We start from the raw sequence: 56,776 nt of genomic DNA, 5'->3' as shown, positions 1-56,776 counted from the left end.
TATCCAGGCTAAATTGAACTTGCTTCGTAGGCTCTGAAATAGTTTGGACAAGTGACACTACATTAAACACAGTTATGCAACGAATTCAAATTTCTGGTACATAAGAACAGAGATTCTTTGGATTCAAGGCAAGCAATGTCAACCAAGAAGAGATGCAAAGGGTGCACAACGCAGCACAACTAACCTGTTCAACCGCCACAGCCTGCAGTATAATGAATGAAGGCTAAAATAATAATGCAGTGGTTGCTAATGTGAATCACCCAACATTAACTTAGACGCCCATAAAAGGAAGCCTGTGCAGCATGTCATCCATGCAGCTCACAAAGACTGAACTCTTCCTACTGCAAAGAACAATGTGCAATGTGCACGAACACAGTGTACAGTCGAGTCCTAATAGCACTTACAACTGGGCTACACTGCCCATGAGGCTACATTCTTTAAGTCTATGCCTGTAACACTCTGCCTATTGCCTTCATATTAAATAATTTTTGAATAATAATTTTTAAAATATTTCGTCACGTCATTATGCGGGCCACAAGTAGAGCTGACATGGGCCACGAGATTGAACAGGCATTAGAGCCTCTTAATTGTTTTGTTTTCGTGGAAAAAAAAATAGAGAGGGACAGCCTAACATATGAAACAGGAAAAGGCCGCCGTGTAATCATTTATTTCAACAAAGTAACTGTATTCTGAATACCACCTTTTAAAAGGGGAACTGTAACGGAACACAGTTACTCATATTTTGTATTTTAAATACGTAACGCCGGTACGTATATTCCGTTACTCCCCAACACTGATCATACCCACAACCATCGAGTACTTTGCTGTGAGTGAAATACTTGATATTTTGCTTCTAGGAGCTGCACTAGTGTCAGGTGAATAAACCTCTTATTAGTCTGCAAAGAAGTTGTAATTAACAGGAAGGAAGAAGTGTCAAAGCGTCCTGCTGATTTCATTTTGTGTTACGTTTTTCTGCAATTTTTAAAAGTGTATATTTATTTTTATTGTAACAGATATGCTGAATTTAAATGAATGAAGAGGACCAATTTGTACAGATGTCACAGATGAAAATGTGAAAGCTGTTTTCTTTTTTTTCTGTTTGCTCTTACACAGACTGGTATCATGCTTTCCTTTATTTTCTTCAGAAATATGTTTCATTGTTTCGTCGTGTTAAGAGATCCACATAACTCACCTTGCTGGATGGAAATAACAATGGAAGAATTATTGTTATATTTATTTATTTTTTATGCCTGACAAAAATTTCAAACTTCCGAATTCCTGCATCCTCATCCGTCTGAAAGCAATTTCTTTGTTCCCACACTTTGCCTCATGCCTCTGCCTCATGCTTTCATTTTCCGTGCTGTGGTTCTCAGAGACTTTTTGTTGTACTCTTCCATCTAGCTCGAATTGCATTTTCAACAGAGGAAGAGCTCAACAGATGAATGCACACTGTATTACTTTCACTGTATACAATGCATGCTAAAAGAGAGCCTGTCAGTCAGGTTTGCACACCAAGAAAAATGGGGGCAGTAAACCGGGATAATGAAACACTGAACAGCATGTTAATGCAGCATGTTTACATAGTCAGCAACTGTAACTGAGGTGGTTTCAAGATGAATCTTATCTTGGGGATTTTACTTTCACTCGATTTACCAAAACATGATTTTGAATTGACCAAAATCATTTGACTACTTAAAGTTGGATTTGCGTCAAATGTTCAGTTCAATACGCAAATCACCTTCACTGCAAGGTTTGTTGGTTTGTTTTTATTAAGCTAGTTAACACAGACTTATGAATCAATCATGCATTGAAGACCAACCAGTGTTGTGTATTCACAGAACAAGAAACAGCTTTAAATTGTATTATCAGGCACTTTGACACTGGCAGCTTTTTACAAAACATAATTTGTCACAGTTTCTTCGTTGAATCTAGGAAAAAAGGCAAAATAAAGACATAATACAGTATTTTTTTGGAACAATAACGTGATTCTAAAAGAGCTGCTGTGCATTGTGTTCTTAAAAAAGTGTTCAAACTGGACAAGTTGAGGACAAAAAAACTATATAACTGAAGAGTTACCTCACATCCAAAGAAGAGCTTTGAATGTCCTTCAAGAATATTTTGCAACAGATTTAGCTTCATACTGGGAAATATTCCCGATGACTACTTAAACACATGACAAGAAAGCTGCCTAAGGAAGTTCAGGCTGTGTTGAAGAATAAAGGTATTCAAGCTTGATAGAACTGTACAAACTCTGTTTTTTCCTTATAGACTATATTTCAATGCATGTTTGCAAATTCCAAGAAATCGCTGCACCTACTTCCCATTTTATCAACAAAATATTGAAAAATGAAGGGTGGTTCAAGACTTTGGCACAGTATTGTAGGACACTGACTGACCATCCAACCAAAAGAGGTTACTGGTCACTGGTTTGTTATTGTCTTTTTTTCTGTAATTTCCCTTACCTTACCTGTCCATTAGAGAAATATAGTCTAGCTAACAAAAAAAAGAATCAGTAGATCAGTCAATAAAATCCATTGCCTTATAGAGACATTTAAATCTCATTTGTAAATATTTTGATTAAGCACAAACATATCTTTATCTGATATGGCCAGTCACAAATTAGACAAATATTAAAAAGCATAAAAGAAGAATCAAAACATCATCAAACTGTTTACTTTATAGAGATACTGGACAGCAATGAACAAATAATTAAAATGAGCACGAAGTACGGAGTAGCAAAGTTCGGCATATGAGCCGATGCACAGCAACGTCTCAGTCTATAGTAAAACATAAAGCTCAACAGATCAGTTGGTGTGAAATGACGACAAACTTACTCAAAAGCAAAGACTTGTCCAAAATACATGCTGTACTGTGCAAATGTTTCAGGCACTCAGATCAGACCTGTGATACTTTCAAATTTTCCAAGAAGAGTGTACATTTTTCAGTAAACTATGAACAAATGCAGGAAACAAAACATTCACGTTCTTTTCACTTCTCAGATTTTACACCCTTAATTACTTTCCTCCTCTCTTTGTTGCATCTTAGAGCTCCCACCAGTCAAGCAAACACAGGAGGGAAAGAGACACAAGGAGAGAGGAACAAAGGCAACAAACAGCTAACATGACACATCACTGCTTCATACTGTTATTTTAAAGCCATAAATGAAAGGCATGGGTCAGCAGAAGTGAGATCATGACAAATGACATTATATAAAAAAATATATATATAGGAAAGTTTGAGTAAAATAAATGCAGAGGGTCTGTGTCTATAGAGCAGTGTTTCTCAACCACTGCTGCCAAATTCACCTGATTGGTACTCCGAGCGAGCGGAGCGTTGTGACAGGCAGAACAGTTACATTCTCTTCCACTTGAGGGCAGTATAGCTTCTTGCTCCAATTCAGTGAGTAGCAGGTATTAGCAGTGGATAATAGCTGCAGCATACTCAGCTTGATTTCTGAAATACCTCACCCTCTACCTGAGAGATATTACAGTTATTGTAGAATTAATTTGTTTGTTGTTAAGTCTTTTCCAGCATTTTGCATGCTGGAACATTTTGTGCTCCCTAAAAACTAATTTACATTTTAGTTTGAATGTTGTAGTCAACAAAAGGAATGTGAAAACCACACAGGCTTTTCATATTTCTTTACAGGGACACAGACAAAATAACTATGATAATAGTAATAAATAAATGCCTACCATAGGTGTGTGTGTTACAGCTAAGGTTTGTGTTTTTATCAATGAAGATTTTTTTAAGGCTGCAAAGCCACCTGTCCCACTTCTCTTTAATATATAGAAAAAGAAATGGTCGAAACCAACACTTGTTCCTGCACACATAATTTACACGGACTGCTAAAATAAGCATGATTCGTAATAACTCAGCTGGGTTAACTTATTTATCTATTCATATTTTGGGAAAACTACAAAAAAGCAAAAAGCAGTCATTTGAGTTTTTCAGAAATGGTTCACAGAAAAGAGGTGGTTTGACGCCAGGAAAGGGAAGCTATTGGTTAAAAGGTGCCATAATGCATCCAGGCTTGTGTGTATCTGTTTTAGGCTAAAGATATATTCTACATGATGATGTCGAAGACCAAGACTGTATGTATGTAACAGTCAGACAGGTGAGTGGCCTGAATAATAAATACAGGTGTGTGCTGTAGGTCACTGTTTTGGAGATAGTAGCAGTTATATTGTGTAATTAATTTCCAAATACTCCAAGAACAAGTTGTTTTTTGTTTTATTGCAAATTACTTGCATTATATCATTTTACTAATCATCTAAAAGACAAATCTTTTTCAGGCTTCACAATAAAAACAACTTTGCTTTATGTATTCTTTTACTCTATACTTTAAAAAAATGTACGTACTATATATGTACAGCTCAATTAGACTAAAATCACTTCTATTGATGGGATTTTATCTCTTCTCCTCTGTTTCCTCTCTCTCCGCTCCTTCCAGTTGTTTGGTAAAATTCCTGTAGGTGTTCAGTGTCTCAACATTCAAATAGATCCTCTCCTCGTCACTGATGTCATCTTCTTCATTGCAGGATTTTAGAGTCACTGAAACAGAGCAGATGAGATTTTTCTGGACATCATGATCAAAACAAAGCTGCTGATTCATCTAATACATTGTTTGTTTTGGTGAGCACTGACCTGTGGTGTGGATGTGGGCCTGCTGTGTTTGTCTCCTTCTCCTGGGCACCAGTAACACCACCAACGAGACCAGCAGGAGCAGCAGGACCACAGGAACTACAGACGAGACCAGCAGCATCCAAGGAACTAAGAGAGAAAAGGTTTTAGTCAAATATGAACGATAGAAAGTGGTTCAGCATGAATTATTGGGACTTTCTATTTCCTTTGAAATTATGGTTTTACATAGTAAGGAGGCTCTTTTTTGGCAAACGTGTGTTAATCAGAAATGAGTTCAAGACACACTGCAGACAGGTCATTGGATGAATCTACAGATGTATAGAGCCTTTTTTTATTGTTAGAATGACATTTGTATCTAACATGCATGTTTGGACTGTTAGAGGGAGCTGGAGCACCCACAGAAAATGATACACAGGCAAAAGGTGCTAAATGCAAACACAATTAGCTCAGGTAACCAAAACACTCAAACCCAACTCAACCCCATTATTATTATTCCTATTATTATCCTACTATTTTTGCAGTTTTTACATCCTATGTATGGTGATACACTACAGTGATTCTTTTAACCAGAAGCAAAACAACGTTCTACCCCAGTTGTGTGTGGCAATTAGTTTGGCAGGAGCATGAAAATCAAGAGCTTTATTTTTTTTTATGACTTTTTATTTAGATTCTGTGAAACTGCGTTGGATTAATCTTGTAAGACTTCCACATTTAAATCAAATAAGTAATTTTCAGAGCATTTATGAAAGCTTTAGCCAAGTAAAAGTATTAAACCTACTTACCAGTTTAAGGATTTAAGCATGAACTCTTTTATAATGCAAAAAATTCTTGTCATAAAGGGATGAATGTGTCAAAAGGCAAAAGCATGCCACAAATGTAAACCAAATGCAATCAGTGCACTTTCGGGTAAGTGAAATAATCCTCCTGTTGTCAGCACTTATACCTTATATATAACTGTTAATGGTTGATGTGGATTCATAGAGGCATCTGCAAGAGCTAAAAAATTTGTCTTAGTTTACGTGGACCTAAAAGCACATGGTCTAAACTGAAAAAACAAACAAACCCAAAAGAAAACAAATACAAGTACAATAGAGAGAGAGCAGTGATCAAATTTTTGTTGATGCCAAACCTGTACAGTGAGAGACTCCAGACTCCAACATGTTTATCGAAGGACTGCTGTAGAGAGAAGGTTTTTTTTTGTGCATAAATGTATTTTTTAGCACTCTATTGCGTCACCTGTGCCCATCTGCTTTTGCTTCCCTTTCTACTTTAAAATTAGAAATTTAAAACAGGCACTATTCTGGTATAGTTTTAAACACTCAGCTGTACAGGTATTTCTAAATGTGAATGTTGGTGTCCTGAGTAATTATCAGCCTATTTTAAAACTGTCATTCTTTGTTAAAGTTTTAGAAAAAGGTGTTTTAAATCAACTCTTGTCTTTCCTAGATGAGAACAACATTTAGAGGACCTTTCTGCAACTTCTGCATGTCCATTTCAAAATTTGGAGAGGTAAATGTGAAAAGAACACAGTAGACCGGCATGTCTATTACATGCTTTGCCATGGAGAGAACGGAGGACAGTGAACAAGATCATCCTCTCTACTTAGTGTGGCAGGAGCAGAGGTGGAGGCCTGAGCAATTGGTGGAGAACAAAACGAAAGGAGCAAAAGAGCAAAAGTGTGGAACAACAGCTGTAACAGGCAAACAAAGACAACACTAACATACTAACATAAGCACCTCTGCGTCCTGTCAGGCATCCCTGCAGCATAAAACCTGCTACAGAGTTTAACAATGGCCTGTTTTTAGGCCTGTTCCTTTTCTCTGCGCATCTCTTTTCACAGCTATGTAGATAACTTACAATTATATTTACCTTAGATTTGGAAATGTGTGAAAGCTCAGTGACTGAATATTTTATATCAAAAATTGAATGTGTCATAGTTTCTTACAATTAAACAACATATTTTGTTGTCCCTGAAGTTGTAGCTCGGACATTAAACCCCTTTTTAGTGCAAAACACAACTTAAAAAGTTTAGGGTAATCTTTGACACAAATTGAAATTTGACAAACAAATAAATTACATTACAGAATCTAGAAAGTGGCACTCTTCATGTTTAAAGCCATAGATACTCTTTTTCTTGTTTTTCAAGATCTTTAAGGTCTGCACCCCAAACCCTCTTAACAAAAAGTGGGTCACACTTCTGCTGTAGTTGTATCGAGACTCTGGAATGATCTCTCAAGTGACCTCAGACATGCATTAACTGTGACTGTTATAAATTTAAAATGAAGACTTTTTTTTCTTTTATCAGTCATTTGGTAACAACTGAAACAGCGGATGGAGGCTTTTTGACATGTAAGTTGTCTGAAAGTGTGTAGTTGAAGTTTGGGAACCTATCTTCTCTTTATTTATTTTCTGTCTTGTTTTGTAAAGCATTTGGTTTTAAATGTGCTTTATGAATCAAATTGACTTACTTAAGCATACATTTATATGAACAAATGAGACTCACTTGTTTGCTGGGAGAATAAACAGATAAACTGTGTAAAGAGTTAGAGAATATAGTAGCCACAGTGCGCACATCACACACAGTTACGCTGTCACTGTGGGCTATATGCTGTTCTGTTATTTAAAAAGATAAATTCAAAACTATACTTACATTTAATGATGACAGTAATGGGTGCTGTTGCAGTAGAATTGAATGTCCGTGTGGACACTGTGACTTCATACACACAGCTGTAGTTGCCTTGGTGTTCATACTCAGCTACAGGGAAACTAAAGGAGGCTGAGTTGTTGACTGCTGGCTTGCTGTCTGTGATGTTGGAGTCAGAGAAGATGAGAAAGAAACGTCCACTGGAAAATCTGGAGTTAACGGAGCAGGTGAGGACAAAACTGTAACCCCTGGTGATCTCTGCACCTTCAGGACCCCAGACCAGACCTGCACTAGGAGAGGTCAGGGAGATGCTGGGTGTCTGCAGTCTCACTGGGGAATAAAAGGTACCAGGATTAAGAAGGGAGCAGAATCAAACAACACTTAGTTTCTTGTTTACACATTCAGCAGTTATGGTGCAGCATTAACATTTTTTGTTATGTTTCTTGTGATTTGATGAATGAAAGAGTGAACAATTCACTCTTTTAGATCTTTGCAAACTTCAGATTTGATTCTTTTGTTGCTAAACGCTCCACAGTCTTCAAAAACTAACTTCTAATGCTGTCTGCTTGCTCCTTGCTACAGTGGGAGCATTGAGAGCATTTAGTGAAAATGGAAGATAAACAAAGTTAATAAAAACTATAGAGTTACAGATTCAGCCTTTAATACATTGTTATTATATACAACAATTAAATATGTTTAAAACTACGATTGAAAAACTCTTTCAATAACTTTGTTACAGTTTAACAAAACCAAAGGATCTATGATAAAAATGATTTGTTTTTCTTACCAGTAACAGAGAGTCTGACCGAGTCACTTAATGGGGAGCTAAATTCACGACGTGAGCCTCTTTTCTTATACTGACACTGGTACAATCCCTCGTTATCAAAGTCCACGTTAGGAATATTGAAGGTAGCAGAGTTTGTGTTGGAGGTTTGGCTCCTCATGAATGAACCCTGAATTTGACTCAGAGTGAACGATCCACCTAAAACCTGAGTTGAGACTGAACATGTGATTTCAACAGTCTGACCCCAGGTCACCTCACCAACAGGGCAAATGGAGATACTGGGTTTTGGAAAACTCACTGAAAAATATCAACATATGAAAGCATTATCTCACCAGGTTACTGATTCTATTATTGAAAGAAGAGAATGAAACAAAGAACTTGGCAAAGTGGATTTCTTCTTACCAGTAACAGAGAGTCTAACAGAGGAAGAGTTGAACCTTTGACTTGTTTTCATGTACTGACACTGGTACAGTCCATCATGATCGAAGTTCACATTATGAAGATGAATGTAACAGAGCTCGTAGAGGATGTTTGACTCTGACTGAATGAGCCTGAAGTCTTCTGGAGGATAAAAGTTCCACCTGAGAACTTATCTGAGACTGAGTAAGTGATGCTGATGCCCTGACCCCAGGTGACCTCATTACTGTACAAGGAGATGGTGGGCTCTGGGAGGGTTTCTAAAAAATGATGTAGTTTTACATAAGACAGGACACAGTCAAGTTAAGATCAGATAATCTTAGTGCCTGTTGTACTGGCTGATAGCTTAGCTGATACCATTTTATACATCCAGATGGCAAATCTTATTTAAGGAGTCCTATTTGAAAACCACTCTGCAGCTGACTACCAGCCCACTTCTTTCTTTTCATGCTATATCTGATTTAGTGTCTGCTGGCAGTTATGTGCAGGACTGTTAGTGCTGGTTACACTACCTCCAACTTCTGATGTATACATAGAGAAACATGAGGGAGGTGTGCTCACCCCTGAATACCACAATAATCTGTACTGCCTCCTTCTCTTCTCCAATACACTGCTACTACTTGGTTTCTCTCTGGACAATTGGGGGGGATGTCCAATTTTAACACCACATATTTTTAGGATCTTTGGGATGAAATGATGATGATTTTTTTGAAGAAGAAGTCTTTAAATCAGTCTTTAAGTGGCATTTAAATGAGGAGTTATTTACAGGCCTTCATAGTAACATCATTAAATTTGGTGTGTTTAATTCCCTCTGAAGTGGAAGTTGCTGTGTGCCCAAAATTGAATTAGATGAAATTGCCTTTAAAGATATGTATTTTCATTTTTTTTACTGGACAACACTGTTTAAAAAATGTTTAACTAAGAAACTTAATTGGTTAAAATAATATATTTCAATGATCCAAATGAGATGTTATCTAGTTAAATATGCACTAAACTGCAGACATGTTCAGAAGACAAAGTGTAGTAAAACAAGACATTTGAACATCTTTTCATAACTGGGAAAGTAAAATATGATGGAATAAAAAGAAACCAGAATCTAAGTATTGATTAGTACACAAAAAAAAAGTTATTATGAAGTGATAAAACCATATACTTCATGCAAAAGTTTCTTACCTGAACAGACGACGCCAGCATCCTGACCATGGTTACAGTAATTGTAACTAAGTGGGGTGGCGTAAAAACAATTATCTAGAGAAGTTTCACTTCCTGAACAGCCCACATTACTGCGGAAGGCATTTACTCTACCTTGATCAAAATGATTAGACCACTGGGTCTGCAGCGCTATCCCACAGCCCAACTCTCTACAGACCACCTCAGCATCTTTAAGTCCCACCAGCCATCATCACAGACTGTTCCCCAGGAGTGACGTAAAGAGTTATAGATTTCAACTCTTCCAGAGCACCGAGTGGACCCAGATCCAGCTAATCTGATCTGACCTATGTGGAAAAAGACAATATGAACTATATTGCAAAAAAGCCTTTAAACTGAAAAAAATGTAAGTATGACAGGTTAGAACAGACTGACCTGCAGAAGGTGAAGGTGAGGCCACGAGATAAGCAGCTATGGGAAAATGAAAACATAGAATATGATCACAACAGTTATTCAGGCTAAAAATACTGTAAGAAAAGTTGTTGTAAAGTGATGAATACTTAAATTGATAACTGTGTCTGAAATACTTTTTCATACTGTCTCTACAATAAAGAAAAGCATTAAACATTATGGAAAATCTGTTTTACCGAGGATCAAGAAATGAAGCACTCTCTTTTCTCTGCCCTCCATGACTGAGAAGAAAGGCTGCTGCATCATGTCATTTATCAGAACAGAAAATTCAACTAAAGCCTGTGGTTTACAAAAACACTTCACATTGGTTATCCTTCTGAAACACTTCTCCTTTGATTTCTTTCTTTCGTTTTTCTTACATGAAAGTAACAGAGCAGTAATACTGAACAACTCTGAACTTTAGAGCACCAAAAACAAACTGCAGCACTCAAACAACACATTTACCAGTCCTGGGCTTAAAAATACATACAAATATTTCCCTTTCACATGGACCTGATTTTTTTTTTTTATGTACATCTGTGTGCATGTATGTGCATCAAGAAAACCGAATGTCTAGTGTAATCGGAGCACTCGGTGCGGTGACTCCCACCACTGTGTCTTCATGTGTGGTGTCTCTGTCCACGCCAAATTATAACAGAGGTGGTTCAGGCATCTAATCAATGCCTTCTGTACACCTCGCTAAAACGTAGTTCTATTCGATTACTCTGGAACCGGAACTGGATGTACATCCCAAAAAACTGAACTTAGGAACTGAAACTGAATGGTGAGAAGTGAAACTGAAATTATTCAAGAGCTACATTTTTAAAGGATAAAATAAAGTTTTAAAGCAAATGAATTCATTTTCAAAATATAAAATTCAATTTCAATTTAGTGACGATAATTTTCAAACCAATACATTGAACTTCAAATTAGGCTTATTCAAATTCAGTTCTAAAAAGCATTTATTCAAGTTACAATTCAGATTCAATCTGAACAATTCAAATTTGAATTTAACTTATACAAATTCAGTTTCTGACAGCACAAAGTTCTGCCCATAATCATTATTACTGGGACAGACTATCAATTTTCCTATTTAAATAAGAGTTGCCTGATTTGCATTCTGTTTATTTAGATTTCACAAAGCATTGACACTTTTTTTTCAAATGAGTTTGTAAATATTTGTAATTGGGAAGGTAGGAAATATAGTTAAAAAATCACTTCTTGAAATCAATTTAAGAGTAATCACGTATCATATAATATCGTAAGACATCATCTTCTCAGCAGACGTGTCCATAAATGGATGGATGGATTATCCTTTTGTCCAATTTTGACTTTTTGTGTTAGACATGCATAACCACTCAGTTATGTCATCTAAAAAGGGAGAATGCTCGTGACCTCTCTGGAGCGCTTGAAAACTGAAAAAGTGAAACACTCCTGACGTGCGACTTTGGAGCATTGTGTAGATCACTCTTAATGTATTTACTACTATGCTTCTTACTCTTCAGTATCACTAACAGCAGCTGACTGCCCATTACATTGTGCAACAGAGCAAGCTTAATTAAGATTTTTCTTCTTTTTGTCTACTGTCAAACAAACAGACACATAATGTAATATTTAGATTAACAATCCAAACATTTAAAACTTTATTGTACTGTATGCACTACAATTTAGTGGTGTTCAGTCAGAGCAAGGCAGGCAGGCAGTCCTTGAAATCTGAAAATCCAAAGCAATCTATCGCCTTTCATCTCAAACAGTGTTTTATCACAAAGCTTCACTCATGCCTGTTTAGATTCATCCTTTACAATCAGACCCAACCAAAATACACCCCACACAATAAAATTATGACTTATCTTGCATAAATAGGCTGTTGACTTTCTTCACTCGTTTCAGGTATTACCTGCAAAATAGTTGCATGTTTAATCATCTGGGAATTTACCCTGATTTATTTATTTATTTAGAAAGAGATCTTGACCCCCCAATGTTTAGAGCTTAGTAAGCAGACAAGCACTCTCATTTATCAGTGTAACAGATAAGTTGTCTCTTAATAACCTCCTCGACTAACCTGTGATGTAAGAAACTTTTAGTATGTTAATAATGAAAGTTTAATGATGGAGAGGGGAAATCCTGCCATGTCCACTGTAATTAAACAGGCTAACTGAACAGCTGGAAACTCCACAAACACTTCTTCTGAAAAATCATTTAGTGGCTCAAATACAAATTACAAAGTTTAACGAGCTGTTTTGTATTGACAAATTCTTAATTTTTAATTGATTTGCAATCCTCCTGATGATACATACAGTTAACTATGTAACACATCACAACTGACAATTCTGTAATGCAGAAAACCCAACTGTTCCTCTCCCTCTTGAGAAACTAGCTGACTGAAACATCAGTTGTTGCTCTCATGGATACACTTGTTCCTAAATAATATACACTCATAACTAAAACAAGATGTTTAATTCTTGAATAGTTATTTAGTTTTTCCTTTTGCCTCTGTATATTTGCCATGCCAAAATTGCCAAAGAATCTTTTTTTGGTTTCCACAGGTAGTTCACAGGCATGAGGTGGTTTGTCTCACAGTGTAACTACTTGAGTATGCATATGAGGGCGCAAGTACATTGATGTAATTGTACTATCAGTTGCCAATGACATCAAAGCTTTACTCAGAGCTCACAAATGATATTAGAGAATGACTATGACAATGTCTGGCACTTCACGTACTGTAGTTTACAGTACCCAGCCAAATCTTTCAGAGTGTGAGAGTGAGACAAAGATAGAGTGAGAGAGAAACTAACATGACTGACTACACAAAGGGAACACAGGGGAGGACACACAGAGGAGACCTAGACAACCAGAACATGAAAGAGAACCAGCTAAATTAAACAAGTAACTAAAAATAATAAATGTAAATGATTAACCTAGGAAGTACAGGGGGAAAGGACAAAGGACAAGCTGGAGAAGAAATCAGAATAATCAGATATAAATCCAGCAAATCAAGAACCGTTTCCTCATACCTGATACCTGAAGTCTCACAACATGCTCTATCATTATGTTCTGAGAATCTATCTATCATAGAGATAATTACTTCTTTTTTTTTTGTTCATTTGAAGGAGGCAGGCCAGTGATGAATGAGAGTAAAATGCGAACAAAGTCTATAAGGAAGAAAGCAGTAATAAAAGACCAGAAGGTAGCTGAGAGCTGGTTTTACTACAGGCACAGATAGTGCAGTCTGAAATATATTCTCAGGTTTCTTTTTCTAAAGATGTCAAATAAAAACAAAGCTCTAGGTTAGTTATTGCTCACCTTGGGGTGGGCCTATTGAATTAGGGCTGGGTTTTAATAATCGATTCATCGATTAAAATCGATTCTGGCTTGGATAACGTGATATCGATTCATTAAAATCCTGAATCGATTTTTTTTTATATAAATGTATTTTACCCAAAATTCCAAAATCTCAGGTGAAACGTCACGAAAGTTTGACAACCACCAAACATTTAAAACAGTAAATGAGAGCAGGTACACGGCTTCTGCACAAAGACGTAAACACGATGCGCGGACCTGCCGATCAGAATCAGTGAAATGTCGCCTTTCTTACCCGACGGCACGGACACGGTCGGGGCTGAAAGCCGACAGCTCGCTGATTCTGATGTTTCGGCGGGTCCGTGCTTTGTGTTTACGCCCTTTTTGCGCTGATTCTAAAGCTGTTAGTTTGATCTCTCTCCAAACAATATTGACTGAACCAGCAGCAAAAGAAGATCCAAACTAAGCTTCACATAAACATCGTCATGAATTCACTCTGACTTTTGCTTGTAGGATAGTGTTTTATCTCCCAGGAGAGGGCGCCAAAGGTACTGTGGATGGGGAGGATGTTTTCAGGATCAATTGCCGCATCTTCGGGGGCAACCTGGCAGGACAGAGAATCTGACTGATCCTACTTTTTACAAACAAAATACAATACTTACTACAGTATTTTACAATTACTGATATAATATTGATAGAGTGATCAGAAGAAAGTGTTTATAAGTTGTTTTTTTTGTACGTGTCTTTGTTTGTTTGTGTTTCTGTTTGTGTGTGTGTGACAACTAGAACAGTCCAAAAAGGGGATCTAGTGGATTACTTGCGAGTAGAGCTGGCAAATGAGCAGCATAAAGACCTAAACTGATGAGGAATGTAGGACATTTGAAAAGAGTTGTGTCGTAACAGACCACAAGATAAACTGTCAAGAGAATGGAGCAGGCTGCATGTGCAGAATGACCTTCACCACAGAACGACTCCAGGTGGAAAGCAAGTTTTTCTCCCTGCCATTTGTAGTACAAACAAACTGTCCTCTCACACCTGCACAAGTATATGGGACATGTTGGGTGGAGAGAGTTCTTAGCCTAGTTAGAGAACATTTATACAGACCTTTTATGAAGAGAGAGGTTGAGGAGTAAATCAGCAGATGTTGGCTATTTCTACTGCATAAAGAAGAAAAAAAGTCAGCATCACATGACAGAGAACCTATAGAAAGTATTATATTGAGCTGACAAACTGTATCTGATAACAATGCTGATACACCAGAAAGCTTTTTAAGATGTATAACAAATCAGCCAGATATCAGAATTCAATCAGCCCGTTTTACAATAAATCTTTCAGTCAGACAGACATAAAAACAGACATAAGAGTGCTGGTAAGTCAAGAATATTTATCAGAAGAAAAATTAGAATAATTAAAAGTCATTCTGAATTTTATGAGAACCTCACTGCATTTTTCCAGTAATGTCAGCTTGTTTTTATTTTGATGTTTTCCTTTAAAGAAAGAAATTTCCAACTACAAATCAGTCTTTTAAACAATGTAGGAAATAAAATGTTTGATGGTCAGGATTTATTGGGGAAGGATACACAGGAAACTGCCAATGTCCAAGAGCTAATCCAATATTTACCTCATGAGAGTCATACCTGGTGCAAACGTCGCTGATCAGGCATGTTTGTGACAAACAGTAAACAGTAAAGGAGATTTTTGTGAGTTTAAAGAATGATGATTGGACTAAAAACTAGACTAATAAATTCACTAAATTAGTGAAATCCAGTGATGGCAAACAAAAAGCGAAGCAGTTTGTGACTCTGAGGCTGTAACTGTTGTTGGTATTACTGCTTATTAAAGAGCTGAGACCTGAACTTGGGCTTGGATTTTCCTCATAATGCCCCATTCGCCTCTTTACACTTCTTCTCTTTGTGGAGGAGCTGAAGCCTGACGTTGATGGAGAATCTTATTCTAACCTCTGAGACAGTAAAGATGGACGTTTATTGGACAGAGGTTTCACGCCAACCTCATGAACATTTCTGCTAAACTCTTCCATGCGTAATAATGGCCTAGTCATCCTCATCAACGGAATCCATTGAGGGGGTAGGAACAAATAAGTGAATACTTCTGCCCACTCCTTTTCAAACAAATAATGGAATGATATTTTGTAATGATTGTGAAGGCACACGTTTGAAATGTTTGAAATAAAAATGAACTGAACTGAATCCAGTTAACCCAGTCATTTTCTTCATCACTCTCTGCAATGACGTGCAAATGTCATAAACCCACATTTTCTTCACAATAGAACATAGAAATAAATGAGTTGTTAAAATGAGAAAATGGACCATTTAAGAAAAAAATAATTTATTTAATTAATAACAAGTATGTTTGAATGCAGAGAGGTCTGTTAACACATAGTGAGTGAGAAAGGTGACTGAAGAAGAAATTCTAAATACATCATGGGAATCCCCCCCGCAGCCTACATGTACTGCAGCATAACTAAGGGAGGATTCAAGGTCACCTGATCCAGCCCTAACTATATGCTTTAGCAAAAAGGAAAGTTCTAAGCCTAAAAACTGTACAAAGGAAGCAAGGAAGAGACAAGGAGAGAGTTTAACGTGACACATTATTGATTCAGAGCTGGTATAAAGCCATGTCAATATCAGACATGACACAGCTCCATCATGATCAGTTATTTGTGTTCATGACTTCTATATATTGAGGCCTAATTACTGTATACTGAAATTCACAACCTGCCACAATGAGATAAGAATGGACAGATACCATCTCCTGGTCACCATCTAGTGCAGAACTGGGCATTGTATGTGCTGATTGTCCCGAACCGGCCAGTGTGAAGTCAATGAGAAATTAAGATCAAATGTAAATTATACATCATGCAGTTTGTCTCATTTCAGCCACTAAACAGTCTTTGATAAATTTCTGATCAGAAGATGGGACATTAGAAGAGTATGGTATAAACATCTGAACAGATAACATTTAAAGATGAGAAAGTTTTGAAATAGAAAAATACAAAATATGAGATACAAAACATAGAAAAAACTGATAGTAGAGAGCTGTATATTAATATGAATACAGCGCTGTTGTGCAGTGATTTTGAAAGGTTCTCCAACTAAACACTAAAGACTTCTGGTACTGAGCTGCTCTAAAGGACACAGAGCTCACACAGGGCAGCAGAACCGACCAGCAAACAGGATGTTCATGGTGGGGTTATGTCTGATGAAGAAGAGGAAGGGTGGTCTGCGATGAAGTATCTTAAATTGCCCCGTCTTATCTTGCCCGACTGAAGCTCACACCCACCTATAGCTTCAAAAGTAGCCTCAGTTGCCTTCTCGTGGACCTTCACAAAAGCCTTGTGGATGACTTTTGAAAGTACCAGATCTTTGTGCCCAGACATGCCTGTGACAGAGAAGTGAAAGGAGAACATAATGCTGCATTTTCATTTTTTATCTGAGAGGATTTTTTTTCAAATTAAAATCTGATAAGGCTAGGTGATGATATAGATCACCTGGTTGAGGTGACAACCAAAATACCAAAGTGCTGCAGGAGCCGGGGTTTGACTGTTTCCAGACCATTTCCTGCATGCCATTCAACTCATCCTCTGCCTTTCTTCCTCTCAACTATTTTGTCAAAGTGTAATATCTCCAAAATAACCATGAAAAAAAAACCCTTCATAATGTCACTTTAACAGCCTGTCATTAGTGATTAGTGTCAATGAGTACAGCTGGTTTAGGCAGGATGAACCAGAATTCCTCCCTGACTGTCTGTCAGTATTACAGTATTAAAAGTATCAGGACTGTCATGTAAAAGTCCACCAGTCCATTCAAAACCCAGCATCAAAGCTTAGATCCTGCTTTCAAAATCTCACAGTAGTATGATCAGCAAACAAGACTGTGGTGTGAATAAGGCACGGTGGGTCCAGGGATCAGTGTTTTGAGCCATCTTTATTGATTTGCATCACACCGCAACACACACCAACCCCTGAGTCCCCGTGTTTTTAACTCGGCGGGCGTGATTAGGGATGCCCTGCAGGTGTGTCCGCCCGCCCTGCACGGCACTGCAGACCACGCCCCACCACAAAGACAAACAATCTCCTGAAATAAGCAGCTCCATGGTCTTTTGGAGAACTCTTTCACTGCTGGAGCATCTTTGCTCTACACTCTGTTCATAAACACCAATAAGCTACAAACGTATGTCTCACCAGAGAAGTCACACTTTGTGTGATCAAAGACGTCCACCATGCTCATGCTGCTCAGGACTGTGTTCAGGTCATACGTCTCCTCCAGTGTAAATCGAGGCAGCCTCACATCAATGTAACATGTTTGCATCTTGCCTGGATGAGTCCAAGCCACAAACTTTTTATAGGTCAGCTCCTTCTCCAGCTGGGATGGAAACAATATCACTTATTAGATGTGTGTGTGTGTGTGTGTGTGTGTGTGTGTGTGTGTGTGTGTGTGTGTGTGTAAAATTAGTGAACTAGTCAAATAATCATTGCTATTGTTGGTTTCAGATGTACTAGTAACCATTTTATTTATAAAATGATTTTTATCATTTTATTGATAAAGTGAATTTACCAATAAATTGTAAATTGTTCTGTCCTAAATGTTATGCAGCCATCTGCCACCAAACAGAGCACTGTTGTTGAGAAATGCCATGAATCCATTAATATCGGCCTGATCTTTTTGTTAACATTATTATTGTTGTTTAATTAACTATTACTGCTACTTAAAGATTAAAAAATAGGATCGCAGCCAGGGCTCTAGACTAACTTTTAGCCAAATTTTTCAATCACATCGCTAAACACCGCAGCTTTACATGTTCACTTTTTTTCTTTTTTTTTTCTTTTTAAATTGTTGTCCATACAGACAATATTGATTTGTAAATGATTAACTGACAATCTTGTCAACACAAAGTTCTTTATTTGGAGCACATTTCTACAAGAAAGATAAGTTACCAGATTTTTTGGACCATAAGGTGCGCCAGATTATAAGGTGCATTAAGCAAAGTCAAACAGTCAGATAAGTCAAACTTTACTCAACTCATTCTTCTTGCTTCCTCCACTTCCATACCATTGATTCACTAATGTTGAATTCTCTAGCAACTGCTCTACTGCATGACTGATACAAGTTTGAAATCTGCTTCGTAAGCATGTCTCTTAACAGTTGCCATTTTGTGGTCCTTATACGCACACAATAAAGTCGTACTAAAACATTTTGACAGATTTTGAGCGCTGTGTACCACATAAAATCTTTTCCCGGTCAGTCAGCACAAGCAGAATTCATACATAAGGTGCACTTTTCAGGAAATGAAAGGATTTTAAGTGTGCTTTATAGTCCAAAAAAATAAGGTACTGAAAAAGTTCTTGTGATTAAAGTGCTTCACTGAGCTGAAATTTAAACTTAAAATATCTCAAGATATATAAAATAAAAGAAAGTCAAAATGAAAAATGCCTCAAAGGCTTCGAACTGAACATCTCAATATCTGAACATCTAACCTGTTGTTGACCACACAGAGACTTTCAGAGTTGCTGAGACTTTTTTTTTTTTTTTTTAACTTCAACAGCTGGTCGCACTGGTGCGACCTAGGATCTTTTTGAGTTGCACCATTATGAAATTAGGTCGCATTTGCAACCAAATTGGTCGCACTCTAGGGCCCTGGCAGCTGCAACCGACAGAAAATAGCTTTCTCCCAATGGTGGATGGGCTTCCCCTTAGGGATAGGGTGAGTTCAGTTATTCAAAAAAGGGCTCAGAGTAGAGCTGCTGCTACTCCACATCAAAAGGTGGAAGCTGAGGGGCACCTGCAGGTTAAGATGTTCCCACCAGGCATGCACTGTCAAAAAGGCATACTTTATCAAAACGGAAAATTTTAAGCGCAACTAAAAAGTAGAAATAGTGTCTGAGGAGTGGCTGCTATTTCTGACATATCACACAGAAGTAAGAGCAGAAAAACTGAAACCGATCCTTTACAGAAGTCTGAAATCTGAGCTTTGGCTCACAGGCATTACTTGTACATTTGCTCACCTCATGATTTGAAACTCTCCATGTTTAATATGACTAACCACAGCAGAAACAGTATATACACTTTATAATGTTATAGTTTCAGACACTCATATTTCATAGTCAGTGTTCTCTGTTTTACCTTATTAAGCCAAAATTGAGCATCATAAGTTTCAAACCACGAGAAATCTTTAATCCAGCTGCCTCTGAAGTGGGTGGCAGTGAACAACACCAGCCTGGTCAGTTCACTCAAATCATCTTCATCCACCACCTCTGTGATGTTACCTGGTGAACAAAGTAAAACCAAATGTAAACATTAAGAAGTAAAGCCTCAAAGACTGCAGCAAAGTTTTCATCCACAAATCTATGAAAACATGATGGACCCCACACTCTTTCAGCCTTTGTAGGCTAGAGAAACATGATGAGTTTACAAATGCTGTTTAATCAGAGTATATTCTCTGACTGTTAGTGAAACCTGAAGATATTATTCATCAGCACAACATGTGAATATTTAGAAAAAGTAAGTGTGCACAGCCATTCTGGCTAAACAAGGGACATCAGGTAAGCAGGTAAAGTTACATTAATGTACTGTTCCACAAGATGGCACTCCTCCCTATATTTCTTCATGCACATCCTCAATGCTCTGCATATACTTGAGCTGAGCCTTCAGTCAAGGTCAACACATCTAGATGTAAACAAAGTATTCTGGTGCCTGGCAGCCACTTTGGAAGTGAAAGCTATGCCAGCCCAAACAGGCAGGGAAACAGTGGCTGAAAAGAAACAAGTGAACAGAGGACTGTGCAGACACTGAGGAAGGTGGTTTTGGGATCCAGAGATCACTGCTGAAACTGCCTGAATCACTGTGGGTTAAATCAGGATTAACGGTGGAAGGAGCCCTTTGACAAACCCTGGTCATAGGTCTGTAAAGCTTCTTCACTCTTTAAAACTATCTTAAGTACATCTACCATCACTTCTGAGCAGCAGAAGAGGAAAAAAAGTCATTCAGTATTTTCATGGTATCCTTACAGGTGCACACTCCTCACCTTAGAGGGACTTAGCAGGAGCAGTGAGTCCTGCTTATGAAAAACATGTGAACTTGAACTGGACATTAGATGAAGATATTGGGCGTTTATCAATATGCGTACTTGTGCGTACTTGCGTTCTCGTGTACTCGTGATACGTCATCAGTCGGAGACCAAGTACTGTTCCAATTCGAAGCACGCATCACGCCGAGAACGCGAAAAAGTCCCGGATGTGTTCTCGATCCGCCCATTTTATCGAGCATGCATCGGTGTAGACTTGGGACAGCTATATATCCCAGAATGCATTTCGTCCAAAACTCAACATTTATTTGAGTTTATTTGTTTATTTGTTCCTGAGTAAACCGGTTTGGCTGTGATTACAGTTAAGCTTCATAACATGTTACTCACAGTTAAATTAGGAGGGGACGGCAGTAAAAACTCCGGACCTGTGACATCATCACGTACGCTGGTGTTCCGACTGTACAAATCACGAGTCCGTGCTCACGTACTTGAGAATTGAGAAACGGCCCACGAGTCCGTGCTCGCGTTCTCGGCGGGTACGTACTCCCGTGCGTTCTCGGCGAGTACGTACTCACGTACTTGGGCATTGATAAACGGCCATTGTGTGTACATGTGTAAATGTGATCCACCTGGTGTGTGTTGCTGCATCCAGTTGTTGACATTAATCCTGACTTCTTCAGACCTGGTCTTGAAGTCCACAGACTCCAGCTCTGTGCTGTAATGTTTCTTGCTTTGTATTAAGAATTTCTGAAACCACAGACGACACATTTATAAATTGACTCCAGCAAAGTCTCTGACATCACTGATTCTGATTTACTTCAGGCTGACATGATAAGAAAACACAGTTATATTCACATGATCACACATGCCTCATATCACTAACACACAGATTCTGGTCAGTGAGAATCATCTGAGAAGCCAGACGAGTACAATGAGAGTTTCTACTTTACTTGCTTATATGTTGACCTGCTGCTCCCTTCTCCCTTCACCAAACTCACAGCATTTCTCTCCCTGCCTCTCATTGACTCCAAAACACACAAGCGTATGAAGAATCACACTCTACATAAGAAGAAGAAACAGACCTGAGTAAAGGGGCAGGACTTCTCTCTGTACAGTCTGTTAGCAACAGTGAAGGTAAATAGAGCCTCTGGCCTGTTGAGTTCAGTGAGAAGTTTGGCAAAGCTGCTGTGAACATCACCCCAACAATCCTTGGCTTGCAAGCACTGTGGACAAAACACATTAGTGGATTCAAAGAAGAACACAGAGAAGAAAAAAAAATACTGGAACGTTATGTGTGATGATGTTAATGCTTCAAAAACAACTGACTGAGAGACTGAATTTTATTTGGTTTAAACTTTGTGTTTAATTGCCTTTCATTTGAGGTAAGTGTTAAACTAACTTTTGATTTTCTTTCTTTGTTGTTAGATCATTTCTTAGCATTTGTTTCCCCTGAGTGCCCAACTTCTTCAACATACCTGTCAGGAGATTTATTCTAAAACACTTCTTCAGTTGAAAATCAGAGAGGAGAAACACAGTTTTACTTGTATACAAGGGCAGCACAGAGCAGGGCTCTGTGACACGCGCTCTGAGACTGCCCTGGTCTTTCTTTTATACATCAGTGGGTGTTTGTTCCTTACATTAGAATGTGGATGTTTAGGTGTGTGTGTGTGTGTGTGTCCCCATAAACGACTTCCCTAAACCTGCTGGTCTGGAAAATCCAACAGTTCATCTATATCAGGGGTGTCGAAGTCCAGGCCTCGAGGGCCAGTGTCCTGCAGGTTTTAGATAACACCCTGGGTGAACACACCTGAATCAAATGAGTAGTTCATTACCAGGCCTCTGGAGAACTACAAGACATGTTGAGGAGGTAATTTAGCCATTTGAATCAGCTGTGTTGGATCAAGGTCACATCTAAAACCTGCAGGACACCGGCCCTCGAGGCCTGGACTTCGACACCTGTGATCTATATGTAAAAAAGGCACTTAGACTAAAACTGACATAGCTACGTTTATCCTACCGTAAAACAATAAAACAAGGTACGACCTCTCCCATGGTCCCAGGATGTGGGTTTGAATACCAGAACACCCTGGAATGCACACAAAGCCTACTAAAGATCACACATCCTATCACTACACAATCGATTATACACCTCTAAGCATATATGGAAACTTATATCATTAAAAGATTATACTGACTACTAAGTACAATTTTCCATTGACAATACCCAAGGAACCTTTCTGTTATCTGGATTCACTTAGCCTAACATTAGCAATAAGTGGTCACATGAATCCTGCACATCCCAAGAAAAGGGTGTGTTGGCATCATCTAACCTAAAAGCGGTGTTTCATAGATCATATTCACAGGTCATCTACAAAAAATAGTCCCTGTGAGTGCCAACTATTCCAGAAACGTTTTTAAATAGTGGTTAAAAAAATCTATACAGAACATGAAAAACAGAGTAAAACACTTTCTTAAAAGACACACGATTAATGCTGCAGAAAATCATTAATCTTGTGATTAATCACACAGAGCAATAAAATAAACACTTGAAATCCAGCTGATTATTTTATTATCTTATCACTGAATGTTCTCTCAGTGCTGCTGTATTTCTAAGGTGATGGCAGCAACTTTCAACTGGCTCAATTTAAACATTGAAGGTTACTGTCCCATGGGTTGCAACTTTAAATAAGTAGGTTAGCACATGGTTGGAGAAAAGCAGCCAGGTTTGAGTCTGACCTGTGCCCATTTGCTGCATAACCCCCTGCCCAGATTAACACCAGAGCATCCTGCAATGTGTTAAATGAGTACCACTACAATAACTATTCTGCAGTATAATTTTAATGTTTGTGTGTGAGCATGTGTACTTTACCTCTGACATCTGTGTGGCTGTGTTGCCTCTGGCCCCCAGCATCACCATAGCCAGGGCTGAAGAGATGCTGAACAGGGAGAAAAAGATGTTTCCCGTCTTGTTGTTGCTCAGCTGTTTGAGCAAAGCCAGAGAGAAAGCACTGTTGGCCTTGGGCAAAGATGTTGCTGATGCCATTGTTTCTGGTACAAAGAAGGGGTGCAGAGAGTTCTTCAATGCACCAAGCAAGATTAATTGAATCTAACTGAGGTTCACTTTACCTAAAAACTACAAAACAACAAAAACCACGGCAGCTGTTATTCAGGGTTTTGTTTAAAATGATATCCTTCATGGTGTGTATGCAGATTTAGTCACAAAGCTCCCAGAGAAGTCAGTGAGTTATAAACAGCTGAAAGGGTTAGCATTACTCTTTGAGTGCACATGGAAAGAATCTGCAACAGGATTACAGTTATACACACAAATGTAAATATAGTATCTAGTACATTTGGAAAAACTGAATAAAGTTACATGACTTACTGACATCCACTTTTCTTTCGTCGTCAGACGGTCAGGATTCTTTCTGGCTTCCGCTTGAAGCGTTTTTTGTTTGTTTGGGTTTTGCGTTGACCATAACCTCCCCGGCACTGATTACGTTCTGGATAAGAGAAGTAACGGGAATGAACTCGTCACCTACTGACCAATCAGGTTAACAGCGTCACCATGCCCTCGGATCTCTCTGCCTGAGGAGTAGGTAGGAGGATCTAAAGTTTTCCAATAGCCTCTAAAGTCTTCACGTTTCCGTAATGATCAGAAAATAAAATAAATGCTTATTGCTTTCTTTTTCCCACATTGTGTGAATTTTCAAGGTTTTATATTTTTTGTAATAATTTCTTAAACCTGATAACTGAATATATTTGCACGGGTCTTTTTGTCCCTCTGAATAAGCACGAGGATAATTTAAAAAAAAATCAAAAAGCCATTTTTACTGTGCTCAAAATGCTGTTTTCATAAGCTAAGCAGGTTTTTAGCAGTAACTAATTTCATTCGTGTACCTCAGTTCTTCATTATCTATTTACAGGGTGAATTAAAAATGTCCTAAATATCTTTGGGAAGCATTATTATTTTATTGTTAATTATTTCCACAGGTGTACAGTAGCGGTTTTTGATACGGGCGACACGGGCGGTTGCCCAGGGCGGCATCGTGGTGGGGGGCGGCATGACGGGCATCGGCAAAAAAAAAAAAAAAAAATGCTCGTACTCATGCTGCTCCGACGTCATGCCAGCGCATATTGGGAATAACATTGGCACCGATCGGTAGTGACAGCGTGCACCGGACCACGCTTGATATTTGAGGAAATCGACGGTACATTTGTGTGTGAATCCGAGAAGCACTGAGAGCCTCAGATTAACCAATCAGTCAGATCGCTGTCTCGACTTCTCCTCATCCTTCTTCGTTCCCTTGGTTTTTTAAGTACCTCATATACTGTATGTTGGGATTCTTTAGCTAGTTAACCATCACATTAGCAAACTGCTTCGGAGCACAGCTGCCGGAGTCGCGGGTTTTCTTGAATCAGGCGTTGGACCTGCTGGAGGAATGCTCTGCGATGATGGTGGAAACAACCGCCATTCAACCATTTGAGAGATTCAAAGAACTAGCTACAGGTATGATTGAAAGTTTGACAACACCGACTTCAACGTCGGCGCTGAAACTAAAACACTGTTTATGCGTCTGTGATTTATTAGCGAGGGCTTCTCCATCAAAACGATTCTGATTTTATGCAGTTGCAGCTTTCAAAGCGTTTTATGTGCGCACGCGTGAGATCGCTCACTTGTGTGCACGTGAACGCTCACGGCATGACGTCACACAGCTCAGTTCCTTTCTGCTTTGATCTTGCAGCACGTGACCTCCACCTGAAGCCATAAATAGGGGTGTCGTACGTTAAATGTACAGACCGCGATCTTCCCTTTCTGAAAGCTTTCTGAAAACGGATTTCCAAAGTAATTGTAGCGAAACTAAGTCATTGACAATGTCTGTATTCAATGTTAGAATCCCTATCCACATTACTTCAGAGGCTATTTTACCTGCTATCAGCGGGTGTTTCGATAGGCTCTCTGGATTACAGTGGGAGATAATAGAAAATGGAATCTGGGACTCCGATGTCCAAGTAGCACTGGCTGATATGATTACTGATGTAATACAGTCAGTTAGTGCAAGCATCATAAAAACTTTGCTTCTAGGAGGTCAGGACCAATTAAATGATGCGTCATTCCAGACATACCTTAGCGTAGCCGTGACAAAAATAAGCCCCATATTGGGAAACTCTCTCTCAACCAGCTTTGCTGCCGCTCTTAATGTCACCCATGAGGAGTGTGCCAGCGCTGTGAAGCTGACACAGATGGTTGAGGAGGAGATCTCAAATAAAGTCAACTCGGGTTGGGTTCTAGTCCCAGAAAACCCTGAATCTATTTATGTCACCAGAAAAATAACAAACATAAAAAACTTAGATGCATGGTTTCTCATGCTTTCTCATGTCTGAAGAAATATAAAGGTAAGCTGAGCTGCCTGTGCATGAGGACTTTACCCAGCTCCTTTAGTTCAAGCGTTGAGAGTCTTGAATCCAAGCTCTCTGAGATGGGAACAATTAAAGAAATAAGTATGGCACTCATGAGGTGGAGTACAGACAGAGAGATAAGTAAAGATGACGAGGACTGTCACATAGAACTGCAACCCATGGAGGAAAAAGAAAGTGATGAGTTTGCAGAAGCTGAGGAGAAAGCTCAAAGTGATGTTGAAACAATCCTCAACAATCTGCATTTACATGATGAAGATGATGCAGATAAAGCTGCAGCTGACATTGTAAATGTGTTAATTGCTAACATTCAGTATCCTGATGCAGAAGATATCACATTAAGTGAGAAGTGTAGCTCACCCAAGCCTGCTTTTGATGTGGACCTGGTGATCAAAAAGGTGAAAGACTTTTTTGCATCATGCACCCTAATTATAAAACCAGATGAAGTAAAACAACACTTCTTCAGGTTTGCTAAAAAGGAATTTGAAAAATTAAACTGTGAGCTGAAAGATCATTTGAAGAAAAGCAAAGGATATTTGACCTTTCAGAGACAACAGGCAAACTCCGCTGAGAGTGAGAGAGCTGACTCCAGGAAAAGCGTACACATGAATCCCTCAGAAGTTCCAGAAAGTCACCAACCTTAGAAACCACAGTTAAAAGTTCTTCTCCACTCAAATTTAGAACAGTCATGCCGGTTATGGATAAACTGTTTAGTAAATTAACACAGGCAGGACACCTTGACCTGACAAGTAAGGAAATCGAGATGTTTTCAAGGGAGTTGACAGATAAAGTGTACGACCATGTCGAGTCAACATATCCAGGCCCCATCTCTAAGACTTCACAGGGTGACTGTAACGTACCCTCTGCTCCTGATGTGGTCTATGTGCTCGTAGAAGATTCAGTGGAAAGGTTCTTACAAAACCTTCTTTTCTGGTTGGAGAATGAAACTTTAACCCAAACTATTATAAATGACAAAATTTCTGGTGCTGTGGAAGATATAGTAAGAGTGCTGACCCCATCAAAGGAAGAAGTTATGATTGGACCAGATGCTGGTGAAACAAGTGACAGACTGTTTACATCACAGTCAAGTCCAGTTACTGATCTCACCAATCAACCAGTCTGTGTGAGTGCAGAACACCCGGACCTGGTTTCAAATACAAGCAATGATCAGGCATCAGTGTCTCACACTGAACACACAGAGGGTCAAAGTCAGCCAGCAACCTCTGAAAAAACAGAGGAAGAACTATCAGAAACATCAGTGCTACCTTATGCTGCTAAGCTAGTTGCCATTCAATTTAGCAATAGTTTATTCATGACAATGGCACAAAAATGTCACAAAAATACCAGAAATGTTCTGGATATAGAAAAAATAGACTTAGCTATCAACCATCTGTCACATTTGGTACTTTCTGAAGTGAGATGCACCGAATCCCTGGAAATTCTTAAAAATAACAGGGTTAAATTAGTCAAGGCCACAGCTAAAGGCCTTATCAAGGAGTTTGGATCTCCAGACAAGTTCTTCGCTGTAATGACATCAGAAGATTCATCTTTTTACGACACTATTCTGAAGCACCTAGCAATCAATCTCAGTGTCTTCATGAATCCTCCAAAGAAATCCAAACTCGCCAGGTTTTTCTCAGCAGTGTTAAAAGCTTTTAAGAAGCCGTTCAGCTGGTCCTTTAAAGGCAGTACTGATGACTAAATTGTCATCTTGATTTTTTTTTTTCAAATACCTCTTTTAAAATCTTAAAGCAGTCTGGCCTCAGAGTTAACATCTGAGGTATATTTTATTTTAAAACTATTTCATTCGACTTTAATTAGACTGAGAAATATTCTTCATCGTGTCTCCTCATTATCGTTACCATCACCCCCACCGGCCGCGGCAGATGGTTGTCCTTCTGAGCCTGGTTCTGCCGGAGGTTTCTGCCTGTTACAGGTAGTTTTTCCTCCCCACTGTCGCCAAGTGCTTGCTCATAAGGGATTATTAATTAATTGGGGTTTTCTTGCTGCTACTGTAGGGTCTCTATCTTACAGTATAAAGCAACTTGAGGAGACGGTTGTGATTTGATGCTATATTAAAAATCTTAAATTCAACTGAATCTTAAAAACATGTAATATAGCATCACATCACCATCAAATCAACAACTGAAAAATAAAACAAAATGAAAATAAAACCTAAATTAAAAGCAGTTTCTGATTTGTCTTGTGCTTTCAAAATATATTGTCAAATATGAAAAGTGTTGCATTTATATGCTCTGGTCGTCAGTAGCATTGTCTCCTGGCAGCTCGCTCTGCAGTACCATTTGCAGAACGGAGTACTCCGTGTTTCCCAAAGGCAATAGGTTATTTTATTTTTCTACAGGATTTAAAGGCTGCTGTTGTTGTTGTTCTCCTTCTTTCACAGAGAGGTGATAAGTCTGGGTGTGTTGATTTTTTTGTCCACACCGCTCCTTGCTGACGCGTCTTACGTAGGCTCCACTCTGAACCGCCCAATCAGATGCTGTTAACACGATTCTAGACTATGTAAAATTTAGACTATTTAAATTTAGATAGACACATTTTCCTGTAACTGTGTTTTCACTCTAACTTTTGTTGAAAATGTAATTTATGTCATTGTTACATCCCCAAACGGATGTTGGTTTTCTTCTCTGAACTATTTCCTTTTCATCTGTCTAGGCTCCACCTCCTCTCTTCTGATTGGATGCTACTCACAGACAACAACAGCAACACAAAGCAAACTTCTTAAAATGTCTTTTTGTTCCTCTTTTTTCCTCAGAATAAATTGTGACCGGGCTCACTGGCTGAGATGGCGGAGCCAAACATCGACATGTTAACTGTGACTGCGAAGTTCCTGTATGAACCGAACAACTCTGAAAATCCAGGAAGAGCTGAGTGTGTTTCTTCAAAGCTCAGATGGAATTTGATGGACTAACATGCTGCATTTAGGACATTATCAAACTGGTATATGAAGTGTGGTACCACAATGTCTCACTTCGTGCTTGCTCTTCTCCAGCCTCTGCTGTCACTTTGTAGTCACTTGTGTTGTTATTATCTTATTTGTTGCGATTTAGAATCTGTGAGCACAAGCAGAGGTTTTAGCTCGGGAAGTAAGCGTGACCTCGTTTTCAGAGTGTAACTCCGAAATGACAACACAGGCACGGCTTCTTCAAGACGGGTGCTTTGCTGCATTTATTGAACGCCGTGAAAACTTGTGGCCGCCTGCCACTTTGGAGGTCCTAGAACAATAACTTTACAGTCCTGTGCATTCTTGAACAGCTGGCCTAACCAGGCTTTGCAGATAGCTCACTGAACTCCTTAGTAGGGATGGGTATCGTTTAGGTTTATCCGATACCGGTGCCAAACCGGTACTTTTGAAACGGTGCCGGTGCTTAAACGGTGCTCAAACCGGTGCTTAAAGAATGGAGAACACAAAATTGGTCCAAAAACCTCTCATGTTCAGCTGGTTTTTTGTAAAAAGATAACAATGTTAGCCTTTTCTGCAGCTATAGGGCATATATGGTCTCACTCTTGGCTGGAAGCAGTGCTTAAACAATGGAAAAAACACAAACTTTGTCCAAAAACCTCTCATGTTTAACTGTTTTCCACTTTTTCTTTGGTCATTTTAGCCTTTTTGGCCAGGGTAAAGGGAGTATCTGCCATCAAACAAGAAGACAGCCGCATGTAACTACGACGGTGTTTGCTAGTTCACCTTACATGCATTAATGTAATAATGTGGTTAGCGTACTCAACGTTAATTACACACGAACAACATGAAGCTACTCACGCAGAGGAGAACGGCTGCTGCTGCCATCATCATCCGTCATCATTTCTGCCACGCTGACAGGGCTAGGGGCCAGGACTCTACTCTTTTGGGGGGATGTTGCTAACTCCAGGTCCGCTAACAGGCACCACACCCGCAGTAGATGTGCACGGTGTGAGGTCTCGCAGCAAGCTATCAAACACGGCAAATTTCTCGGCTTTAAAAAACCCCCGCTATGTGTTGCCAGGTGTTTCATCAGATTTGAGGTGTTACCTCCTTTGACAGTATCACAGTATCAGCTTAAAGCACTTGTTGCAGGCTGCTGAGTTTGCATTTTTTCCTGCGAAGTACAGCCAGACTTTTGACCGCTTTGCCTTGGGCATTTTTAATCTGTAGCTCTGCTCTGAAAGAACGTACGTACCTGGCCCCGCCTACTAGCCTCGGAAACGTAAAATGATTGGCTAGAATTGGCTCAGGAAAAAAAAAGCACCGAAATAAAGCACCGAAATGTGCGCTGCTTTTCGGTCTGGTTACTACCGTTTATGCACCGGACACCGGTACCCATCCCTACTCCTTAGCGTGATTATTAAACATGGGCTGACAGCCTATATTATCACGCCCAAACCTCGCGATACTAGCGGTGTAACAAAAACTTATTCTTTGTGACAAGATAAACATGTCTCCTCTCCTACACAAGATAAAATGCACCTTTACAATATTATCCACAGAAATGTACAAGCAAGAACATTTTAACTGCTGGAACCAACTATTAAACTTCTTTATACATAAGGCATTTATGTGACACTTACACAGAGGCATCTCTAAAATTTAATGATTGTGAAATATGTCAAACTTTTCTCCTCTACTTTATCAGCTAAGAGCATTTTTAGCACAGTGGAGAAAAGGTGTGCACTGAGGATCTTGAACTATAGCGTTTAAGTGTTGTCACTGCTGAGGATTGGTGGACACAGATCCTTATTTACTACGCTGCTGTTTACAGTTTAAACGTCTTCATGAGAAAAAGCACTTTTAGTTGTACTTTGCTCCTCACTGTCTTTGAAAAGCAAGAGCTGATCAAACAAATCCAGTAATTGCACTTTTATCTTTATGTTTGGTTTAGTAATGTGTCTTAATCTATTTTGTGTTTTTATTTATCATGTGGGGAAACATCCTGTCAGCCCTGTGCTGAGAGGGCTGTGGTCATCCATCTGTCCTGTTCTGATAAACCCAAATTTCAGGAACACCTTCTTTAGATCTGTTCATTTTTATTCATATAGCACCAGTCAACAAATCTTGTCTCATGTCACTTCATATTGTAACGTAGAAAACAATGTTGCAATTATATGTTAATTGTATATAATGGACCATGTGTTCTTTCTGCGTTTATCTCAACACATGCTGAAACCAGCAAACTTACAGAATATACACAAAGTAATTCTGAAATCGCACCTCTATAATGTACAGCTCAGTTAAACTTAGCTGCAAAATAGTCTTCTTTTAAACTATTAATTCACAGAATAAGCATTCAATGAAAAATGCAAAACCAACAAAAGTACTGAGGTTTCCACATTACAAAACAAAGAAACATCGCAGTGAATGTAGTGCAGTGTGATTAGCATGTCCTCTCTGATCTAGTTTATGTGTCAACATGTTTGTATGTGTCCTTGTGTGAGTGACAGAGAAAAATTGTACGGGTTCGTACTATCCTGGTGGGGACCAAAATGTGTGTGTGTGTGTGTGTGTGTGTAACAATGAACTATTCTGCATTGCATTTGCAAAAGACCAAACTGGCCCAAAGTCTGTCAGTCATTTGTCCACGATGAGGCCGTTGAATGTTGCCACCATAGCTGAAAACACGCTCCACTGCAGCACTACATGCAGGTACTGCCTGGTGGCCACATGAAACAGTGCACGAAGAGTCTGCATGCTCATTGCCCAGAATAAGAGGGCGTTCTGTCCATCAGCAATATCCAGGTAGTGACTTAGCTGTAGCTAGGTTTGTCACCTAACCCCCAGCACGGATGGAACAGCAGGACTGATCCTGACTATTTTCTCACCTTGTGTCAAATCTGTTGCTGCTCCAAAAAGCTTCAAGTTGTCCACCATCTCCTTCAACAGGTTCATGCTGTGAATAATAATTCCTTGTGCGCAGCCATTTCAAGAAGAGCAGAGAGTTTTAGATGTTCACATTGAAGAACAGCCTTTACTTGTCTCAGTGTTGAATTCCATCTTGTGATTATAGCAGCAGGGATCGCTTTCTGTTCACCAAAATTCAGCTTCAAATACATCTTTGAATGTTGTGCTTGTGTGCAGTAGAGAGCTGAGCTTAGATAACTTTGAAAGAGAAGGACATGTCACTTTGGTCTCTCACAGCCCATCTCTCACCACCAGCTGAAGTGGTTGTTCTGCGACATACTGGGCTGTATTTGCTCTTGTTTTGTGGGGAACTCCACAGACTTGCAGCTACAGCAAGTTTTTATTTTTCGATAAATCAGAGTGATGGAGCTGTAAAGGCAGGTTTCATCACAGCAGAGGATTTCATTTAATGTGCATTCTTTAGGTTTATATCTGCAACCAGAACTACTCAGACTGCATTGTGAGGCGGCTGTGCACGACCTGCATTTATGTTAAATTAAAGTACTTAATGCGAGCGTGATTTCCCTGTGCGGATATGAATGAAACGCTGTACCTGTCATCTTAACAGCGGGCAGGGTGGTGGAGATGTTCTGAGGGTGAGGCGGTCGCACTGTGATGGGAACGCAGCCGGCGTACAGGCAGCCAGAAAAGGCTGCGATCAGGTCTGTACCTGCAGAAGAAGGAGACACACTGGTGTGAACGATGCTTGCAGTGTCCAGGTGCTGTCACCTGAAAAGTACATTTAACATCTGCATCGTCTCTCACCTGGCGGGTACACCAGAGCGATATGTTCTCCTTCCTGCAGACCGCCTCTCTCCATCAGCAGAGCTGCCACTCACTCCGCCCTCTTATGCAGCTGCAGGAGGTGAGAGAGGGGAACGGTGTGAGCCATCAAGAAGCCAAAGGACAAAAACTGCAGTTCATCTAACGGCCAGTTCATCCACAGTTATGGATAATTATTATTCAGTTTTCTACTTGCTTGAATTAGCTCATAATGGTCAAATATGGTCACACCTATTTTATTTATTTTCTTAACCTTGATAATAAAGCCTGAAATTCCTGATTTTAAGCTACTGATTCCATGGATAAAGATCCGTTTTGGTATCAATTATAATCCACTTTTATTCTCCTTGTATTCAGCATCTTAACACCACAGAGCAACGATGACTGATCTACAGATTTTTCATCTGCAGGTTATAGAGCTCAAAACTGTACAATTTTTTAAGGTGGCCAGTTGTGCGTGGGTGTGCTGGTACCAGAGTGCTGAGCAGGGTTTGGAGAGGACGGCGTCCTGTGTGGTCTGAGCTCTCCACTGCAAACCTCGGACAGGAACAGAACTGCAAGACAGACATAAACACTTCTTTTACACACACTTTGATGGCTTAACCTCTGTGTTTTTTACATGAATGTGTTTAGGTGTGATGTAGTTTGAGAGGCACAACTCAGACAAAAGAGGAAACAGAAAAGCCACGTGGATAGGAGCTACTCTCCCGAGCTAAGGTTAGTCACAGAGGGCATGGATACAGACGAGCCCAGCCTCTTCAATATCCCGAAAGAGCTTCGTGACTTTAGGAAAGACAACAACAAACAATATGCACATATTAGACGAGGGTTAAGAAGAGTTGATGCTAGAATGGAAGAGGCAGAGGGGCGATTTGACGAGACTGAGACGCTGCTACAGGCGGCATCGTCTTTAATTAAGAGATTAACAGAACGTCAAGCCAGCCTAGAAGCGAGGCTGGTTGAGCAGGAAGGCTGAGCGCGCAGAGATAACCTTTAGATATATGGAATATGTGAAGATAAAGAAGGGGCCGACGTGATGACATTTTGGATAATTTATTGAAAAACATGCTGGGCTTTCCCAGTGACCAGTTACTTGGAATTGAACTAGCACACCGCGCTCTGACGGCCAAGAGACCAGCTCGTCAAGCCGGAGTTGACGGATGATTCTACACAAGAAAGGCAACGTATGGTTGCTAATGTGAATCACCCAACATTAACTTAGACGCCCATAAAAGGAAGCCTGTGCAGCATGTCATCCATGCAGCTCACCAAAGACTGAACCTTACGCGATCTAATGCCTACATGGCTACACAGACACATTGCATGTTCTATTATATTTTTTTTTTTTATTTTCATCATTACGGCACAAGTAGCTACATGGCGAAATCACTAGGAAGCAGGTACGATTAGCCTTGCTAGCTATTTTTAATTATCCTTAAATTGCTATTCATATTAAATATTTTTGAATAATAATTTTAAAAATATTTCTATCATTATGCGGCCACAAGTAAGCTGAATGGCCGACAACTATCCACTTCAGGAAGCTTCAGGTATTCAGGAAGATATTGATGACTGAAAGCTCAGATGTTTACAAGTTGACAGATTTGTAAACAAAATAGTTGTTATTTATTCATAAACTTCACTATTTCATTAATTATTTCATGGTTTCTTTGCATCTTCATCTGTAGTACTTACGCATCGGTGTATGTTCCCTATGTTTGCTTACATTAAAATACCAGTACTAATGACCAGAGCATAAATGCAGCTATTCATATTTGACAATATATTTGAAAGCACAAGACAAATCAGAAACAGTTTTTAATTTAGGTTTTTATTTTCATTTTGTTTATTTTTCAGCTGTTGATTTGATGGTGATGTGATGCTATATTACATGTTAAGATTCAGTTGAATTTAAGATGTTTAATATAGCATCAAATCACAATCGTCTCCTGAAGTTGCTTTATACTGTAAGATAGAGACCCTACAGTAGCAGCAAGAAACCCCAATTAATTAATAATCCCTTATGAGCAAGCACTTGGCGACAGTGGGGAGGAAAAACTACCTGTAACAGGCAGAAACCTCCGGCAGAACCAGGCTCAGAAGGACGGCCATCTGCCGCGGCCGGTGGGGGTGATGGTAACGATAATGAGGAGACACGATGAAGAATATTTCTCAGTCTAATTAAAGTCAATGAAATAGTTTTAAAATAAAATATACCTCAGATGTTAACTCTGAGGCCAGACTGCTTTAAGATTTTAAAAGAGGTATTTGAAAAAATCAAGATGACAATTTAGTCATCTGTACTGCCTTTAAAGCAGCGGCTGAACGGCTTCTTAAAAGCTTTTAACACTGCTGAAAAAAACTGGCGAGTTTGGATTTCTTTGGAGGATTCATGAAGACACCGAGATTGATTGTTAGGTGATTCAGAATAGTGTCGTAAAAAGATGAATCTTCTGATATTATTACATCGAAGAACTTCTCTGAAGATCCAAACTCCTTGATAAGGCTTTAGCTGTGGCCTTGACTAATTTAACGCTGTTATTTTTAAGAATTTCCAGGGATTTGGTGCGTCTCACTTCAGAAAGTACCAACTCTGTCAGATGGTTGGTAGCAAAGTCTATTTTTTCTGTATCCAGAAGATGTTTGATGTTTTTGGGCAATTTGCGTGCGATTCTCATGACTAGAAGAGTGCTAAATTGATTGGCAATTAGCCTATCATCAGGTGACACTAATGTTTCTGACAGTTCTTCCTCTGTTTTTCAGAGGTTGCTGGCTGACTTTGACCCTCTGTGGGTTCAGAGTGAGACACTGATGCCTGATCATTGCTTGTATTTGAAACCAGGTCCGGGTGTTCTGCACTCACACAGACTGGTTGATTGTGAGATCAGTAACTGGACTTGACTGTGATGTAAACAGTCTGTCACTTGTTTCACCAGCATCTGGTCCAATCATAACTTCTTCCTTTGATGGGGTCAGCACTCTTACTATATCTTCCACGGCACCAGAAATTTTGTCATTTATAATAGTTTGGGTTAAAGTTTCATTCTCCAACCAGAAAAGAAGGTTTTGTAAGAACCTTTCCACTGAATCTTCTACGAGCACATATGGCACCTTAGGAGCAGAGGGTACGTTACAGTCACCCTGTGAATCTTAGACATGTCAGACTCTGAGAGACTTTTACCCATTTGCATCATGGGAGCTGGATATGTTGACTCAACATGGTCGTACACTTTATCTGTCAACTCCCTTGAAAACATCTCGATTTCCTTACTTGTCAGGTCAAGGTGTCCTGCCTGTGTTAATTTACTAAACAGTTTATCCATAACCGGCATGACTGTTCTAAATTTGAGTGGAGAAGAACTTTTAACTGTGGTTTCTAAGGTTGGTGATTTTCTGGGAACTTCTGAGGGATTCATGTGTACGCTTTTCCTGGAGTCAGCTCTCTCACTCTCAGCGGAGTTTGCCTGTTGTCTCTGAAAGGTCAAATATCCTTTGCTTTTCTTCACCTGATCTTTCAGCTCACTGTTCATTTTTTCAAATTCCTTTTTAGCAAACCTGAAGAAGTGTTGTTTTACTTCATCTGGTTTTATGATTAGGGCGCATGATGCAAAAAAGTCTTTCACCTTTTTGATCACCAGGTCCACATCAAAAGCAGGCTTGGGTGAGCTACACTTCTCACTTAATGTGATATCTTCTGCATCAGGATACTGAATGTTAGCAATTAACACATTTACAATGTCAGCTGCAGCTTTATCTGCATCATCTTCATCATGTAAATAATTCAGACTGTTGAGGATTGTTTCAATATCATTTCGAGCTTTCTCCTCAGCTTCTGCAAACTCATCACTTTCTTTTTCCTCCATGGGTTGCAGTTCTATGTGACAGTCCTCGTCATCTTTACTTATTGCTCTGTCTGTACTCCACCTCATGAGATCCATACTTATTTTTTTAATTGTTCCCATCTCAGAGAGCTTGGATTCAAGACTCTCAACGCTTGAACTAAAGGAGCTGGGTAAAGTCTTCATGCACAGGCAGCTCAGCTTACCTTTATATCTCTTCAGATATGAGAAGCATGAGAAACCATGCATCTGAGGTTTTTTATGTTTGTTATTTTTCTGGTGACATAAATAGATTCGGGTTTTCTGGGACTAGAACCCAACCCGAGTTGACTTTATTCGAGATCTCCTCCTCAACCATCTGTGTCAGCTCCACAGCGCTGTCACACTCCTCATGGGTGACATTAAGAGCGGCAGCAAAGCTGGTTGAGAGAGAGTTTCCCAATATGGGGCTTATTTTTGTCACGGCTATGCTAAGGCTTGTCTGGAATGACGCATCATTTAATTGGTCCTGACCTCCTAGAATTGAAGTTTTTATGGTGCTTGCGCTAACTGACTGTATGACATCAGTAATCATATCAGCCAGTGCTACTTGGACATCGGAGTCCCAGATCCCATTTTCTATCAAGCCCCACTGTAATCCAGAGAGCCTATCGAAACACCCGCTGATAGCAGGTAAAATATCCTCTGAATTAATGAGGGTAGGGTTTCTAACACTGGATAAAGACATTGTCAATGACTTAGCTTCGCTACAATTACGTTGGAAATCCGTTTTCAGAAAGCTTTCAGAAAGGGAAGATCGCGGTCTGTACATTTAACGTACGACACCCCTATTTATGGCTTCAGGTGGAGGTCACGTGCTGAAGATCAAAGGCACGTACCGCTAGATCAAAGCAGAAAGGAACTGTGCTGTGTGACGTCATGCGGTGAGTGTTCACCTACATGCACGTGCACACAAGTGAGCGATCACTAATAAATCACAGATGCATAAACAGTGTTTTAGCTTCAGCGCCGGGGTTGAAGTCCGTGTTGTCAAACTTTCAATCATACCTGTAGCCAGTTCTTTGAATCTCTCAAATGGGTTGAGATAGCGCTGTGCGTGGTGACTTTCTTTCACTGCATCCGCCTGCACGGAGCTAGATGCGCAAAGCTGTGTGAAGATTCAGTCCTGTAACGTGTTGCGCTATGGAATTAATGTTTTCTTTGAAGAATATCCTGGTAAGTCTCACAGTTGCAGTTTAAGTTGTGATTCACAGTCCAGTTTCTGAGTATAAAACCAGTCAGGATATGTTTGTCATGCTAACGATTCCTTAGCTTCCTTCGCTATGTTAACCTGTGGAAGGTATGCTAGCGTACCTACATGTGCTCCCTGGGCTAACGCGCTTACATGGGAAGTTTTAGCTAATACACCACGTGAGGCACTTTTCATGCTTCATGATTTGCAGTGAAATATATTTTTGTCGTTGATAAATTGTTATTGGCCAATAAGAACTGTATAGATGTGTGAAGACAAAAAAAAAAAAGGGGTTAACACTAGAGAAATACGTGTTTTATTTTACAAGTGAAGTGATTGCCCTGCACGTTGTGTGCAGGCTGTTTTTTTTTTATGTGGTAGAAATCTGCTGCAAGGACTGAGCGGTGCCATCGAAGGACTGGATGCCACTGGAGGTGCCTAGAAAGGACGTTCTCAATCTGAAGGCCACCTGTTTCCTTGGAGGGTGGTAGGATACAACGATTTGCAATGTTTTTAAGGATTAACGTTTTTACTGAGATCTCAGGACGCTTTATGTTGTTACTTTTTTCCTTTTTGGGTCAGATGTGATTCCACTTAACACAAAAAACTGATGCATCAAAAAGCAAACCAGTGACTAAAGACAATTAACACTTACTAAGAACACTGAATACTAAGTGCACTGAACTGAAATGGACAGCCTACCTAATACATTTATGGACACTTTAAGCGATATATTGTACATTGTTGAGATTTACATGTTTGAAATGATTTAAATGTTTTGTTCATGCCTATGTTTTGGACCATTTAAATGTTGAATACACTCAAATCACTTTTTTCCCTTTAAGTTGTTGTCAGTGTCTCATTCTGAGTGGAGGGTTTTTCCTTCTTTAAGTTACCACTGCCAGTCTCCTTACGATCCTAACTGAACCCAACAAGAGTAGATTCTGAAATATTGTTTTTTTCTTGACTTTGTATGACAGATTACTGTGGATTTGACTGATTTTTTTGACTACTCAGTTAAAAAGGGTGACACTAGTCTCCTGTAACCCACAATAAGCTCCTTGGTTTTGCTGATGTTAAGCACCAGGTTGTTGTCACAGCACCATGATGTCACGGCTCTCACCTCTGTGCTGCATGACGTCTCATCTCCATCAGAAATGCAGTCAATGAGAAGATGAGACTTTATTGATCGATGGCAGGAAAATTTGTACATTAACTCAGCTCAGGTAGAGACAGCAGAAGAAAATACAAAAATAGAAATAAAATATAAACAACTACAAAATACATAAGATAATACACTATATCCAACAGTAGCATACACAGTATGTGACTATGGATAGAGCAGAGGTTCCCAAAGTGTGGGGCCCACCCCCTAGGGGGGGGCGCAGAGCCATTGCAGGGGGGCGCGGTATGAAAAGAAAAAAAAAAAAAGAGCGCTTGGATACTGTGGACAGGTTTTTGACGGGGCTCCCACATAAACGCAAAGCAGGAGATGAAGCATCGCCAAATATGTTTCCAAACCAACTTCCTTCCAAGCCAAAGACAGGAAAATATGGTGAAGCATATCTTCCCTTTGGCTTCACCTGCACAAGTGCCAAGGTAGGTCTCCCCTGCAAAATTAGATTCCCTGCGTCGGGAGCACGCGCTGAGCTCTCCAAATCACGGACAAACAGTATCCCACATTCTTGATTTTTAGTTCACAAACACTTCTTGTAATAACTAACTACTCCTGACATTTTGGACATGTTAGCTCTTTATGCAGTAAAGTTACAGCGGGATACAAATAATATCAGGCTGATCCTGCCGTAATTTGTTCCCCCGGTTCAAATCACAGACAAACAGTATCCCACAGCTGTTTGTGTTTAAACCCATTTTGCACAGAGAGACATTTTTTGAAAAATGTATTGATAGCAATGTTGAATATTATTACACAGGAAAAAAAAACTACACGTAAAATAAAGTATTTTACGTGTAATAAAGTATTTTGTCTCTATCTGCCATTCTGCAATTCATCTCATGTAAACAATAACGTGGCGCACAGCGTGATGTGAAAAGAGGCACATACCTTTGACGTTGCGTGACGAACTCTGTAATCCTCGTCCACACGTAAACGCAAAAAAGGAGTTTTAAATAATCTCCGTTTTCGGTGAATCGCAACGCCGTTTACGTGTTGACGAAAAGCCCAAACGCATAGAAACAGCTGAGTTTTCAAAAATACCCGTGTAGGTGTGGACGCAGCGTAAAAGAGTTAGTAGTATATTTTATTACCACCTGTAATTTATTGCCGTTTACTTGCATTTGCTTAATTGTTTACTAAATGTTTGAGGTGTGAAATAAACCGCAATGGAGTTTGTAAACAAAATATGGGTGCGTGTGTTTGGAGGATGTGTTTGTGGGGGTGGGGTGGGGTGGGGGGGGGGGGCGCGAACATTTTTCTTGTAAAAAAGGGGGCCTGGCAAAAAAAAGTTTGGGAACCACTGGGATAGAGTGTTGTGGAAATGCAAGAAATAAATGTAACTATTCTATCATTACTATTACTATTGTTCCGTAACTCACGGCTTTTGTCACTACAGGAGCAAAGGGGTGTAACCCAGCTGATACCTCGGTGCTCTGATGACACCAACAGAAGTCACTCAGCCCCCGTAAACAGAGAAACCACACAGTTTATCCCTGTGGAAAGAAAATTACCACCATGAAGCAGCCAAAAAGACGACAACAAATTTACAGTGGGGACAGACCCTTTAGCTGTGATCAGTGTGGGAAGTCTTTTAATCAAATTAGTCATCAAATTAGTCACTTAAAAACACATCAGCTCATCCATGCTGGAGTTAGACCATTCGAGAAAGTCTCGCACTGTGTCAAGCGAATCCCCTACGCGACCACATAGTTCGCTCTAACAGTTCTTTATTCTGTTGCTTGTTCGCACAATACTCGGTTGCTTTTCAGCTGCAACCCCACACACAACAACCACCTCAGGTCCCGACACGTCTTATGCAGGGGAGGCGTGATGAACTGATGGAGCTGCAGTCTGTCCGCCTCCCCTGCAGCTGCGCCACAAACCACTCCCCGCTGCACAGACCCTATCTGGGAAACTGGTTCCAGAGCCTGAGCATTGTTTTGAAGCAAGCTACATTGTATCTAATCAGTATCTCTGATTCTGTTCCGATGTCCCGATTGTAATCAAACTGCAACAAAAACCATTAAACCCGTCTGTCAGCTGAGTTGTTGTGGCATGAATGTTCATCATGAATTGTTGAAAAATTGTAACAACAAAGTTAAGTATTTTTGTAATGGCTGAACGCAGTTTTTGCACAATTGAAAATGAGTGGGAGATGTAACAAAGGTGAATCTTTATTTAGGCTGTTGTCTGACTGCAGAATTACAAAGTCCATGAAATGAGGAGCCAAATGCAGAATGATAAAGTTCATGAGATTAAAAAGCAAATTAATTCCACTGTCCTTCATAAACAGAAGACACCACCATTTAAACACAGAAAGCCAACAAAACAGGTGCAGATGATCAATGACAATGAGAGAGGAGAGGGACGTAAAACTAAACATGAAACATGTTTCTGACAGTTGACCGCCAAAATAAAATGGGACACATCCGGTGCGAATATCAAACTAAAGAGGGAAACAGACACAGGGATAAACCCCGCGGAATAAAGACTCCAAACATGCTCAAGAACAAAAGAAGAGTATTAAACGATACTGTAAACACAGTGTACAAATGTTTGGACAAATTTACTTGTAATCAGAAGGTTTTTCAGAGCTGATTGCGTTTTTCTTCCCTAGTGCTCTTTTGAAATCTCTCTGTGATGATTTTTAATTTGAGATCGGATAACTCAGGCTTTCTGCTCCCTACTCCTCAGGCTGACTCTCTTCTAGGCTCTCCTGACTGTTCCCTTTACATGCTGATGATGTGTCTTGTAAATCTGGATCCCATTCCAGCAGGACGCTCCTCTTCTTCAGACAGTACCTCAGCTGCTCTCTCTCCTGACAGTCAGCTGTCCACCTCTGCATGGCCAGTCGAGCCAGCGCCGGCATTTGAGGCAGAGCTTGGAGCAGAGCGGCAGCAGGCTGAGCACGGAGCAGAGGTTAAAGGTCGCAAACTGACATCCACGTCTTCCAGAGAGCCCAGACCACCTGCTGCAAACAGACTGCACCAACCGTCGTCTCCGACCAAGCTGTTGTAGGACAGATCCAGTGCACGAAGTGAGGAGAGACAGCCCCGTCTGCACACGGCAGCTGCACAGAGGAAGAGGACCCATTGATAACTGATCACTTTGTCTGTTCACTTTACTGTTTTGTTCACAATGTTTCTGATGGAGACAAAAATAACACCCAATAGTTTCATTGTTTTGTTTTATACGACAGCTACAGATGCTGGCAGCATAAAATAAATGAAAGAAATATTAATTTCCTTCAGGCTTTACTTGTCTTAATATACATTTATGTAGCCTAATGATCCACTACAGACTAAAAAAGAAAAAGTATAATGTCATTGTGTGTTAGTTACCCAGATGTTGCATGTCATCAGTGGTGAACTCGTAGCTGCAAAGATGGAGCTCGCTGACGACTGATGGCTGCAGAGCATCCAGTAGGAGCGCCAAGTGACCGCCAACCACTTTACACCAGGAAATATCCACCGTGCGCAGATAGGGCACCGCCAGGGCTGATGCATAAACACAAAGTTTTCACCATTTCAGGCTAGAGGGTGGAAGAGGTATTCGGGGAGAATGACTTGAAGGAAAACTTCTACAACTAAACAAGTGTGTGTGTGTGTGTGTGTGTGTGTTACCCAGGACTCGTTGCTCAGGTAGCAGCTGTTGAATGGCAGCCGCCTCATTTGTGTCACAGGGAGGGCGGAGACCAGCGGGTGGACCACACCTCCCACTTCCTTATTGGATGACACATCAAGCTCCGTCAGTGCAGTGAGAGAGGGCAGCACCTGGACTGGAAAACAACGAGTCACATGACTGCTGCAGCGTGCATGCGATTAGTGTCCGGCGTGTGAGATTCGTAGCAACTCACTCAGAGCCTCTAGATCATCTCGCATGAGGCAACACAGGTGGAGGTCGAGTCTCTCCAGGTGTGTGACGTGAGCCAGGTGAAAGGTGAGGCGGCTCAGTCCACCAGCTAGAAGTTTGTTACAGGACAGGTCCAGCTCTCCCACAGAGGGGAGGCAACGGAGTGAACCACCTGCAGGACAACCAGAGGTGTGGGGTTTTTTTTAATTTACCCCTCCGAGACTCCTAAAGGACATAAAACAAAAGTAGCAATAAAAAGGAAAAATCCAGAGATCTTTGTACCGAGAGCATCAAGGCTGTCAGGCGTTAGACCGCAGGCCTGCAGTCGAAGCGTGGTGAGGGAGGTGGCGTGAGAGAGAGAGCTGACCAATTCCCTGAAGCCACCAGTGTCCACTTCCTGTGTGAGCTGAGCATTACAAGAGACGTCCAGCTCTCAGTCTGGGCAGAGCAGCCACCATTCCTCCTGAGAGATTTATGAACAGGAAAACCTCATCCATACAAATGTATCAATGAAGAGACAGCAAAAAAACAGACAAGAAAATAATAAAACACCAACTGACAGCACTGTTAAAATGGATCCAAACTGCTACTCCTTATGTTCTGTTCTATAATATAACTATAATATATATCTATATAACTAATAATGAGGTCGGTGTAGGTAAACTAATCTTCAGCCCATCTTTTTACCCTTGAGTCTTTATCATCTCACAGAGAGGGGATATTCCTTATATGGTCATCGTTACCTCATAAAGTAAACAGAGTTCAGATAAATTAGCTAAAGCTATCCGCTCAAGACAGAATTTTTTTCTGTGAGTTAGTTTGAAATTTCTCTGTGAGCCAGTAAATCAAAATGAATGATCAAAGCTGTAAAACTGAGGGCTTATGCTCAGTGGATGAACTGTAGGGGTGAAGCACGACCCAATGTAAGATAAAGAAGGATTATTTGAATTGTAAATGATGCAAAGCTACTCTGTTCTATTCTACTTGAGGAATAAAACTATGGAGCTCGAAATGTGCTCCATAGATTTAAAGTTACTACCCAGCACTGTAGCATCGGCCGCAGTGAGCCGACAGGCCACCAGGTGGAGCTCCCTCAGTGATGGGTGAAGGTTCCCCAGCAGGCCTTGTAGACCACCGCCCCAACGCCGCTGTTCCAGGACAAATCAAGAACTTCCAGAGCAGGGATGTGGCTGAGAGCTTCACCTGCACAAGACATGGAAAAATCCAACGACATGTGATCAGACAAAAGTTTTTTTGTCAAGGCAAGAGTGTGAACCATTCAGCAAAGCCTCATGGGAGCTGTAGTGAGGAAGGAAATCAAGAAAAAATAACTTGATTGCATAAAGAGGTTGTTCTGTTATAGCTATAAATAAGAATAAATAAAGCAGAGTCTGCACTGAAGATCCCACCAAGAGCAACAACGTCTTCGCTATTTAGCCTGCAGCTGCAGAGCCTCAGCGTCCTGACCTCGCCCACGTGTTGCAGATGAGACGTCAGAGCCGTCAGGGATCCACCGATCAACTCGTTCCAGGAGATGTCCATCTCTTCCACCTGGGGAGGAACTGCAGCAACGTTGCTGAGAAGAAACGGCAAGAAAAACATCTGTCTGCCAGCTGACACCTTACAATGAAGTCACATTACTTTATTCAGACTTAATTTTAGATGCTCCGCCTCTTGAAATGAAGCTGCATCAACTAGCTGTCTGCTGGGCTCCGTTGTGTTTGTGCCTTTGGGAGTATTTTTAATGCAGTTATCTGACAGATACCGTGTCTGTCTTGTGTGACAGGTATGTGTGTTTTTGTACCAAGCTCCAGCAGGTCTGTAGCCGTCAGATCACAGTGAGCCAAACTGAGGCTCCTGCTGTCGCCTTTCTTCCCGAGTCTCTTCAGGAAAACACACACTCGACCCCAGCCGACGTCCCGCTTGCTCTCTGCTGACGTTGCAAAGCCTGAAACACACGATACACACCCACAGGCCTCAGCATGTCACTGTAACCTGATTTTCCACAGTAAACTCTATTTTCTTGAGCTCTGTATTTTGTTTCTGAACCTCTGATTTCACTCACCTTTTTTAAAAAAAATAAAGCAACCTCTTTATGCGTTCCTCTCTAAAAACTAGGACATGTTTGAAATACTAGGATTTTTCTCTCTTTCTCTCTTTTAAATTGTCATTTTTTATCTTTTAAGTCACTTTCTGTCCTGAATTGGTTGTCTAATGTGTATTTCTGCTGTTGTTTAAGGTCTCTGTATGGTTGCTTCTCCTAAACAGACTGGTTCGTATACAGCTTTTCTAGTTGAGCACTTAAAGCGCGTCATTCACCCGAGCGCTTTTTTTCTTCACATAAAGGCTTTCTATCTGACATTTACACTCCAATGGATGCAATCGGAGAGCAACTTGGGGTTAGCATCTATCCCGAGGATATTTGGCATGCAGTCCGGAGCAGTCAGGGCTCAAACCACCAACCTTCCCTCAGTGTAACCTTGAACTAAAAACCCATTAAAAAAAAATCTAAGTTAAAATCTCGTGCTGCTTTGAACAATACAAACCTGAGCTCGGTCCTCTGTCCTCTTTCATCTCCGACTCTCCGTCCTCGGGGATCCCAGGCCGGTCCGAGGTCCACGACAGGAAGCGTCCTAAGGGCTTCCTGTCTGAGGCCGTGCGCTTCCTGCAGATCTGACTCATGATAACAGCGAGAGGGGAACCTTTCCACCTGCTGCCACTGCCGTCCCGCCCCCGCTGACCATCTAATCAATGATAGGAGGAGAGAAAAGTTGAGTCTCGTCAAAAGTCACAATTTGATATTTGAGATTATTTAAGGGATGAGCGATGGATGGGGTTAGCTATAAATCCTGTGGTGTATGGACTGGTTCAAGCTACATACCTGTCCCTATAAAAACACTGAACCGCCTCTTCAGATACCAAATTAAATTACCAATTAAAAACGAAGAGGAATCATCATCATTACAGTGGTTTTGATTCCTATGTGCATATTTACAGGTTTATTAAATTTTAATTAATGTGAAAATATCTATTTATGACTTGCAGGGACAGAAAGTAGAGACCTATTCTGTTCTTCTTTATTTTCTGTCATATTTATCCTGTTCCTGTGTTAAACCTGCTGATAAAGAGGTCGGTGTGTGTAATGTAACACCTGAGGGCCTAAAGTTCAGTCTTCCGACTGATCCAAAAACACTCAGTTTTGCACAGTTTTTTCAACTCTCTGTATGATGTAATAGAGAGGAGATATGCAGATACAGAAGCTTCACCCACTCCAGCTTACGAGCAGGAGCCAATCAAAAGTAAGCTGGCTTGAAGGGGGAGGGGTTTAATTGGTTTTCTTATAGATAGCCGATGAACCGATTCGGTTCACCAAAGCCCAGTATAGGCTAAAGAAGGGTTATTTTGAGCTGCCGGTCATGCCAAACTACTCTAGTATATTGGAATAAAAAATTGTGCTGGAAGCAGAATAGGTCCACCTTAAATAAGAAGTAAGAACAAATAAAAACAGGGATACTGAAAGTATGCAGTGTAGTGCAGGGTGTACGCAAGTGTTTGAATGCACTACCCGCGTATTTAGATATGAGCCTCTTCACTAAGTTTTCCTTTAGGAGTCCCCACAGAGGATCTGGATATCCGCTGGTTTTACTTTAGATATGTAAGTGTAATTTGATGCTGAATTTTTTTGTAGTAGAGTTTAAGGATTATGACTTTGACTTAGTACAGAATCTACCACTGCTAATTGTTTCTACACTAAAAAACAGTTTATCGATACAAAAACTGCGTTTCAACTCCTACGCAGACACTTTTCAGGCAGTGCGTGTGTAGTGGAGCACAGAGCTCACTATTTAAAAGAATACATGAATGAATATCTTTATTGTCATTGTCGCTTGAACAACTCATTTAAAACAAACATGCTGCCTCCTTCTTGGTCCAACTCGTAAAAATAATGCCGGGAAAGCACCTGCCTAACATAGGCTGTGTCCCAATTCAGGGTCTGCACGCTTGAAGTACACGCACTACGCGTACTACGTACGGTGCGTACTATAAGTACGAGAAGTGCGGAAGTGAGAGGCTTGTGAAATGGGACGGTCTAGCCTTCGTCGTGCTGCTCAGGTTGCCTAGCAACCATGATACTAACCACGAGAAACGTTACATACAGCATTGTTTAACAGAAATGAAGGAGAAAAAATGTTTTGTTGGTCATTCATTTTTGTCATGACATCACTTTGATTAGTTGAGTATCTGAGGCTGAGACCACGGGACTGTAAAACATGATTGTTGGGCTTCATTTCTGTACTGAACAGTCATTTTAAGATTAGTTAGTAAATAACAATTAGCTAATGTTGTTCATGCTCAGTGCTGACATCAGCAGTGATGTCATCGTAGTCTTCATCCAGTTCCTGACCTCTGCGATGCTGGGTCATCTCCATGGAGATGGCTAGTTTGATCAGTGTCTTCCTGCTGCAGCAGATGGACAGCAGCAGACCAGTGGAGATGCAGTACGGACAGAGAACCACTAGATGGCAGAAGAGTCTGAGCACAGACTCACAGGGAAGAAGAGGAGGACCATCTGAAGAAGGAAGAAGCAGAGGAGGAGTGTTGGTCAATTAAACACAGCACAGAGGAGCAGTGGTCAGCTCTGTCCCCTCACAGTAGGAAGGTTGCAACTGCTGATCCTGGATCAGCTGTGGAGGTGAGGCAGGTATCTGTGTGAGCTTTAGTTCAAATACTCTGAGCAGTCAATGAGAGCAGAAAAGCTCTGAGAACATTACACTGCATGACCCCCAACAGGCTGCTCAGGACCAAACATGAGGGGGATCTAAAATTCAATTCAATTTTATTTATATAGCACCAAATCACAACAACAGTCACCTCAAGGTGCTTTATGTAAATCTATCTAAATTATCTAAAAGGTGACGCAGACTGACAACATCTGTCCTGCTGCATCATGTCAGAGCTCCTCTAAGGAGTGCTTCTCTAATCAAGGAGGACTTTCCTCCCTCCTCCTCTTTCATGTATTAGTGTTTTTTCCTCATCATCAACTCACCTGCAGGAACAGTCAGAGCAGACAGCAGCAGCACACACACACACCTGTAACAGGAGGACAGAGGTCACTGAGGGTCACCAAAGGTCAGAGGTCATCATGAGGACAGACAAGTGTAGGAACATCAGCTCACCTGCAGCAGTCAGCAGAAACAGACCTGAAACTGAAGAACACACTGATCAAACGTCAAATGGTCACATGACCAAAGAGAACCATTCAGACTGCAGTGATTGGTTACTGTTCCCACACGTCAATACTCCACAGCGCCCTCCAGTGGTGGAAACACAGATAATACATGTGGAGAAACATGAAGGAGACTCACAGCAGAGGCAGACGCTCCGTCTCAGACAGCTGTCACCCCCACAGCTCCACAGGTCTGCTCCTTCCTGTTGTTGTCAGACAGTTGGAGCTTTGTGATGGAGAGAACAAACACAATCCAGCTGCAGTTATTGATCCATCATCTGTTCATTGATTGACAGTTTGATGATGACTCCTGACATCAGAATGATGAAGATGGTTGAATGTGTGCTGCTTTGTTTTCATGAATCACATTAAAAACACACTTACGCTTCCTCAGACCTGGTCTCAACCATCGGACTCCAGCAGGCTCCACCCTGAAAGGAAGAGGGGGTCAGACCAGCACAGTCAGCATGCACACATGGACATTACATGGCTCTCATACACATGAACATTCACAGTGTTCATCAAAGTGAAAGCCCGGGGGAATGAAATGTCTGTGGTGTCTGTTTTTTGTTAACAAGACTGTGTATCGTCTGCCTGAAGGAAGAAATGTGAACAGTTTATCTCCATGATGTGAAAGGTCTGTAGAGATGTGTTTGTCTCTCATTCTGGACCTTTACAGGTCCTGGATGGAGGAAAGACAGCACAGATGAGCCTCTCTAAAGACCTTATTGTCTGACCCCGTCATGCTTCATGACTGAGGCCAACCAGACAGTGATTGATGGAAACAGGACAGACTGGATGATGGCCATTTCTCCAGAGGGTTATATCTTTGAATGAGTTCTGACACATTCATCAACACCATATCTCCAGTCATTGGAGAAAATATCAGAGGAGAAAAAAGTCACATTTTTACTGGAAAAACCACAAACATGTTTAACCAATCATTTTGTACATTTTAAAAATGATGCACAAGTTTTGCAAACAACAACTATTTCCCTAAAAATGCAGCCGAGGCCTCAGGCAGTTTTTATACAACCATTTCAAACTATTTACAGAACAATCAGGTGTTCTGCATCAAATAAGAAGCCACACAAATGATTTGTGCCACTGCAAAAAATAGTTTGTTAAAAGGTCAGAGAGATAAGATGGAGCTAATCCATTCAGAGCTTTAAAGACAATCAACAAAATCTAGAAGTCGATTCTATGACGTACTGGTAACCAGTGTAAAAAGCTGGAAAAAGCTGGTTTTAATAACAGAATTTCTTTGTTTCTCAAATGAGAAAGAGCTATCGAGAAACACTCCTAAATCTTTTGCAAACAGAGTCCTGAACTTTTCCAGTGAGCCAAGGTCAACATTATCCGATAATGCTAACATTATTTTCCCTTGCATTATAACAATGTGAGCAGCTAATGCTAACACTATTTTCCCTTTCCTTATAACAGTGGTTCCCAAACTTTTTTTGCCAGGCCCCCCTTTTTTACAAGAAAAATGTCCCCCCCGCACAAACACATCCTCCAAACACACGCACCCATATTTTGTTTACAAACTCCATTGCGGTTTATTTCACACCTCAAACATTTAATAAACAATTAAGCAAATACAAGTAAACGGCAATAAATTACAGGTAGTAATAAAATATACTACTAACTCTTTTACGCTGCGTCCACACCTACACGGGTATTTTTGAAAACGCAGCTGTTTCTATGCGTTTGGGATTTTCGTCAACACGTAAACGGCGTTGTAATTCACCGAAAACGGAGATTATTTAAAACTCCTTTTTTGCGTTTACGTGTGGACGAGGAATACAGAGTTCGTCACGCAACGTCAAAGGTATGTGCCTCTTTTCACGTCACGCTGTGCGCCACGTTAATGTTTACATGTTTACATGAGATGAACTGCAGAATGGCAGATAGAGACAAAATACTGTTAATCTATCTGCAGTTTTTACACGCTTACATATACACACGCAGTTACTGTCTCTCCATTTAGAAAGGCAGAGGCGTCACGGTGTAATTATTTTACGTTTATTTTACACTTCACCCGTTGCCTACTGGTGGTGGTCAGAGGTGGCGCCAGTGTCCGGCAGCCTCGCCTCTGTCAGTGCGCCCCAGGGTGGCTGTGGCTACAACGTAGCTTGCCATCACCTGTGTGTGAATGGGCGGATGACTGGATGTGTAAAGCGCTTTGGGGTCCTTAGGGACTAGTAAAGCGCTATACAAATACAGGCCATTTTTACCATTTTGTATCCCACTGTAACTTTACTGCATAAAGAGCTAACATGTCCAAAATGTCAGGAGTAGTTATTACAAGAAGTGTTTGTGAACTAAAAATCAAGGATGTGGGATACTGTTTGTCCGTGATTTGGAGAGCCCAGCGTGTGCTCCCGACGCAGAGAAACTAATTTTGCAGGGGAGGCCTACCTTAGCACTTGTGCAGGTGAAGCCAAAGGGAAGATATGCTTCACCATATTTTCCTGTCTTTGGCTTGGAAGGAAGTTGGTTTAGAAACATATTTGGCGATGCTTCATCTCCTGCTTTGCGTTTGTGTGGGAGCCCCGTCAAAAACCTGTCCATTATGCTAGCAGTGTCCAAGCGCTCTTTTTTTCTTTTTTCTTTTCATTACATAATCATGAGATCTATTTCGACCACAATAACTGAGCAGGCTTGTCACTGCTGTTATCCTTTAATGCATAGTACTTGAATGGCTGCAATGGCTCTGCGCCCCCCTAGGGGGCGGGCCCCACACTTTGGGAACCTGTGCCTTATAACAATGTGAGCAGCTAGTGCTACGTAGGATGATGTTAGCAGCTAATGTTATTTTGATGTGAATTAGCATTATGCGCTAATGCTAACACTGTTTTCCCTTGGGTTATAACAATCGGAGCAGCTAATGCTAAATAGGCCGCAATTAGCGCCTACGTCTAATTTAAGGCAAATACGCATTACAACCTAATGCTCATATCGTAGCATTATCCGATAATGGTAACACTGTTTTCCCTTACTAACAATGAGAGTAGCTAATGCTAATACGTTTTCCCTTGGTTTACAACGATGTGAGGAGTTTATGCTAAGTAGGCTGCCATTAGCAGCTAATGCTAATACTGTTTTGCCTTGCTTTCTACCACATGAGCAGTTAATGCTAAGTAGGCCACTTTGCTATGCTCAGGATTTGTGTGCTCTGACAAACTCTACATTCACAGCTGAATCGTCAATGTGTTCTCAAGTATATATTTTTTGTTATTGTGTCAAACAACAGAATGAGAATGAAATATTGATTTTAACACAGCCCATTAGCAGCATTAGCTTATCAGAGTTTCCAGTATTTAAGCTTCCATTTCCAAATGTTAGCTGCTCCTGTAGTTACACTCAGTAGCACAGGAACAGAGCGGGAGGGAGAGACAGAGAAAGAGAGCCAGGGACAACAACGTCACATTAGAAAGGTATAGTAATCATCCACAACTATTTTCAGTTGCAGATGATAAAGGATTCAGAAAGTTTATTCATGCAGGCCCATATGACAAAGAATATGCATGTTCTTTTTGTTTTCATATTTTAATTTATATTTAATTGTGTTGTGGTTTGCAGTGTTTTGTGTTGTTTCACTTTAAATTTGTTTAAAAGGAAAAAGCTGAAAATTTAAATAGTTAAAAGTTGAAATGTGAATAATTGGTTTTTGTATTATATGATTTATTTATTACATTTTATGTGAAGTGAATAAATAAATGTCTATTTATGGTAGTATGATCATCAAACAAAACAAACAATCTCCTGAAATAAGCAGCTCCATGGTCTTTTGGAGAACTCTTTCACTGCTGGAGCATTGTTGCTCTACACTCTGTTCATAAACATCAATAAACTGCAAACGTATGTCTCACCAGAGAAGTCACTCTTTGTGTGATCAAAGACGTCCACCATGCTCATGCTGCTCAGGACTGTGTTCAGGTCATACGTCTCCTCCAGTGTAAACTGAGGCAGCCTCACATCAAGACAACATGTACTCATCTGGCCTGGATGAGTCCAAGCCACAAATTTCTCGTAGGTCAGCTCCTTCTCCAGCTGGGATGGAAACAATATCACTTATTAGAGATTGTGTGTGTGTGTGTGTGTTGTTTATGTGTATTGGTGGATGTGCACAACTAGTCAAGTAATCACTGCTATTGTCACTAGTTAGTATCAGATGTACTAGTAATTTAATCAGTTTTACTGTTTACATTTTATTGATAAAGTAAATTTACCAATAAATTGTACTTTTTTGTGTCCTAAATGTTATGCAGCCATCTGCCGCCAAATAGAGCACTGTTGTTGAGAAATGCCATAAATTCGTTAATCTTGGCCTGACCTTTTTGTTAACATTATTTTATTTAATTACCTATTATTGCTACTTAACCTCCTAAGACTCGAACTCTTCCACAGCATGAATTTTTTAATTTCTCTTTGATATTTGGGTTGATTGGGACCCGATGAATGTAAAAATAAAGAATTACCAGATTTTTATTTTTTTTTACCTAATTTTTGTTTTTAAGGAAAATGAGAGCCACATATGAGGATATTTTTTTAAAATGTCGATAGAACAGTAGCAGTATAATGTCCTCGTTAGTCGATATCAGGCCCTTGTAGAGCAAAATTGAGTATTTTGGTCTAAATAACCCAAAATGTGATGTCCACATTAGTGGACGCCAGGTCCTAGGAGGTTAAAGATGAAAAAAATAGGACCGGCTGTCATGGTCTGGGTGAGTGAGTAACTTTCCACAGTATCAGTTCTCCTCCTCTGGGTGGAGCCCTTCTTGCCCCTCCCCGTTCCTCAGCTGCGGGCAATTATTCTGGCAGTATTTAGGAGCAACACACACAATGAGTCTTCACCAGATTGTCTGCTAACCTCATCGGCACCTGGACTCGTCATCCAAACCCTGCCATAGTCACGATTCTGGATTCCGGTCAGCTGCTGCTTAATCCTTTTCAGGCAAACTGCCATTCACACCAGCCTGCCTCCCTGCGCACCCGTAAAGGACTCGGTACTCGCTCGGACCTCGCCTCACCTCCACCTCCAGCTTATCCCCGCCTGCGAACACGTAAGCCATCTCAGCTTATAAAACTGGGAAACTCTCACAACTCCTTGGACCGTTCTGATTATCCTGTCCTTCGTTTCAGTGACCCTGGTCTGCCACAGTTTCCACCTGCCCCACTCCAGCCCTCAGCAGTTTAGTGACCTGACAGTTCCATGCTTAGCCTAAGCCCAGCACTTCACAGACACCACGCTTGTGCACAAAGTTTAATCTTGTTTTGTCTTGAGTATCTAAGTTAGGAATTCTTGTAAATAAAAGTTTTTGCAAATCATTTCAAGCCTCCGGTCTTTTGGTTCTGCACATGAGTCCATTCCACTTCACAGGGCCATGACACCGGCAACCGACGGAAAATCGCTTTCTCTGAAAGGAGTTTAGTTATTCAAAAAGGCTCAGAGTAGAGCTGCTACTCCTTGAAAGGAGACAGTTAAGGGGCACCTCCAGGGTAAGGTGTTCCCACCAGGCATACACTGTGACCTGCTGGAGAGAATATATCTATCAGCCAGACTGGAAACACTTTGATATTTCACCAGATAAGCTGGAGGAGAGAGGGATGTTTGGACTTCTCTGCTTCGGCTGCTGTCCCTGCTACCCAACATCAGATAAGCACAAGAAAATGGATGGATGATTTATTGTTTTCATATTTTAAATTTAAACTTTTATTGAAGTGATTGTCATGAATTCTCAAACGACATCCATCATACATAATGCATGGCACAATGTGCCACACTTTTCAGCCGCAGTTTATTCATTTTTCAGTTGTTACTTTTTCATATTTCAGTAATGAATGAGCATCTTTAGTAGAAACATGTTTTCATATCATAGTTAATATATTTGAAGTGTTTTTGTCTTTTGTCGTCCGTTTGAAGGATAACGTGTAGTGTAAATGTGCGATGTGAGATCCTGCACAGTTAAGCAGCATGATTCATTCAAGAATGTCATTAAAAGTTTCAAATCACTTTGTTTACACAGTTTTTGACGTCAAGCAGTTTTCAAATTTCACTTAATATCTGGGTGTTTGTCAGTTTTAGACATTTTCGGTTAGTCTGAGTTTTTTTTCTTTATGTAGTTGACTAAGAAATGAGTCACCAGGAACATCCCGAGTGTGTAAGTGTTCTACCTTCTCCAGTCCTGTTGTATCATCCTCGATCTCTGCAGGTAAAAAGATGAGCATGCTCACTTCCTCCCCGCTGTAAGGCATCTCTAGAATCTGTCCAGCAGAGGGTGTCAAACATTACTGCACATAAATCTACTGATACACATACATTGCAATCACTCAGTCTCTCAGTGAAATCTGATTATGCAGTGATTTATATCAATATGATAAATATGATGGTTACTTTGCAGTTTGCTTCTTCGATGAAGGTACACGCAAAGTCTTCTTCCTGTTTCATCATCTTCACAGCCTTTGAGTCATTCTGAAGACAAAAGAAATTACATTTGGCCTAAAAAAAACATTTTTTTAATATATTCATTGAAATATTTCTTGGATGCAAAAGTGAATTAAATGACTCTGAAAATGAAAGAGACAAAAATTTGCCTTTGAAGCTGTGTGTCATGAATACTTATTCCCAGTCACAGATGTATTCTCATGACTTTTATTAAAGTACTTTTTATCTCACACTGGGCCTTAATGCAGTCTCACATTAATAATTTTAGCTCCTCATCTTTAAAGCTCCTCCCTCTTGAGGCCATTTTGATTGGCTGTCCCTCTTTAACAGAGGCAGAGGGGCCAATATCTGACATCTCACGCAGAGGTAAGAGCAGAAAAACTGAAACCGATCCTTTAGAGCAGTCTGAAATCTGAGCTTCGGCTCACAGATATTACTTGTATATTTGCTCATGATTTGAAACTGTCCATGTTGACCAACCACAACTGCAATGGTATATAGACTTTACAAGGTTATAGTTTCATAGTCAGTGTTCTGTTTTTATGAGCACTTTTACCTTCTTGAGCCAAAATTGAGCATCATAAGTTTCAGACCACGAGAAATCTTTAATCCAGCTGCCTCTGAAGTGGGTGGCAGTGAACAACACCAGCCTGGTCAGTTCATTCAAATCATCTTCATCCACCACCTCTGTGATGTTACCTGTGAACAAAGTAAAACCAAATGTAAACATTGAGAAGTAAAGCCTCCAAGACTGCAGCAAAGTTTTCATCCACAAATCTATGAAAACATGATGGACCCCACACTCTTTCAGCCTTTGTAGGCTAGAGAAACATGATGAGTTTTACAAATGCTGTTTAATCGAAGTATATTCTCTGACTATTGGTGAAACCTGAAGATATTATTCATCAGCACAACATGTGAATATTTAGAACAAGTAAGGATGCAGAGCAATTCTGGCTAATCACTACAGCACACATGTAACAACTCATTATTGAAGTACTTCAAATTCTGCTTTTTCTACACGAGATAAGATAAACGAGGTAAGCAGGTAAAGTTACATTCATGTGCTGTTCCACAAGATGGCGCTCCTCTCTATAAATTCCTTCATACACACCCTCAATGCTCTGCATATACTTGAGCTTAGCTTTCAGTCAAGGTCAACACATCTGTATCTGGATGTAAACAAAGTATTCTGGTGCCTGGCAGCCACCTTGGAAGTGAATGAGACTACCATTAATGCTATGCCAGCACAAACAGGCAGGGAGCCAAAAATGCTTTCATAGAAGGAAAGAGTTAATATTAAAATCTGATGGTATTTTAAGCTGTGCTGTAGTCCAACTTTCACAGAACTCATTAAACTCAACTGCCTAAACTCATATTGACCTAAGACATTGGGACAGGACGACTTTGAGATAAAATATCAAATGAAGATACATAAACAAGAAGATTAAAAATATATGAGAAGCAGCAGTGAGTGGGTTTGGCTGAAAAGAACAAGTAAACAGAGGACTGTACAGACACTGAGGAAGGTGGTTCTGGGATCAGAGATCACTGCTGAAACAGCTTGACCCACTGTGGGTTAAATCAGGAATAACGGTGGAAGGAGCCCTTTGACAAACCCTGGTCATAGGTCTGTAAAGCTTCTTCACTCTTTAAAACTATCTTAAGTACATCTACCATCACTTCTGAACACCAGAAGGAAAAAAAACATGTATTCAGTATTTTCATGGTATCCTTACAGGTGCACACTCCTCCCCTTAGAGGGACTTAGCAGGAGCAGTGAGTCCTGCTTATGAAAAACATGTGAACTTGAACTGGACATTAGATGAAGTGATTGTGTGTACATGTGTAAATGTGATCCACCTGGTGTGTGTTGCTGCACCCAGTTGTTGACATCAATCCTGACCTCTTCAGACCTGGTCTTGAAGTCCACAGACTCCAGCTCTGTGCTGTAATGTTTCTTGCTTTGTATTAAGAATTCCTGAAACCACAGACGACACATTTATAAATTCACTCCAGCAAAGTCTCTGACATCACTGATTCTGATTTACTTCAGGCTGGCATGATAAGAAAAAACTGTATAGCTACACGAACACACATGCTTCATATCAATCATTAACGCAGTTTTAGATTCTGATCAGTCAGAAATCACAGCATTTCTCTCTCTGCCTCTCATTGACTCCAAAACACATGAGCTCATGAAGAATCACACTCTACATAAGAAGAAGAAACAGACCTGAGTAAAGGGGCAGGACTTCTCTCTGTACAGTCTGTTAGCAACACTGAAAGTAAATGGAGCCTCTGCAATGATTGGTCACATGAACCCTGCATGTCCAAAAAAGGGTCACAAAAAATAGTCCCTGTGAGTGCCACAATTCCAGAAAAGTTATCAATAGTGATAAAAAAATCTATAAAGAACATGAAAAACTAGAGTAAACACTTTCTTAAAGTACAACATGCTTAATGCTGCAGAAAA

At 40.3% G+C, this 56,776-nt stretch overlaps 3 protein-coding genes and 1 long non-coding RNA gene across 13 annotated transcripts; 1 reads left to right on the top strand and 3 right to left on the bottom strand.

Moving 5' to 3' along the window:
• Window positions 1-4,390: 4,390 nt before the first annotated feature.
• Window positions 4,391-8,559, bottom strand: LOC109200904 (uncharacterized). The gene is made up of 5 exons (XM_019356481.2): window positions 8,475-8,559; window positions 8,076-8,369; window positions 7,295-7,618; window positions 4,648-4,773; window positions 4,391-4,554 (listed from the first exon to the last, which is right to left on the bottom strand). Exons 1-5 carry the CDS (start codon window positions 8,524-8,526, stop codon window positions 4,412-4,414), a joined length of 939 nt encoding a protein of 312 aa, XP_019212026.1. The 5' UTR covers window positions 8,527-8,559; the 3' UTR covers window positions 4,391-4,411.
• Window positions 8,560-9,875: 1,316 nt separating this feature from the next.
• Window positions 9,876-56,581, bottom strand: LOC102081800 (leukocyte elastase inhibitor; the record flags this gene model as incomplete). Its single annotated transcript, XM_019356482.2, has 9 exons — window positions 56,537-56,581; window positions 56,164-56,281; window positions 54,857-54,999; window positions 54,250-54,327; window positions 54,030-54,119; window positions 17,590-17,770; window positions 16,689-16,787; window positions 10,074-10,109; window positions 9,876-9,985 (listed from the first exon to the last, which is right to left on the bottom strand). Coding segments are annotated over exons 4-9 (573 nt in total), but the record flags the coding sequence as incomplete, so codon positions are not given.
• On the bottom strand, window positions 19,187-32,523 carry LOC109200905 (leukocyte elastase inhibitor). 8 transcript variants are annotated; one of them, XM_019356483.2, is made up of 7 exons: window positions 32,506-32,523; window positions 32,294-32,410; window positions 23,812-23,929; window positions 23,299-23,477; window positions 21,512-21,652; window positions 21,059-21,176; window positions 19,210-19,671 (listed from the first exon to the last, which is right to left on the bottom strand). In XM_019356483.2, exons 4-7 carry the CDS (start codon window positions 23,470-23,472, stop codon window positions 19,481-19,483), a joined length of 624 nt encoding a protein of 207 aa, XP_019212028.1. In that variant the 5' UTR covers window positions 23,473-23,477; window positions 23,812-23,929; window positions 32,294-32,410; window positions 32,506-32,523; the 3' UTR covers window positions 19,210-19,480. The 8 variants fall into 8 exon arrangements, with proteins under 8 accessions (XP_025760908.1, XP_025760911.1, XP_025760906.1 ...); XM_025905123.1 differs by lacking the exons at window positions 32,294-32,410; window positions 32,506-32,523 and adding an exon at window positions 29,629-29,682 and having other exon boundaries at window positions 19,187-19,671; XM_025905126.1 differs by lacking the exons at window positions 32,294-32,410; window positions 32,506-32,523 and adding an exon at window positions 29,629-29,682 and having other exon boundaries at window positions 19,187-19,671; window positions 23,816-23,929.
• LOC109200906 (uncharacterized) lies at window positions 37,298-41,638 on the top strand. Of its 3 annotated transcripts, none has more exons than XR_003218754.1 (3): window positions 37,298-37,577; window positions 37,952-38,077; window positions 40,167-41,638. It is a non-coding gene; the product is annotated as an uncharacterized LOC109200906 (long non-coding RNA). The 3 variants fall into 3 exon arrangements; XR_002060963.2 differs by having other exon boundaries at window positions 37,952-38,080; window positions 41,465-41,638; XR_003218753.1 differs by having other exon boundaries at window positions 37,952-38,080.
• Window positions 56,582-56,776: the final 195 nt, after the last annotated feature.

This window comes from Oreochromis niloticus, unplaced genomic scaffold, assembly GCF_001858045.2.
Source record: "Oreochromis niloticus isolate F11D_XX unplaced genomic scaffold, O_niloticus_UMD_NMBU tig00008780_pilon, whole genome shotgun sequence".
Lineage (NCBI taxonomy): Eukaryota > Metazoa > Chordata > Actinopteri > Cichliformes > Cichlidae > Oreochromis > Oreochromis niloticus.
Note: the sequence above shows the minus strand (reverse complement) of the source record. Positions and strands in the feature narration are given on the sequence as shown.

Coding starts and splice junctions, on each gene's coding strand:
- LOC109200904 (XM_019356481.2), bottom strand. CDS start 8,526: ATGAAAACAAGTCAAAGGTTCAACTCTTCCTCTGTTAGACTCTCTGTT. Junction 8,370..8,474: donor TGTTAGACTCTCTGTTACTG/GTAAGAAGAAAT, acceptor GATATTTTTCAG/TGAGTTTTCCAAAACCCAGT. Junction 4,774..7,294: donor CATTACTGTCATCATTAAAT/GTAAGTATAGTT, acceptor TTTCTCTCTTAG/TTCCTTGGATGCTGCTGGTC.
- LOC109200905 (XM_019356483.2), bottom strand. CDS start 23,472: ATGGCATCAGCAACATCTTTGCCCAAGGCCAACAGTGCTTTCTCTCTG. Junction 21,653..23,298: donor CAGCCACACAGATGTCAGAG/GTAAAGTACACA, acceptor TTTTGTCCACAG/TGCTTGCAAGCCAAGGATTG. Junction 19,672..21,058: donor GATGCAGCAACACACACCAG/GTGGATCACATT, acceptor TTTGTTCACCAG/GTAACATCACAGAGGTGGTG.